The 72,089-nt window shown below is 43.3% G+C and overlaps 1 protein-coding gene across 4 annotated transcripts; it reads right to left on the bottom strand.

The window, feature by feature from the left end:
* Positions 1-25,831: 25,831 nt before the first annotated feature.
* LOC126531121 (cytochrome P450 3A2-like) lies at positions 25,832-67,377 on the bottom strand. 4 transcript variants are annotated; one of them, XM_055070976.2, is made up of 15 exons: positions 67,159-67,375; positions 63,000-63,144; positions 61,781-61,877; positions 59,629-59,681; positions 58,591-58,687; positions 56,596-56,712; positions 42,043-42,131; positions 39,432-39,577; positions 39,166-39,281; positions 38,961-39,099; positions 31,810-31,970; positions 30,257-30,348; positions 29,557-29,700; positions 27,767-27,929; positions 25,832-26,241 (listed from the first exon to the last, which is right to left on the bottom strand). In XM_055070976.2, the coding sequence occupies exons 2-15, from the start codon at positions 63,077-63,079 to the stop codon at positions 26,158-26,160; spliced, it is 1,578 nt and encodes a 525-aa protein (XP_054926951.1). In that variant the 5' UTR covers positions 63,080-63,144; positions 67,159-67,375; the 3' UTR covers positions 25,832-26,157. The 4 variants fall into 4 exon arrangements, with proteins under 4 accessions (XP_054926951.1, XP_054926952.1, XP_050034487.1 ...); XM_055070977.2 differs by lacking the exon at positions 29,557-29,700 and having other exon boundaries at positions 67,159-67,377; XM_050178530.3 differs by lacking the exon at positions 63,000-63,144.
* Positions 67,378-72,089: the final 4,712 nt, after the last annotated feature.

The following is a 72,089-nucleotide window of genomic DNA, read 5'->3' as shown; positions in this document are numbered from 1 at the left end:
CAGGATATTCATGGGCTATAGGCTTACGGTTTTTTCATTTTTCTGAGAAAATTATTTTGAGCTTAATCGCTTATTTATCGCGTAAATACGGGTGAGAACATGCGTGCGGAGTGGCGTACGCGAAGCACTAGCCCTTTAGAGACGACTTATTCGACATCGCTGAAACAACATATTCATGGGCTATATAGGCTTACCGTTTTTTCATTTTTCCGAGTAAATTATTCTGAGTTAATCGCTTATTTATCGCGTAAACACGGGTGAGAACATGCGTGCGGAGTGACGTACGCGAAGAACTAGCGCTTTACAGACGACTTATTCGACATCGCTGAAACAATATATTCATGGGCTTACCATTTTTTCATTTTTCCGAGAAAATTATTCTGAGCTTAATAGCTTATTTATCGCGTAAATACGGGTGAGAACGTGCGTGCGGAGTGACGTACGCGAAGAACTAGCGCTTTAGAGACGACTTATACGACATCGCTGAAACAACATATTCATGGGCTATAGGCTTACCGTTTTTTCATTTTCCCGAGAAAATTATTTTGAGCTTAATCGCTTATTTATCGCGTAAATACGGGTGAGAACATGCGTGCGGAGTGACGTACGCGAAGCACTAGCCCTTTAGAGACGACTTATTCGACATCGCTGAAACAACATATTCATGGGCTATAGGCTTATCATTTTTTCATTTTTCCGAGAAAATTATTCTGAGCTTAATCGCTTATTTATCGCGTATACACGGGTGAGAACATGCGTGCGGAGTGACATACGCGAAGAACTAGCCCTTTAGAGACGACTTATTCGACATCGCTGAAACAACATATTCATGGGCTATAGGCTTACCGTTTTTTCATTTTTCCGAGAAAATTATTCTGAGCCTAATCGCTTATTTATCGCGTAAATACTGGTGAGAACGTGCGTGCGGAGTGACGTACGCGAAGAACTAGCGCTTTAGAGACGACTTATTCGACATCGCTGAAACAATGTATTCATGGGCTATAGGCTTACCGTTTTTTCATTTTTCCGAGAAAATTATTTTGAGCTTAATCGCTTATTTATCGCGTAAATACGGGTGAGAACATGCGTGCGGAGTGACGTACGCGAAGAACAAGCGCTTTAGAGACGACTTGTTCGACATCGCTGAAACAACATATTCATGGGCTATAGGCTTACCGCTTTTTGATTTTTCCGAGAAAATTATTCTGAGCTTAATCGCTTATTTATCGCGTAAATACGGGTGAGAACGTGCGTGCGGAGTTACGTACGCGAAGAACTAGCGCTTTAAAGACGACTTATTCGACATCGCTGAAACAACATATTCATGGGCTATAGGCTTACCGTGTTTTCATTTTTCCGAGAAAATTATTCTGAGCTTAATCGCTCATTTATCGCGTAAATACTGGTGAGAACGTGCGTGCGGAGTGACGTACGCGAAGAACAAGCGCTTTAGAGACGACTTATTCGACATCGCTGAAACAACATATTCATGGGCTATAGGCTTATCATTTTTTCATTTTTCCGAGAAAATTATGCTGAGCTTAATCGCTTATTTATCGCGTAAATACGGGTGAGAACATGCGTGCGGAGTGACGTACGCGAAGCACTAGCCCTTTAGAGACGACTTATTCGACATCGCTGAAACAATATATTCATGGGCTATAGGCTTACCGTTTTTTCATTTTTTAGAGAAAATTATTCTGAGCTTAATCGCTCATTTATCGCGTAAATACGGGTGAGAACGTGCGTGCGGAGTGACGTACGCGAAGAACTAGCCCTTTAGAGACGACTTATTCGACATCGCTGAAACAATATATTCATGGGCTATAGGCTTACCGTTTTTTCATTTTTCCGAGAAAATTATTTTGAGATTAATCGCTTATTTATCGCGTAAATACGGGTGAGAACATGCGTGCGGAGTGAAGTACGCGAAGCACTAGCCCTTTAGAGACGACTTATTCGACATCGCTGAAACAATATATTCATGGGTTATAGGCTTACCGTTTTTTCATTTTTCCGAGAAAATTATTTTGAGCTTAATCGCTTATTTATCGCGTAAATACGGGTGAGAACTGCGTGCGTAGTGACGTACGCGAAGAACTAGCGCTTTAGAGACGACTTATACGACATCGCTGAAACAACATATTCATGGGCTATAGGCTTACCGTTTTTTCATTTTTCCAAGAAAATTATTTTGAGCTTAATCGCTTATTTATCGCGTAAATAGGGGTGAGAACATGCGTGCGAAGTGACGTACGCGAAGAACTAGTGCTTTACAGACGACTTACTCGACATCGCTGAAACAATATATTCATGGGCTATAAGGCTTACCGTTTTTTCATTTTCGCGAGAAAATTATTCTGAGCTTAATCGCTTATTTATCGCGTAAATACCGGTGGGAACGTGCGTGCGGAGTGACGTAAGCGAAGAACTAACGCTTTAGAGACGACTTATTCGACATCGCTGAAACAACATATTCATGGGCTATAGGCTTACCGTTTTTTCATTTTTCCGAGAAAATTATTCTGAGCTTAATCGCTCATTTATCGCGTAAATACTGGTGAGAACGTGCGTGCGGAGTGACATACGCGAAGAACTAGCCCTTTAGAGACGACTTATTCGACATCGCTGAAACAATATATTCATGGGCTATAGGCTTACCGTTTTTTCATTTTTCCGAGAAAATTATTTTGAGCTTAATCGCTTATTTATCGCGTAAATACGGGTGAGAACTTGCGTGCGGAGTGACGTACGCGAAGAACAAGCGCTTTAGAGACGACTTATTCGACATCGCTGAAACAACATATTCATGGGCTATATAGGCTTATCATTTTTTCATTTTTCCGAGAAAATTATATTGAGCTTAATCGCTTATTTATCGCGTAAATACGGGTGAGAACATGCGTGCGGAGTGACGTAGGCGAAGAACAAGCGCTTTAGAGACGACTTGTTCGACATCGCAGAAACAACATATTCATGGGCTATAGGCTTACCGCTTTTTCATTTTTCCGAGAAAATTATGCTGAGCTTAATCGCTTATTTATCGCGTAAATACGGGTGAGAACATACGTGCGGAGGGACGTACGCGAAGCACTAGCCCTTTAGAGACGACTTATTCGACATCGCTGAAACAACATATTCATGGGCTATAGGCTTACCGTTTTTTCATTTTTCCGAGAAAATTATTTTGAGATTAATCGCTTATTTATCGCGTAAATACGGGTGAGAACATGCGTGCGGAGTGACATACGCGAAGAACTAGCCCTTTAGAGACGACTTATTCGACATCGCTGAAACAATATATTCATGGGCTATAGGCTTACCGTTTTTTCATTTTTCCGAGAAAATTATTTTGAGATTAATCGCTTATTTATCGCGTAAATACGGGTGAGAACATGCGTGCGGAGTGACATACGCGAAGAACTAGCCCTTTAGAGACGACTTATTCGACATCGCTGAAACAACATATTCATGGGCTATAGGCTTACCGTTTTTTCATTTTACCGAGAAAATTATTCTGAGCTTAATCGCTTATTTATCGCGTAAATACTGGTGAGAACGTGCGTGCGGAGTGACGTACGCGAAGAACTAGCGCTTTAGAGACGACTTATTCGACATCGCTGAAACAATATATTCATGGGCTATAGGCTTACCGTTTTTTCATTTTTCCGAGAAAATTATTCTGAGCTTAATCGCCTATTTATCGCGTAAATAGGGGTGAGAACGTACGTGCGAAGTGACGTACGCGAAGAACTACCGCTTTAGAGACGACTTATTCGACATCGCTGAAACAATATATTCATGGGCTATAGGCTTACCGTTTTTTCATTTTTCCGAGAAAATTATTTTGAGCTTAATCGCTTATTTATCGCGTAAATACGGGTGAGAACATGCGTGCGGAGTGACGTACGCGAAGAACAAGCGCTTTAGAGACGACTTGTTCGACATCGCTAAAACAATATATTCATGGGCTATAGGCTTACCGTTTTTTCATTTTTCCGAGAAAATTATTCTGAGCTTAATCGCCTATTTATCGCGTAAATACTGGTGAGAACGTGCGTGCGGAGTGACGTACGCGAAGAACTAGCGCTTTAGAGACGACTTATTCGACATCGCTGAAACAATATATTCATGGGCTATAGGCTTACCGTTTTTTCATTTTTCCGAGAAAATTATTCTGAGCTTAATCGCTTATTTATCGCGTAAATACTGGTGAGAACGTGCGTGCGGAGTGACGTACGCGAAGAACTAGCGCTTTAGAGACGACTTATTCGACATCGCTGAAACAATATATTCATGGGCTATAGGCTTACCGTTTTTTCATTTTTCCGAGAAAATTATTCTGAGCTTAATCGCCTATTTATCGCGTAAATAGGGGTGAGAACGTACGTGCGAAGTGACGTACGCGAAGAACTACCGCTTTAGAGACGACTTATTCGACATCGCTGAAACAATATATTCATGGGCTATAGGCTTACCGTTTTTTCATTTTTCCGAGAAAATTATTTTGAGCTTAATCGCTTATTTATCGCGTAAATACGGGTGAGAACATGCGTGCGGAGTGACGTACGCGAAGAACAAGCGCTTTAGAGACGACTTGTTCGACATCGCTGAAACAACATATTCATGGGCTATAGGCTTACCGCTTTTTTATTTTTCCGAGAAAATTATTCTGAGCTTAATCGCTTATTTATCGCGTAAATACGGGTGAGAACGTGCGTGCGGAGTTACGTACGCGAAGAACTAGCGCTTTAAAGACGACTTATTCGACATCGCTGAAACAACATATTCATGGGCTATAGGCTTATCATTTTTTCATTTTTCCGAGAAAATTATTCTGAGCTTAATCGCTTATTTATCGCGTAAATACGGGTGAGAACGTGCGTGCGGAGTTACGTACGCGAAGAACTAGCGCTTTAAAGACGACTTATTCGACATCGCTGAAACAACATATTCATGGGCTATAGGCTTATCATTTTTTCATTTTTCCAAGAAAATTATTCTGAGTTTAATCGCTTATTTATCGCGTAAATACGGGTGAGAACGTGCGTGCGGAGTTACGTACGCGAAGAGCTAGCGCTTTAAAGACGACTTATTCGACATCGCTGAAACAACATATTCATGGGCTATAGGCTTATCATTTTTTCATTTTTCCAAGAAAATTATTCTGAGCTTAATCGCTTATTTATCGCGTAAATACTGGTGAGAACGTGCGTGCGGAGTGACGTACGCGAAGAACTAGCGCTTTAAAGACGACTTATTCGACGTCGCTGAAACAACATATTCATGGGCTATAGGCTTACCGTGTTTTCATTTTTCCGAGAAAATTATTCTGAGCTTAATCGCTCATTTATCGCGTAAATACTGGTGAGAACGTGCGTGCGGAGTGACGTACGCGAAGAACAAGCGCTTTAGAGACGACTTGTTCGACATCGCTGAAACAACATATTCATGGGCTATAGGCTTACCGCTTTTTTATTTTTCCGAGAAAATTATTCTGAGCTTAATCGCTTATTTATCGCGTAAATACGGGTGAGAACGTGCGTGCGGAGTTACGTACGCGAAGAACAAGCGCTTTAGAGACGACTTGTTCGACATCGCTGAAACAACATATTCATGGGATATAGGCTTACCGCTTTTTGATTTTTCCGAGAAAATTATTCTGAGCTTAATCGCTTATTTATCGCGTAAATACGGGTGAGAACGTGCGTGCGGAGTTACGTACGCGAAGAACTAGCGCTTTAAAGACGACTTATTCAACATCGCTGAAACAACATATTCATGGGCTATAGGCTTATCATTTTTTCATTTTTCCGAGAAAATTATTCTGAGCTTAATCGCTTATTTATCGCGTATACACGGGTGAGAACATGCGTGCGGAGTGACATACGCGAAGAACTAGCCCTTTAGAGACGACTTATTCGACATCGCTGAAACAACATATTCATGGGCTATAGGCTTACCGTTTTTTCATTTTTCCGAGAAAATTATTCTGAGCTTAATCGCTTATTTATCGCGTAAATACTGGTGAGAACGTGCGTGCGGAGTGACGTACGCGAAGAACTAGCGCTTTAGAGACGACTTATTCGACATCGCTGAAACAATATATTCATGGGCTATAGGCTTACCGTTTTTTCATTTTTCCGAGAAAATTATTCTGAGCTTAATCGCCTATTTATCGCGTAAATAGGGGTGAGAACGTACGTGCGATGTGACGTACGCGAAGAACTAGCGCTTTAGAGACGACTTATTCGACATCGCTGAAACAATATATTCATGGGCTATAGGCTTACCGTTTTTTCATTTTTCCGAGAAAATTATTTTGAGCTTAATCGCTTATTTATCGCGTAAATACGGGTGAGAACATGCGTGCGGAGTGACGTACGCGAAGAACAAGCGCTTTAGAGACGACTTGTTCGACATCGCTGAAACAACATATTCATGGGCTATAGGCTTACCGCTTTTTGATTTTTCCGAGAAAATTATTCTGAGCTTAATCGCTTATTTATCGCGTAAATACGGGTGAGAACGTGCGTGCGGAGTTACGTACGCGAAGAACTAGCGCTCTAAAGACGACTTATTCGACATCGCTGAAACAACATATTCATGGGCTATAGGCTTATCATTTTTTCATTTTTCCAAGAAAATTATTCTGAGCTTAATCGCTTATTTATCGCGTAAATACTGGTGAGAACGTGCGTGCGGAGTGACGTACGCGAAGAACTAGCGCTTTAAAGACGACTTATTCGACGTCGCTGAAACAACATATTCATGGGCTGTAGGCTTACCGTGTTTTCATTTTTCCGAGAAAATTATTCTGAGCTTAATCGCTTATTTGTCGCGTAAATACGGGTGAGAACGTGCGTGCGGAGTTACGTACGCGAAGAACAAGCGCTTTAGAGACGACTTGTTCGACATCGCTGAAACAACATATTCATGGGCTATAGGCTTACCGCTTTTTGATTTTTCCGAGAAAATTATTCTGAGCTTAATCGCTTATTTATCGCGTAAATACGGGTGAGAACGTGCGTGCGGAGTTACGTACGCGAAGAACTAGCGCTTTAAAGACGACTTATTCAACATCGCTGAAACAACATATTCATGGGCTATAGGCTTATCATTTTTTCATTTTTCCGAGAAAATTATTCTGAGCTTAATCGCTTATTTATCGCGTATACACGGGTGAGAACATGCGTGCGGAGTGACATACGCGAAGAACTAGCCCTTTAGAGACGACTTATTCGACATCGCTGAAACAACATATTCATGGGCTATAGGCTTACCGTTTTTTCATTTTTCCGAGAAAATTATTCTGAGCTTAATCGCTTATTTATCGCGTAAATACTGGTGAGAACGTGCGTGCGGAGTGACGTACGCGAAGAACTAGCGCTTTAAAGACGACTTATTCGACGTCGCTGAAACAACATATTCATGGGCTATAGGCTTACCGTGTTTTCATTTTTCCGAGAAAATTATTCTGAGCTTAATCGTTCATTTATCGCGTAAATACTGGTGAGAACGTGCGTGCGGAGTGACGTACGCGAAGAACAAGCGCTTTAGAGACGACTTATTCGACATCGCTGAAACAACATATTCATGGGCTATAGGCTTATCATTTTTTCATTTTTCCGAGAAAATTATGCTGAGCTTAATCGCTTATTTATCGCGTAAATACGGGTGAGAACATGCGTGCGGAGTGACGTACGCGAAGCACTAGCCCTTTAGAGACGACTTATTCGATATCGCTGAAACAATATATTCATGGGCTATAGGCTTACCGTTTTTTCATTTTTTATAGAAAATTATTCTGAGCTTAATCGCTCATTTATCGCGTAAATACGGGTGAGAACGTGCGTGCGGAGTGACGTACGCGAAGAACTAGCCCTTTAGAGACGACTTATTCGACATCGCTGAAACAATATATTCATGGGCTATATAGGCTTACCGTTTTTTCATTTTTCCGAGAAAATTATTTTGAGATTAATCGCTTCTTTATCGCGTAAATACGGGTGAGAACATGCGTGCGGAGTGAAGTACGCGAAGCACTAGCCCTTTAGAGACGACTTATTCGACATCGCTGAAACAATATATTCATGGGTTATAGGCTTACCGTTTTTTCATTTTTCCGAGAAAATTATTTTGAGCTTAATCGCTTATTTATCGCGTAAATACGGGTGAGAACTGCGTGCGTAGTGACGTACGCCAAGAACTAGCGCTTTAGAGACGACTTACTCGACATCGCTGAAACAATATATTCATGGGCTATAAGGCTTACCGTTTTTTCATTTTCGCGAGAAAATTATTCTGAGCTTAATCGCTTATTTATCGCGTAAATACGGGTGAGAACGTGCGTGCGGAGTGACGTAAGCGAAGAACTAACGCTTTAAAGACGACTTATTCGACATCGCTGAAACAATATATTCATGGGCTATAGGCTTACCGTTTTTTCATTTTTCCGAGAAAATTATTTTGAGCTTAATCGCTTATTTATCGCGTAAATACGGGTGAGAACTTGCGTGCGGAGTGACGTACGCGAAGAACAAGCGCTTTAGAGACGACTTATTCGACATCGCTGAAACAACATATTCATGGGCTATAGGCTTATCATTTTTTCATTTTTCCGAGAAAATTATATTGAGCTTAATCGCTTATTTATCGCGTAAATACGGGTGAGAACATGCGTGCGGAGTGACGTAGGCGAAGAACAAGCGCTTTAGAGACGACTTGTTCGACATCGCTGAAACAACATATTCATGGGCTATAGGCTTACCGCTTTTTCATTTTTCCGAGAAAATTATGCTGAGCTTAATCGCTTATTTATCGCGTAAATACGGGTGAGAACATACGTGCGGAGGGACGTACGCGAAGCACTAGCCCTTTAGAGACGACTTATTCGACATCGCTGAAACAATATATTCATGGGCTATAGGCTTACCGTTTTTTCATTTTTTATAGAAAATTATTCTGAGCTTAATCGCTTATTTATCGCGTAAATACGGGTGAGAACGTGCGTGCGGAGTGACGTACGCGAAGAACTAGCCCTTTAGAGACGACTTATTCGACATCGCTGAAACAATATATTCATGGGCTATAGGCTTACCGTTTTTTATTTTTCCGAGAAAATTATTTTGAGATTAATCGCTTATTTATCGCGTAAATACGGGTGAGAACATGCGTGCGGAGTGACATACGCGAAGAACTAGCCCTTTAGAGACGACTTATTCGACATCGCTGAAACAACATATTCATGGGCTATAGGCTCACCGTTTTTTCATTTTTCCGAGAAAATTATTCTGAGCTTAATCGCTTATTTATCGCGTAAATACTGGTGAGAACGTGCGTGCGGAGTGACGTACGCGAAGAACTAGCGCTTTAGAGACGACTTATTCGACATCGCTGAAACAATATATTCATGGGCTATAGGCTTATCGTTTTTTCATTTTTCCGAGAAAATTATTCTGAGCTTAATCGCCTATTTATCGCGTAAATAGGGGTGAGAACGTACGTGCGAAGTGACGTACGCGAAGAACTAGCGCTTTAGAGACGACTTATTCGACATCGCTGAAACAATATATTCATGGGCTATAGGCTTACCGTTTTTTCATTTTTCCGAGAAAATTATTTTGAGCTTAATCGCTTATTTATCGCGTAAATACGGGTGAGAACATGCGTGCGGATTGACGTACGCGAAGAACAAGCGCTTTAGAGACGACTTGTTCGACATCGCTGAAACAACATATTCATGGGCTTACCACTTTTTGATTTTTCCGAGAAAATTATTCTGAGCTTAATCGCTTATTTATCGCGTAAATACGGGTGAGAACGTGCGTGCGGAGTTACGTACGCGAAGAACTAGCGCTTTAAAGACGACTTATTCGACATCGCTGAAACAACATATTCATGGGCTATAGGCTTATCATTTTTTTATTTTTCCAAGAAAATTATTCTGAGCCTAATCGCTTATTTATCGCGTAAATGCGGGTGAGAACGTGCGTGCGGAGTGACGTACTCGAAGAACTAGCGCTTTAGAGACGACTTATTCGACGTCGCTGAAACAACATATTCATGGGCTATAGGCTTACCGTGTTTTCATTTTTCCGAGAAAATTATTCTGAGCTTAATCGCTCATTTATCGCGTAAATACTGGTGAGAACGTGCGTGCGGAGTGACGTACGCGAAGAACTAGCGCTTTAGAGACGACTTATACGACATCGCTGAAACAACATATTCATGGGCTATAGGCTTACCGTTTTTTCATTTTTCCGAGAAAATTATTCTGAGCTTAATCGCTTATTTATCGCGTAAATACTGGTGAGAACGTGCGTGCGGAGTGACGTACGCGAAGAACTAGCGCTTTAGAGACGACTTATTCGACATCGCTGAAACAATATATTCATGGGCTATAGGCTTACCGTTTTTTCATTTTTCCGAGAAAATTATTTTGAGCTTAATCGCTTATTTATCGCGTAAATACGGGTGAGAACATGCGTGCGGAGTGACGTACGCGAAGAACAAGCGCTTTAGAGACGACTTGTTCGACATCGCTGAAACAACATATTCATGGGCTATAGGCTTACCGCTTTTTGATTTTTCCGAGAAAATTATTCTGAGCTTAATCGCTTATTTATCGCGTAAATACGGGTGAGAACGTGCGTGCGGAGTTACGTACGCGAAGAACTAGCCCTTTAGAGACGACCTATTCGACATCGCTGAAACAATATATTCATGGGCTTTAGGCTTACCGTTTTTTCATTTTTCCAAGAAAATTATTCTGAGCTTAATCGCTTATTTATCGCGTAAATACGGGTGAGAACGTGCGTGCGGAGTGACGTACGCGAAGCACTAGCCCTTTAGAGACGACTTATTCGACATCGCTGAAACAACATATTCATGGGCTATAGGCTTACCGTTTTTTCATTTTTTCGAGAAAATTATTTTGAGCTTAATCGCTTATTTATCGCGTAAATACGGGTGAGAACTTGCGTGCGGAGTGACGTACGCGAAGAACAAGCGCTTTAGAGACGACTTATTCGACATCGCTGAAACAACATATTCATGGGCTATAGGCTTATCATTTTTTCATTTTTCCGAGAAAATTATGCTGAGCTTAATCTCTTATTTATCGCGTAAATACGGGTGAGAACATGCGTGCGGAGTGACGTACGCGAAGCACTAGCCCTTTAGAGACGACTTATTCGACATCGCTGAAACAATATATTCATGGGCTATAGGCTTACCGTTTTTTCATTTTTTATAGAAAATTATTCTGAGCTTAATCGCTCATTTATCGCGTAAATACGGGTGAGAACGTGCGTGCGGAGTGACGTACGCGAAGAACTAGCCCTTTAGAGACGACTTATTCAACATCGCTGAAACAATATATTCATGGGCTATAGGCTTACCGTTTTTTCATTTTTCCGAGAAAATTATTTTGAGATTAATCGCTTATTTATCGCGTAAATACGGGTGAGAACATGCGTGCGGAGTGAAGTACGCGAAGCACTAGCCCTTTAGAGACGACTTATTCGACATCGCTGAAACAATATATTCATGGGTTATAGGCTTACCGTTTTTTCATTTTTCCGAGAAAATTATTTTGAGCTTAATCGCTTATTTATCGCGTAAATACGGGTGAGAACTGCGTGCGTAGTGACGTACGCGAAGAACTAGCGCTTTAGAGACGACTTATACGACATCGCTGAAACAACATATTCATGGGCTATAGGCTTACCGTTTTTTCATTTTTCCAAGAAAATTATTTTGTGCTTAATCGCTTATTTATCGCGTAAATAGGGGTGAGAACATGCGTGCGAAGTGACGTACGCGAAGAACTAGTGCTTTACAGACGACTTACTCGACATCGCTGAAACAATATATTCATGGGCTATAAGGCTTACCGTTTTTTCATTTTCGCGAGAAAATTATTCTGAGCTTAATCGCTTATTTATCGCGTAAATACGGGTGAGAACGTGCGTGCGGAGTGACGTAAGCGAAGAACTAACGCTTTAGAGACGATTTATTCGACATCGCTGAAACAACATATTCATGGGCTATAGGCTTACCGTTTTTTCATTTTTCCGAGAAAATTATTCTGAGCTTAATCGCTCATTTATCGCGTAAATACTGGTGAGAACGTGCGTGCGGAGTGACATACGCGAAGAACTAGCCCTTTAGAGACGACTTATTCGACATCGCTGAAACAATATATTCATGGGCTATAGGCTTACTTTTTTTTCATTTTTCGAAGAAAATTATTCTGAGCTTAATCGCTTATTTATCGCGTAAATACGGGTGAGAACTTGCGTGCGGAGTGACGTACGCGAAGAACAAGCGCTTTAGAGACGACTTATTCGACATCGCTGAAACAACATATTCATGGGCTATGGGCTTATCATTTTTTCATTTTTCCGAGAAAATTATATTGAGCTTAATCGCTTATTTATCGCGTAAATACGGGTGAGAACATGCGTGCGGAGTGACGTAGGCGAAGAACAAGCGCTTTAGAGACGACTTATTCGACATCGCTGAAACAATATATTCATGGGCTATAGGCTTACCGTTTTTTCATTTTTCCGAGAAAATTATTTTGAGCTTAATCGCTTATTTATCGCGTAAATACGGGTGAGAACTTGCGTGCGGAGTGACGTACGCGAAGAACAAGCGCTTTAGAGACGACTTATTCGACATCGCTGAAACAACATATTCATGGGCTATGGGCTTATCATTTTTTCATTTTTCCGAGAAAATTATATTGAGCTTAATCGCTTATTTATCGCGTAAATACGGGTGAGAACATGCGTGCGGAGTGACGTAGGCGAAGAACAAGCGCTTTAGAGACGACTTGTTCGACATCGCTGAAACAACATATTCATGGGCTATAGGCTTACCGCTTTTTCATTTTTCCGAGAAAATTATGCTGAGCTTAATCGCTTATTTATCGCGTAAATACGGGTGAGAACATACGTGCGGAGTGACGTACGCGAAGCACTAGCCCTTTAGAGACGACTTATTCGACATCGCTGAAACAATATATTCATGGGCTATAGGCTTACCGTTTTTTCATTTTTCCGAGAAAATTATTTTGAGCTTAATCGCTTATTTATCGCGTAAATACGGGTGAGAACTGCGTGCGGAGTGACGTACGCGAAGAACTAGCGCTTTAGAGACGAATTATTCGACATCACTGAAACAACATATTCATGGGCTATAGGCTTACCGTTTTTTCGTTTTCCCAAGAAAATTATTTTGAGCTTAATCGCTTATTTATCGCGTAAATAGGGGTGAGAAGATGCGTGCGAAGTGACGTACGCGAAGAACTAGCGCTTTAGAGACGACTTATTCGACATCGCTGAAACAATATATTCATGGGCTATAGGCTTACCGTTTTTTCATTTTTCCGAGAAAATTATTCTGAGCCTAATCGCTTATTTATCGCGTAAATACGGGTGAGAACGTGCGTGCGCAGTGACGTAAGCGAAGAACTAACGCTTTAGAGACGACTTATTCGACATCGCTGAAACAACATATTCATGGGCTATAGACCAGAACACGCTAGCCTCGCACCCAGGCTTATCGAACGCATACTCTCGCACCCGGATTGCCCTGTCGACCAGCGCCATTTTGTTCTGGGCTGCCAAAGCGTGTTCGCCGGCGACCAGCAGACATGGCTAGCGCTAGCTCTAGGACTCCAAAGTGCGGAAATGTGCCCGTTCACGCGAATCCAAAGTACAAGAAGTCATCTGGGCATCGTTGCGTCGTGTTTGGATGCCAAAATAACCAGCGGAAAAGGAGCAGGTTGCTTAGCGCTGTTTGCGAAGAGCACAATACACGTAGGGAATCGTGCCGGTGCGGTGTTTTCAGCCTGCACCGATTTCCATCCGCAACGAAGAATGGCAAGCTGCGCCACCGGTGGATAGCTGCAGTGAATAGGAAGAACTACCAACCCAGTGAAAATGCACGAGTGAGTATTCGATCTGTGTATATTTTGGTGCCACGTTCAACTTTGCGCCCTACGAACGTAATATGTGTAACACGCAGGTTTGCTCCGAGCACTTTCTGGACAAGCCCACAGGGCAGAATCCCGCGCCGGTGCTTCGCCTTGGCTATAACAAGAAGGCAAGCCTTTTCGTGTTTTCACTCAGGCAGAGCTCCTGACGGTTAAGCGGAACAGTTGAGTTGGCGGTTAGCGATACTTGCAGCTGCTGCACGGCATGACCATTAAGCGTGAACGACAAGTTGTAAACGATAGTATGTTGCCCTGCTGGTGAGCGTTATTGCTAATGAAAGTAAAACGAAGTCTGCTCGTCACGTAGCATGCGTCGACAAAAACGTAAACAACGACTGCTCGTCGCCGAAGGCGTTCTTGCAGCGCGCCTGTCTTTACGAGCTGGTGTTGCAGGTGTCATTCGTAACAAATTCATTTGAACATCCTGAGCTCTAAACTGCGTGCGGGCTGTTATGCAGGGCAAAGCGCAAAATTTTTCCGTTCATAAGGCGAGAAAAATAAGGTGCTTAATTATTGTTGTATTTTGTAACAAAATTTTGCTCGTTCTCACCAGTTTCTTTTACTGTTTTCTAAGGGAGCGCTAACAATCCGATATGGCCTCGCACAAGCGAAACAGGTCTGATACCAGGTAGCTGCATTTGGTGGGGCTAATTTTTTGGAATGCAGGTGCGGTTGTTGTCTTGTACCAAAGGCTTCCCTGATGATGCAGCTTTAAGTAGGGATGGTAATTTTATGTGCCCTGTCATGGTTTGTGCAACTGTACAATACCTGCATCCGTCATGCTCGCCCTGTTATATGGGCTTTGACTGCACATGTAGTTGAACATTATAACTACTGTAGTTCCTCATTTTCCAATGAGTGCAGGTTTAGCATCACATGCTGCTTGTTCGAGTACTGTAGGCTTGTGTTCTTAATGTTGTACTCTTAAGGGGTTGCACGATACAATTGGCCTGGTGCATTTTCTATTTCATTTTGAGAGGACTTTATGTCTTCGCAACAGTGATGGCATGAGAAAGAACTACAGCCCTTCTTACTATAACATATATATTGTTTTCAATGTGCAGGTGGTGAAGGGCAGGCGTCTGCTAATCAGACAGTCAAACGACCTCGCCAGTTGGTTGCCAAACGCGGCCAACCCAGTAGTGACCATGACAAACAAGACCAAACTGAAAGTGCAGAGGACAATGTTCTGCGTGTTTTAATAAAATGTGGCACCAACACAGTGCTGTACAATCCTTCACAGGTTACGTGCTTACATGGTTACCCGATGTATTCGCTTCTGCAGTCTGCACATCACTCAGTATGGCCGTTGCGGACTTGCATGAGGTCTTGAAGTTTGATTGAATCGAGACAGCGAAAATGTCAGGCTAGAAAAAACGCGAAACACGCCTTCCGCCCAGCTAAAAAGCCCAAGTTTCGCTTTCGCGCCTGGTCGCATCTCCCGGCGTGGCAGCCCAGGCCTGCTACTTCGCGGCGCTTGGGATAGATGGCGCGACCGGCGCTCATCAATATGGCGGCGCGCTTTGAATTCACGGTGTTCTGGTGTATAGGCTTACCGTTTTTTCATTTTTCCGAGAAAATTATTCTGAGCTTAATCGCTTATATATCGCGTAAATAGGGGTGAGAACGTGCGTGCGGAGTGACGGTTGCGAAGAACTAGCGCTTTAGAGACGACTTATTCGACATCGCTGAAACAATATATTCATGGGCTATAGGCTTACCGTTTTTTCATTTTTCCGAGAAAATTATTCTGAGCTTAATCGCTTATTTATCGCGTAAATAGGGGTGAGAACATGCGTGCAAAGTGACGTACGCGAAGAACTAGCGCTTTAGAGACGACTTATTCGACATCGCTAAAACAATATATTCATGGACTATAGGCTTACCGTTTTTTCATTTTTCCTAGAAAATTATTCTGAGCTTAATCGCTTATTTATCGCGTAAATACGGGTGAGAACGTGCGTGCGGAGTGACGTAGGCGAAGAACTAGCGCTTTAGAGACGACTTATTCGACATCGCTGAAACAACATATTCATGGGCTATAGGCTTACCGTTTTTTCATTTTTCCGAGAAAATTATTTGAGCTTAATCGCTTATTTATCGCGTAAATACGGGTGAGAACATGCGTGCGGAGTGACGTACGCGAAGCACTAGCCCTTTAGAGACGACTTATTCGACATCGCTGAAACAACATATTCATGGGCTATATATAGGCTTACGGTTTGTTCATTTTTCCTAGAAAATTATTCTGAGCTTAATCGCTTATTTATCGCGTAAATACGGGTGAGAACGTGCGTGCGGAGTGACGTAGGCGAAGAACTAGCGCTTTAGAGACGACTTATTCGACATCGCTGAAACAACATATTCATGGGCTATAGGCTTATCATTTTTTCATTTTTCCGAGAAAATTATTCTGAGCTTAATCGCTTATTTATCGCGTATACACGGGTGAGAACATGCGTGCGGAGTGACATACGCGAAGAACTAGCCCTTTAGAGACGACTTATTCGACATCGCTGAAACAACATATTCATGGGCTATAGGCTTACCGTTTTTTCATTTTTCCGAGAAAATTATTCTGAGCTTAATCGCTTATTTATCGCGTAAATACTGGTGAGAACGTGCGTGCGGAGTGACGTACGCGAAGAACTAGCGCTTTAGAGACGACTTATTCGACATCGCTGAAACAATATATTCATGGGCTATAGGCTTACCGTTTTTTCATTTTTCCGAGAAAATTATTCTGAGCTTAATCGCCTATTTATCGCGTAAATAGGGGTGAGAACGTGCGTGCGGAGTGACGTACGCGAAGCACTAGCCCTTTAGAGACGACTTATTCGACATCGCTGAAACAACATATTCATGGGCTATAGGCTTACCGCTTTTTGATTTTTCCAAGAAAATTATTCTGAGCTTAATCGCTTATTTATCGCGTAAATACGGGTGAGAACGTGCGTGCGGAGTGACGTACGCGAAGCACTAGCCCTTTAGAGACGACTTATTCGACATCGCTGAAACAACATATTCATGGGCTATAGGCTTACCGTTTTTTCATTTTTCCGAGAAAATTATTTTGAGCTTAATCGCTTATTTATCGCGTAAATACGGGTGAGAACATGCGTGCGGAGTGACGTACGCGAAGCACTAGCCCTTTAGAGACGACTTATTCGACATCGCTGAAACAATATATTCATGGGCTATAGGCTTACCGTTTTTCATTTTTTATAGAAAATTATTCTGAGCTTAATCGCTCATTTATCGCGTAAATACGGGTGAGAACGTGCGTGCGGAGTGACGTACGCGAAGAACTAGCCCTTTAGAGACGACTTATTCGACATCGCTGAAACAATATATTCATGGGCTATAGGCTTACCGTTTTTTCATTTTTCCGAGAAAATTATTTTGAGATTAATCGCTTATTTATCGCGTAAATACGGGTGAGAACATGCGTGCGGAGTGAAGTACGCGAAGCACTAGCCCTTTAGAGACGACTTATTCGACATCGCTGAAACAATATATTCATGGGTTATAGGCTTACCGTTTTTTCATTTTTCCGAGAAAATTATTTTGAGCTTAATCGCTTATTTATCGCGTAAATACGGGTGAGAACTGCGTGCGTAGTGACGTACGCGAAGAACTAGCGCTTTAGAGACGACTTATACGACATCGCTGAAACAACATATTCATGGGCTATAGGCTTACCGTTTTTTCATTTTTCCGAGAAAATTATTCTGAGCTTAATCGCTCATTTATCGCGTAAATACTGGTGAGAACGTGCGTGCGGAGTGACATACGCGAAGAACTAGCCCTTTAGAGACGACTTATTCGACATCGCTGAAACAATATATTCATGGGCTATAGGCTTACCGTTTTTTCATTTTTCCAAGAAAATTATTCTGAGCTTAATCGCTTATTTATCGCGTAAATACGGGTGAGAACATGCGTGCGGAATGACGTACGCGAAGCACTAGCCCTTTAGAGACGACTTATTCGACATCGCTGAAACAATATATTCATGGGCTATAGGCTTACCGTTTTTTCATTTTTCCGAGAAAATTATTTTGAGCTTAATCGCTTATTTATCGCGTAAATACGGGTGAGAACTTGCGTGCGGAGTGACGTACGCGAAGAACAAGCGCTTTAGAGACGACTTATTCGACATCGCTGAAACAACATATTCATGGGCTATAGGCTTATGATTTTTTCATTTTTCCGAGAAAATTATATTGAGCTTAATCGCTTATTTATCGCGTAAATACGGGTGAGAACATGCGTGCGGAGTGACGTAGGCGAAGAACAAGCGCTTTAGAGACGACTTGTTCGACATCGCTGAAACAACATATTCATGGGCTATAGGCTTACCGCTTTTTCATTTTTCCGAGAAAATTATGCTGAGCTTAATCGCTTATTTATCGCGTAAATACGGGTGAGAACATACGTGCGGAGTGACGTACGCGAAGCACTAGCCCTTTAGAGACGACTTATTCGACATCGCTGAAACAATATATTCATGGGCTATAGGCTTACCGTTTTTTCATTTTTTATAGAAAATTATTCTGAGCTTAATCGCTTATTTATCGCGTAAATACGGGTGAGAACGTGCGTGCGGAGTGACGGTTGCGAAGAACTAGCGCTTTAGAGACGACTTATTCGACATCCCTGAAACAATATATTCATGGGCTATAGGCTTACCGTTTTTTCATTTTTCCGAGAAAATTATTCTGAGCTTAATCGCTTATTTATCGCGTAAATAGGGGTGAGAACATGCGTGCGAAGTGACGTACGCGAAGAACTAGCGCTTTAGAGACGACTTATTCGACATCGCTGAAACAATATATTCATGGACTATAGGCTTACCGTTTTTTCATTTTTCCGAGAAAATTATTCTGAGCTTAATCGCTTATTTATCGCGTAAATACGGGTGAGAACGTGCGTGCGGAGTGACGTACGCGAAGAACTAGCGCTTTAGAGACGACTTATTCGACATCGCTGAAACAACATATTCATGGGCTATAGGCTTACCGTTTTTTCATTTTTCCGAGAAAGTTATTTTAAGCTTAATCGCTTATTTATCGCGTAAATACGGGTGAGAACATGCGTGCGGAATGACGTACGCGAAGCACTAGCCCTTTAGAGACGACTTATTCGACATCGCTGAAACAATATATTCATGGGCTATAGGCTTACCGTTTTTTCATTTTTCCGAGAAAATTATTTTGAGCTTAATCGCTTATTTATCGCGTAAATACGGGTGAGAACGTGCGTGCGGAGTGACGTACGCGAAGAACTAACGCCTTAGAGACGACTTATTCGACATCGCTGAAACAACATATTCATGGGCTATAGGCTTACCGCTTTTTCATTTTTCCGAGAAAATTATTTTGAGCTTAATCGCTTATTTATCGCGTAAATACGGGTGAGAACATGCGTGCGGAGTGACGTACGCGAAGAACTAACGCTTTAGAGACGACTTATTGGACATCGCTGAAACAATATATTCATGGGCGACAGGTTTACCCTTTTCTCTTTACTCCGAGAAAATAATCAGTGCTTAATCGTTTAATTATCACGTGAATTAGCACGTGCGCACGGAGTGTTTTCTGCAAAGAAACAGCGTTTTCGAGACTACCTATTGGATCTCGCAGAAACAATATATTGGTGGGCTAGAGGCTTACTGCTTTTTTTTTCATTTTCCCGAGAAAATTAAATCCGAGTTTAATCGTTCATTTATCGCGCAAATAGCCGTCAGCACGTGCGTGCGGACTGATGTGTGCAGAGAACCAGCGATTTAGAGGCAAGTTATTGCACCTCGCTGAAACAATATATTTGATATATTGCCGTCTTCATTTTTCCGAGAAAATTAATCTGAGCTTGATCGTTTATTCATCGTGTAAATAAGCTTCAGCACATGCGTGTGGAGTGATGTCTGTAAAGAAACAGCGCTTTAGAGAGGATGCATGGAACCTGGCTGAGGCAGGATTTTCGTGGGCTATGGGCTTAGCATGTTTTTTTTTTTGCGTTTTCCCGAAAAAGTTTATCTGAGCGTATTATTTGATTTATCTAGTTATTCAACTTTGACTTGCATGGGGAGAGATCTATGCGAAAAACCAGCGCCTCAGCGAGAGCTCATAGGGCCTGGCTGAAACAATATTGTCATAGGCTAGAGGCTTAACGTTTTTTTCAGATTTGCGAGAAAACTTATCTAAGGTTATTCGTTGATTTATTGCCAAAATCGGGGTCAGCATGTGCGCGGAGAGTGATGTATGCGGAAAGGTAGCGCTTTAGAGAAAAGTGCTGGGCCAACATATTTATGAGCTTACCTTTTCTTTTTTTCGGGCAGGCCAATCTGCGCGTATTCGTTTATTAATCGCACAAATCGGCGTGTGCACGTGCATAAAGTGTGAGTTATGCGGCAAATCAGCGCTTTCGAGAAAAGTGATTGGACGGGGCTGGGCCAACATTTTCATTGGCTAGAGGCTTACCTTTTCTTTCTTTCGGCCAAGCCTATCTTCACGTGTCCGTTTATTAATCGCATAAATCAGCGTCTGCACGTGCTTAGGGAGTAATTTATGCGGCAAATCAGCGCTTTTGAGAAGTGATTGAACGGGGCTGGGCCAACATTTTCGTGGACTATAGGCTTACCTTTTCTTTTTTTTTTTTTTCGGCCAAGCCAATCGTCGCGTGTCCGTTTATTAATCGCATAAATCAGTGCCTGCACGTCCTTGAGGAGTGATTTATGCGGCAAATCAGCGCTTTCGAGAAAAGCGATTGGACGGTGCTGGGCCAAAATTATCGTGGGCTATAGGCTTACCTTTTCTTTTTTTTCGGCCAAGCCAATCGTCGCGTGTCCGTTTATTAATCGCATAAATCAGTACCTGTACGTCCTTGAGGAGTAATTTATGCGACAAATCAGCGCTTTCGAGAAAAGCGATTGGACGGTGCTGGGCCAACATTTTCGTGGACTATAGGCTTACATTTTCTTTTTTTTTTTTCGGCCAAGCCAATCTTCGCGTGTCCGTTTATTAGTATAAATCAGCACCTGCACGTGCTTGAGGAATGATTTTTGCGGAAAATGAGCGCTTTCGAGAAAACTCCGTTTGCGTCAACGAGATGTCCAAGGACGGTAATCTGGCGACGGCCGAATGGGCTCTTGGATGCGTTCAGTTGCAGACCGGCTCGACGAAAAACGTCCAGGACTGCCGAGAGGCGCTCGAGGTGCGTAGCGAACATTGGGAAGAATACTATAACGTCGTCCAAGTAGCACAGGCACGTGGACCATTTGAAACCGTGAAGAAAGGAGTCCATCATGCGTTCAAAAGTGGCAGGAGCGTTACGTAGACCGCACGGCATCAGTTTGAATTGATAAAGACCGTCGGGTGTTACCAAAGCAGTCTTCTTGCGGTTCAGATCATCCACAGCAATCTGCCAGTAGCCGGAGCGAAGGTCAATAGAGGAGAAATAGCGAACACCGTGGAGGCAGTCAAGGGCGTCATCAATCCGAGGTAGGGGATACATATCCTTTTTGGTAACCCTGTAAAGGTGCCGATAATTCCCGCAAGAGTGCCATGAGCCATCCTTCTTTTTTACAAGTACAACAGGTGACGCCCATTGACTAAATGACGGTTCAATAATGTTCTTGGCAAGCATTTTGCGACCTTTGGCGTGCATAACCTGACGCTCAGCCGGCGACACTCGATACGTGCAGCGATGAATAGGAGGGGCATCGCCGGTGTTAATGCGATGTTTAACAGCTGTAGTTTGGCCCGAAGGAGGATCGTTAAAGTAAAGAATATCGTAGTAGGAAAACAGAACGTGGTAGAGCTCACGAGCGTGCTCAGACGGCATGTCGGGCGCAATCATTTTCTGTAAGTCGGCAATGGTACAAGTTGCCGACTGCGATGGTAGAGGAGGATCGGCTGAACTGTTGTCTACTGCAATAGATGCTACTGAGTGATCCTGGAATGAGCAAAGCTGGGTCAGAGACATCCCTCGTGGCAGCACTTCTGTCGTCAAGCCAAAATTGACCACTGGCAGGCAGATGCAATTCGCCGTAGTAGATAAAACTGTATGAGGTACTGTGATCCCGTGAGTAAGGACGTATTGCATAGGAGCTGCGATGTAGTGACCGTCGGGGACTCGTAGGGATGACATTAAGTCAACGTAAGTCAGTGCCGACGGTGGAAAGCGAACGAAGTCGAAGGAACTGAGGCGACTGGGGTGTGGTTCAGTGGTATCCAGAACAGACAGGTCAAGGCGGAGAGCACTGGCGGAACAATCGATGAGAGCAGAATGTGCGGCGAGGAAGTATAAGCCGAGGATGATGTCGTGGGGACAGTGGGCGATGACTGTGAATAGCACGATAGTGGAGCGATCGGCGAAGGAGACGTGGGCGGCACACATACCAATTACGGGGGCTGTTCCGCCATCGGCGACATCGACAACAGGCGTGGTGGCGGGCGTGATTATTTTCTTCGGCCGGTTACAAAGGTCAGCGCTCATTACTGTGACAAATGCGCCCCAGTGTCTATAACAGCATACACAGGAACACCGTCGACTTGCACGGCAAGAAGGTTCAGATGAGTGGGCAACGTTAGTAGAGGATTTGGCGGCGTAGGGAGCAATGCAGCGTCACCCCGAGGCACTGCATCGTCTAGTTTTCCGGCTGGGAGCGGCGTCCGAAGGGAGTCGGCGAATAGGAGCGACGGGGCTGGGGAGAGCGATTGTCGTCGTTGGGGCGAAGGTGAACGAGAATAGGGGCAGTTCGGCGCAGGAGAATCAGTGGCGGCACTATCGGAGCGTGCGACATAGGGACGACAAGGGCCACCTGGGGGGTGAGAGTAGGCAGTATATGTAGACCGGGTCGAGGAACTCCAGCGACTGCGACGGTGCCGAGAAATGCGCCTGATTCAATAGCAGTGAAAACAAACGGGCTTGTTGTCAGCAGTGTGCCATTCAGATGGGTTGCGGAAACGTGGTGGGTAAGAAGATGCCGAAACGTGGTGGGTAAGAAGATGCCGGATGGGGCGGAATCGAAGAAGCCGGGTGGGTATCAGGGCGATGGGCCGAGCAGATGGTGTGAAGACCCATGTTTGCGAACTCCTGGCGGACAACTGCCTGGATCAGGGAAACCGTGACTGCAGGTGCGTTGGAGGGGCTGGAGTCGAAGGCAGCCGGATAGGCGGCCTTGATCTCACGCCGGATGATCCTCACTCCGGAACATCACCAGTGTTGTTGGGACAAGGAACATCGGCACAGGAAGATGTCGCTGGGGTGTTGGACAGACGGGCAAACTGCTGGTCGATACGTCGGCTTTTAGTGAGTTCCAGGCGGCGGCACTCTTTTATAACTGCATCCACCATCGCCACGTTGTTGAAAACGAGCAAGTTGAAGGCGTCATTAGCAATGCCTTTGAGGATATGGGAAACCTTGTCTCACTCAGTTATGTGTGCGTCAACTTTGCGGCACAGAGCCAAGACGTCCTGAAGTATGTGACGTAGGGCTCTGTTGATGTCTGCACACGGCTGGAAAGCGCCTTCTGCACGGCAATTTGGTGACTGTAGGGGTTGCCGAACAAGTCTCGGAGCTTTTGCTTAAGCGAATCCCAACTGGTGAGCTCATCTTCGTGCGTCCAAAACCAAACTCGAGGTGTGCCACCAAGGTAAAGTCTACGTTGGCGAGCATGACAGTAGGGTCCCACCGGTTATTGCGGCTGACGTGTTCGTACAGGCTGATCCAGTCCTCAACGTCTTCCCCATCTTTGCCAGAGAATACGCCAGTACCATGGGGAGCGGAAAGAGTGATATAGGTTGTCGAAGTGGCAGCAGGTGTTGGAGCAGGCAGAGTCGAGTTGTCGTCGCCGGGAGCCATGAAGGAAGGCTCGACATACCGTCCACTGCAAAGCTCTGTGACGAGGTACAGGGAACGTCCACCTCCACCAGATATGTTACGTAGGAAGACACAGACGAAAAGCTATATACAAGTATATTTACAATGAAATACGCCGCACTTGGTCAAGAGGCAATCGCCCGCGCTAGCCTCTAATCGTCTTCGTCGTCTTCACACTGTTCGCCTCTTCGTCATCGCAAATACTGTTCCGTAGCAATATCTCCTGCCTCCCCCAAATTCAAATCTTCCGCTGCAGCTGCTGTGTGCGGTCAAGTGGCATAGATCGTTCAGGCATTCCACGACATAACGTCGAAGTTGAATTCTCTGCTACTTGCAGTTTATGCAAGTTTCGCAAGCCAGCAAAACCAGCGCAGCATTCAAAACAAAACCTTTCGACCGCCCGCGTCGTTGTCAAGGCTAATTTCAACGAGTTCTTTTTTTCTAAGAGTAGATAACTAGCATTTTATTTTGTCTTATAATACATACAGTGATGTTTTTTGCAACGAGTGGTTGAGTACTAGTGACAGAATTTAACTGAGGAGTGCTTTCGTCCTCAGGCAAGTGCTTGAATGTCCTGGGGGAGTCTGTAATCATGTCTTGCATTTACCTCAGTTTCTCAATTATTAAGGCCCTGTTCGCGATAATATTGATGCCTTAGAGATTCTCAAGCACTAACCTAACATTTTATCTTGACTTATTATTTGCCTTTAGTGTCCCTTTCAAGAATTGAAAAATTATAGGCCCATTAGCTTACCAAAGCGAAGGGACTATATCACATTTATGCCACGAGCCCCGCCTCCATTTTTGGCACATTCCTTTTTGCTGCACGTGACAGGTTTGTGTTTCTTGTGTGGCAGTTTTGCGAGTTTTGAATCAGATTACTTACCAAAGTCATGTGCCATAATTGGTGACATTAGAGGGAGTGCATCTAATGTAATGGTGTTTATGGGTACGGCCTTGATTCTAGTGCTGGAAGCAGGGCTCCCTCGAGAGGGAGTGCACATTGTTTTGTTTGAAATTTTGGCAGTTTTCACACTGAGCAGCAGTTTGATACATTAAGGATCCAATCATCAGCAAATGATCTACACACCGCACTTGTCTGTTTGCAATGCCCAAACCTGATGAGTGGTCCTTTAAAGAACCACTATGATAATACTGGCTACAGACATCATGAAATAAAAAAAGGCACTCTTAACAGATATCGATATGGAAAACAAAGCATCTGAATTTGCTTAGCAGTGGGGCATGAATATCACCGACTTGAAGGCACGCACATTTTGTCAGCCTTGTTATGAATTAAAAGATCCTGACCCTCTTTTAGCAAAATAACCTACTAACAAGAAAATTCAAGTTACTGAGTCTTCTATCCTTGAACCAGTTGCACACAGAGTAGGTGACCCATGCTATCTAGCGGGCTATCACTACATTCACGCAATGTTGCAATCTGCTTAACGACACCATGCTAGCAGAAAGTTCTAGTTTTGCAACTTCAGTGTTGCTAGATGTGAAATTATTCCGAGAACTTAAGGGATGACTGCGATTCCTTTAAACTATAATGGCATTTCGGACAATGCACAATATGTAAGGAACGTCGTATTTTGAGAGTATAAGGACAATGTTTTTGCCTACAGGCAATACAAATGTGGCTGCCGACCCTAATTGCCCAAGCAGGCAGAGTACAAATGGTGGTCTGAATGGACTGGCCATGTTTGCAGGCTAGTTAGTTAGACACTGCTTAAGGCAACAATGTCCACTGCCTAGCACAGACCATGCATAGCTGTTAAGAAGGAGCGATTTCTATACCCTCAGGATAGCTGTGGCTCGCAGAGTGCTTATAATCAGTCACTTTGTGGACCTTCTATGCAGCAGAAAAGATCTTTCTCTACACTGCCCCCAATCTGAGAAAACAGCTTCAACAACAACAAAAGACTGCACCAGAAATGTGCTTGTGAACTCATTTAATAGTAGTTCTTTAATAGTGGAGGCCTGGGCTCTGTTCTGTATGTGCACGAAAGAAAAGTTGTGGAAATGGCACTGCAAATTCCTTGAGTAATGGAAGGAGTCGAAATGAAAACATGTAACTTGAAATTCGAACCAATCTTGCCTTACGTCACTGTACAGCTTTCTGTGGGATATCTTCTTTGCATTCTTCGCCAGAGCTATAACAAACTCGAATGGCATACAAGCCACAATCCCAGGGTTTTACCGCCATCAGTTGCAAAGCTGTCTTTCTAGCACTAGGTGGCTTTGCAAAAGCTTGTACGTAATCATGAGCTGGGCCTTCTTTGTAAACCAACAACAGTTCCCTCAACTTTCAGTGTGCCACGTCCTTCTTTGATCAGCAAAGGAACCTGTAAAAGATGAATGCATTGGCTCCATGTGTAACCGCAACATGACGTATTTCTTCAGCAAACATATAGTACCATATCTGCTGGTGTACAGGTTGCACCTTTGTATAAGGCTCATCCCCTATTTTTCACAACCTTTGAATAAAAAATTGGTATATAAGACTGACCTGTGTATAAGGGGCACTTATTTTTAGCTCTGTAAGCATTACCAAACATGATTTTACATGCTTGTACACTCACTGCAAAGTGTTGTAGTTGCCCATTTCAGGGCACTAAGTTTCCATAATAAACATTTTTACAAGCTCCTAATTCTAGCAGGATAAAACTTGAACCAACTTTTCTCTTAGGCGCAGGAAAATGAGAATTATTGCACCTCACCCGAACTCATCAAAGGTTTCATATTCCAACACACTGTAAGAAGTTCAGCCACTTTGTCTGGCAGCATCGCTGGGATACCGTTGTGGCCTCTGAATAACTTGTACGCAATGTTGTAAGCATCTTGAAGCGCAGCATGCTTGGGCCGAACAGATAAACAATGATTGCATCACGCGTCAAAGCGAAATGGGGACTAGAAGCCGGAAGCACCGTGACTACTGCTGAACTGCCGAGACTTCTTGCATGGCCAAAATTTTTTCGCGGGCTGATGTCGGGCGCTACAATTTAACAACAAAAATTGTGCCGCCTTTTTCTTGTTTACTGCATTAGTCCAGTGGCTTTAACGTCTTCTCTAAAAGAAAAAACAACCTATTACAGCAAACCATGACCTCCAATTACAGAGGCACCTTTACCACGGAGGCCACGATGGCTGCGGCTATACTAGCTGTGCTGCCTACACGGTGAGCCCTTGGAGCTGCAATCTGTTGCCACTGTCGCTCCGCTGTTAAAACAAGTCATTCCACTGTTAAAACAAGATTCGATTTCTTTTAGAATGATGCCATGCCTGATTATTTGCACTTGTGAAAAAACATGCATACATTGATCAAACCAGCACGCTTAGTTTTATGCATATACAAGATGCCGCACCAGTCGTACAAGAAACACTGACGAAATTTTGAGGGAAAGCTGCATCTTATACACTGGGAAATATGGTATATACACTAGGTTTGCTTGGCTGTTTATTAAGACACAACCAGTGACATTTCACACGTTAAAATATTGCACACAGCCTTTTTTACAGCTGCACTATAAATACAAATATTTTCTGCACAACACACTTTACTGCAGTTAGCCACTAAAATGTGGCACACTTAAGCTCTGTCTATGTGCTCCATGGAACTCGGATTGTAGTCAATGATGTCTTTGCTTGATCTCAACACTACGGTTTGTTAAGAATAATTCAATGAAATTGCACTCAGGTTTCTCTGTGCCGAATTCCCACAAAACTTAAGTGCCGCAATGAGAGGAAGAAAGAAACCCTTAGTCGAGATACACAAGCAATAGTAAATGCTCATTTTCTGGCAATTCTAATTTTTCAGTGTGCTGAGTTATCTGCACTTCTTTTTTTTTTCATAGACTAGAGAGTTTGTACCTTCGTGTCTTCTGTGCGCACGAACTGGACTCTGTACACCGAGCGAAGGAGGCACAACTTGATTGAGAGCAATGCAAGGCGCATCCCAATGCAGTTTCTTGGTCCAGCACCGAAAGGAAGGTAGGTGTATGGCTGGATTGATCCTACATTTTCTTCACTGAACCTGTAAGCAAAAGCAGGTCAATGACACCATCAAAAATTCACTGTGCAGTTTTCTTTCACTCATAGTTTTTCTTCAGTAAACATAAGCTTCTCCAACATTTTTCTAAGCTTCTTTCAAGTCATTGTCCCGTAAACATTTTTGTATACCTCACTGTTGCACCAAGAGCATGAGAATGCCATTTAGACATCTATAAATGGTAACGGGGCTTTGTAAGAAAGGTAGGCCAAACTAAGTCATACTATAAAATTAACTTTGAGTGCTACATGTACTAAAGCTGTGAAATTGTAGTGTAGGCTGAATTCTCTGATAAGCTCCACCTTTTAAAATTTTTCATTATAAAATTTTTCATTATTAAAGGATGTGAAATACTTTCAGCTATAGGAACTAAGCCGAAAAACTGAAGTCTAAGCTGCAATTACTAAAGTTCAAATGTCTGATCGGTGCATAACATTTTTCACAATAGTATCAAGAAGTGCATTCTCCAAATACTGCACTAATTCACGTTACAGCTAGTGGCAGGAAAAGCAAATTACAGTAGTGCCGACTAATAAAAGTATTAGTTAGATTTGTGTATATGATATAACAATGGATGCCTGCAACATTGTAAGCTTGGTGATGTGTACTAAAGCAAAATAAGCTGCCTGTTGCATAGCTCTCATTCCACACTGTCACAACTATTGAATGTGACAATTGTAAGCCAGCAACAGAAAGAAAAACACAATATCCAGAGTCACACATAAGAGATGCCATACCACATCTGCAACACACTATAGCTCTAACAGACCTCTTAATTGGAAACAGTGACTTACTGCTGTGCATTATATTGTCACGTGGTGGCAACGTTGAAGAACACAGTAGCAATACTGTGAAAGACAAAACTAACTTTTATTGGGCAAACCTGTGCCCCAAAACAGGCTACACGTATAGCACAACGATAACGGCAAACACGGTCAGCGATCGGCGAAAATCTGATCAGCAGGTCAAGCGCATCCGCTTTTATACATCAGTCGTCGAATGTTCCAGAGTAATCGCTGGGACCCGCGTGCCTTCTACAACGTTCTACATTATTCGCGTCGCGCACACATGCGATCAGATTACACAAGGTTCGGTCACAGACAGCGGAAGGAAGCATCGATAACATTCCAGAAACTTCCGATACATGCAGGCGCGTCCTGCGCTGTACGATAACATTTGTTAGGCAGTGAAACGTGTCGCCCGATAAAGACAAACAAGTACACTTGTCAGTATGTAGTAAGCGAAGGCAGCAAATATTCTTCACTGTAAAGCAGTGAATCACAAAACTTGCCTTGCATACTGCATTAGATATAGCAAAGTTTCCATGCTATTACCTTTTAAATGTCACTGCTATAATGTGGGCATTCCCTCATTGCATCGCTATTCGTTCAAGTACATAAATTTATAGGTAATGAGTTTCTCAAATGCACGATATTTTTAAAACTAATTTGCTTCGCATTGCTCTTTTAAGCACACTTCATTAGGTCGAAATAAGCTGTGAATGATTGCATGCTGTTTCCTACAATTATGTGTGTTTGAACACATAAAACATAACTTTTTTTCTTAAATGTGTCCTCAATTCACATATGGTCACGTCCTCACTGTGAATCACCTGTCTGGATTGAAGAGTTCAGGTTCAGGGAAGTATTCTGGGTCATGGTGCATGGCATAGATGGGAATGACGGCAGCAGAACCTTTGGGAAGCTTGATCCCAGTGCCAGCTAAGACATAGTCATCAAAGGCACATCGCTGAGTCCTGCAGCCAAAGAAGAAAAAAAAATTCTTTTGTTTAGCTTAATCAACTTCCCAGCATTCTGTGCTCTGGAGTACACATGCTTTACCATTCCCAGCAAGCATGTGTGTCACTGCTAATTGATTGATTTATATTGTTGCGAGGCGGAGACAAGCTTGAATGTTCTTTATGCAAGGCGAATGCTGAAGGCACCAGCTGACAATAGAACATGGCAGCTGAAGCGGCCCAGCAACAATAACCCTTCCTCTTTATCATCTCTTGTCTGCATGCACATCCTGTTCTGCATTGTGACAATATCAAAGAATGATAAAAATGCATTTTCCTAAAACTATGTACACTTTCTTTTTGATGTTTTTCGTGATGGCTGCAATAAATGTGCTCATGTGTAATGTGCACGAATGTAAAGATTGTATGAATGTAAAATTGTATAAAGGGCAGGGTCTTTTGTCAGGCTACATGCCTTTAGTCCCTGACCTCTCTTGATCATATGAGAAATCAAGAAATCAACTCAGAATTGCAAGAAAAATTTTCTCACACAGTGATTTGCTGTAAGAATTACCTTGGCACAGGTGGGAGCATCCGCAACGTCTCTGACACAACACAGTGCAAGTAGTTCAGCTTAGAAATGGTGTCGAGGCTTGGTTCTGGGCCCTGCATAATAAGATTGTGTCACTAGACCCAGAAAGCGATATTGTAAGCCAAATTCAAGACTGGTTTCATTCTGCTCATAAAGCAGTGTTGTTTATTTTGGTTCATACAGGACTCCGAGAGAGAGCTCAGCTACATTTAGTGGTAAAAGTACTCTAACGACATCCAAATAATAAGTGTAATCTTTTAAAAGGCAAAAGGAGAGACTCGGTAGGGAACTAGCAATGAGCTTTATGTATTATCCATGTTGCTCCAAATAAACTGAAAACAAGAAACCACAATGTTGATGTCAGAACAGACTATCCGTTCTAACTGCCTTCCACTGAACTTGACATAAGAATCCTTGTTTCCAATATGGAACACAAAATTTATTATAAAGATTGAGTGGCATGCAAAGAACCCAAAATGCTATCCTGGTAGCTGCTAATATCAAATGTTCCCTATCTTGACATCTGCTGCTTTGTGCACTTAAACCTAAAGCATTACCTTTTGCATTTAAAGAAGAAAAAGAAACCACATTTGAGGAGGCCTCCAGCAAGACCATTAAGCTTACAAAGAACTGCCAGCAATTATCAAATTATTTATCAGCACTTATGAGTAGTGCTGATAATGCTTTTCACTTACCATTATGATATTTTATGCATTGGAATTATGAAAGCATTAAATCACTCCTGCAGTGACTCCTCTGCTAAACAAATTACTAGCGACTTACACCAGAATGAACATTGCTTGGCTTTCAGCAACAAATAGAGCCCCCTCTGTACCCCAAAACAGGTCAGGATGCTACCAAATGATGCTGTGTGTCCCAGCAGTGCGCCCTACTCCCCCCCCCCCCCTCCCCCCTTTCTGTCTAGCATAGCCAATCCACAGCAATGAGCAAGAAGAGTAAGAGGATCCAAGGGGCTTGAATTTTTGTTAATCACAACCATGCAAAGAAACAGATAATGAAGCCAGAGAACGGATAGGAAAGTTAATTGCTATGCTTAATTGAAATGTAGAAACAATAAGGCAAAGGAGAATGCAAGTGGATGAAACAATAATTTGCTACACTCAGGAGCTGAACCCACATTATCTACATTGCACATGGGGTGCTTTACGAATTGAGCTCCCAAGGGGCACCGTCCTCCCGTCCACTTTCTTGAGTATTTGTGTGTGTCTACAAGATTAGCCCTAGCAGTGTTAGCTAGAGCCCCTCATGGCTAAGGCGGTAGATGACGGACATTCCTTTAATTACAGGTGCGACACAGTGCATAAGCTTAGTAGCAGGCAACTAACCAATAGACCCTCTTATGCTACCTCATTCCAGAGAAGTTGTACCATAAAACTGGTAGAAAATGCTTTATAAAAATGGGATAGATGGATGATGCAATGTCATGTGGTTTTTGCATGGCCAGATTGTAATAAACCACTGTTGTGGTGATGCCTTATATGCAGCATGCTTTGATCATGGGGGGGCAAACTCACATGTGTTGCAAAGCACTCGTCTGCTTCTGTTCTGAGCTTCTCTTGCACATCAGGGTTCAGTGCGAGATAGTAAGCGGCTGCAGCCAGTGTTGAAGAAGTTGTGTCTTGCCCAGCAAGGAAAAAAACCACACACTGTGCCAGTGCCTCGTCTTCTGTGAGTGCTAAGAAAGCATAGAGATATGCAAGTGTACTATAATGTTACAAGTAGAATATTATGTAGTATATCCCATTTAACAGCCATTTGGTAATTAATCACCACAACTAAGCAACACAAGGACAGGATACACACAACAATTACTGTTTGTGAATTAGCCAGCTGTTTGCAGGTGCACAGAGCCCGTGAACTTTTTATGAAGATTCTGCAAAACACGGAACATGTACGTGTAGAGATGGTTACAAGCAAAGCATTTCAGAAAAGCTTCTACCACGAGAGTGTACTGAGCCTCCCTATATGCTCCACATGACAGTTCATTAATGACACAAGCGCATGGAGAAATCAGTACAGTGGTAACATGCATTGTGCATTCATGACTGCAACACAAGCAAGCCCCTTCGCACACAGATTTAGGAGAGTGATTTTAATACAGATTATCCCAGCACCACGAAAGTACTGTCTGACAAAAGGTGAAGGCGAAAGTGGATCACAAAATGGAGAGGGGATAGATGTTATGTGGAATCCCTCAAGTGGGCCTCTCAACAGATTTGAATCATTGTAAGCATTATGGAAGGCATCACGCTCACAACAGCATCCAAGGGTAGCATGCTAGAAACTAAGCGCAGTCACTAGCAGGAATTATCTCTCTGACAGTACTACCAACATCCACAATTATATTGCACTTATAAATGCAACATATTAACCAACTATAACACTGATGATTGCTAATACCAAGGTTAATGCACGACATCACATTTTAACTACTGTATGATAACTTTGTTGGCATGATTAAAAGCTGCATAATAACTCAAAACTGTTCTTGTTATTGTACTTAGCATTTGCATATATGTCCCTTCTTTTCTTGTTGTTTGCTAGCTTTTCATAAGCAGTAATAGGTTGTTTGCTTGCTTTTTATATGCAGAACAAGCAGGCACACAGAAACAATGTAATCAGCTCGTGCGACCGTGCCTTAATTTCTGTATGTAGCATGATACCCAACATTTCAATCAGGTCAAAGAAGCTGTGACAATCTCACTTGCTCAATATTACATAAGGTTTCTTAATCTACCACTGAGGTGCATTTTCCACTGCCTTATTAGCTTGTAAATTACTAGTTATATTCAAAATGCACAAGATATCTGATAAACACATTAGAGTAAAAAACTGGCCATGTGTTCACCTAATTTCTGCGCTGAGAATATGCCGACAGAAATGCCAACACTACAGTAAAGATTCACTTACAGCTGCTATCGTCACCTTTACCACTTAAAGATAAACCAAACTAAATCACTGATGCCTTGATTGTTTCCTTAACTTTTATAAAGCACGAGTTAAAATACACTCATTTATTTACAGGTATCCATCTTGATCACTTCCTTCTCTTCTTCCTCTCCTCCTGTTCTTGTCTCTTCTGTCTTCTTCTTCTTCGCCGAAACATCACATCCTCCCGGACTTCGGTTTTCATCCCTCCTGGGATGATAGGGTATGACATTTCCAACTGTTGCTATTTCAGTTTTTCCTTCCGGTCCCAAATAGTGTAGCGATTTCAAAATTCCTTGTTGCTTGATGGTCTTTATCACTGTGTCCCAGGAAATCTGGACTTCGGTCCATCTAAACTCCTCCGGACTAAAACTGTATCTCCAGGCTCTATTACAGGCATCTTCGAGCTATGTCGCAGATCGAAGTGTCTCTTCAAGGTTGATCTGTAGCATGCAAGCTCCTCTTCTGTCTTGCGCCTTTCCTGCAGATCTACTTTCCCAACGATTCCAAGGTCATAGTCTGCCGGTAGCCAAGTTGCTTCGCCTGATGCAGCAAAGTTAGGCGTGCATCCTAATCCCATGGTATGAGAATGATTGCGGTGCCTGACTGCTGCTTCCAAGGCACACTTCCATCCTCCACGGAAGTCATGGTAAATTGCAATGAATGTTTTCAAATCCCGAATGAGCCTCTCAGCTAGGCCGTTTCCTTCTGGATGGTAGGGTGTGGCAAATCTCAGAGCAATTCCTCTATCACGGGCCCATTCTTGAAGCTTCTTACTGCGGAAAGCTGGCCCGTTGTCGGAGACCACTACCTTGGTGTTCTTGAACATATTCCACTCCAGTAACGTCAAAACAGAATTGGCGTCTTCCTTTTCTGGCTTTGCAGCTGCCATGCGTGTGCATTCATCTATTGCGACAAGAAATGCTTGGGTCTTACTGACTCCCTCTCCTCGCTTTTTTATTTCGGCAAAATCTAGATGAATTACTTCAAATGGTACTTGGGAATGATTAGCGATGACCATTTGATTCCCTCTTGGGCGATACTTGGCCTTGTTAATTTGGCACTGGTGACAGGTTTGCACGTAGTTCTTGATATCTTCCTTCATATTTTTCCAGGTGAATCGACTTTTTATCTTCCAATAAGTTTTGCAGAATCCATCATGCCTTCCTGACTCTGGGCTGTCATGGTACAGCTTCAAAACCTTTTTCACCAAAGTTCCTGGCACGCAAAATTTGCCATTATTGCAAGTCAGGTCTTCGGTGCCTTTCCACAAGCTGTAAGCGTGTTCGTGATCAGATGTTCTCACTTCTGTGATGTGAAGCCTGGAAAGAGCATCTGCGTCAGGAAGCTTATCACCAGGTCGATGGCTTACATCGAGAGTGAACTGTTGTATTTCACTGATCCAACGCGCCACCCTGCCCTTAGGCTGGGTTAATCCCAAGAGGTAGGTTAACGCTCGGTTGTCAGTGAAAAGCCGGAAATGACGACCCTCTATGTGGCTTCTGAAATACCGGAGTGCCATCACAACAGCCAGAGCCTCTTTTTCTGTGGTCGTATAATGTTCTTGAGCTTTTGAGAACATAGAAGAATAATAGCCAATCACCTTGAGTTGGCGTCCTTGCTGTTCCTTTGTGTCTCGTTGATATAGAACGGCCCCTGTACCATATCGTGAAGTGTCCGTGCACAGCTCGAAAGGCTTGTTGAAGTCAGGTAGCACAAGCACAGGATCCGACGATATAGCTTCAACAAGGTACTCGTACGCTTTCTCGCACTCTTCACTCCAGATAAATGGCACATCCTTTTGCGTCAGCTTGGTGAGGCATCGTGTCTTTGCAGCGTAATCCTTAATGAACGCACGAAAATGACCTGCGAGTCCGAGGAAAACACGGAGTGAGTGTAGGTCATATGGCTTGACGAGCTTCTTCATCCTTTGTATAGACTCCTCTTTTGTTGTTTTAGTTTTGCCGTCAAAAACACTTCCTAGAAAGACAACATTCGTCTGAAAAAATTCACTCTTGTTCTTGTTAATCTTTAACTTTGACTTGCTGAGGGCTTCTAACACGCACGAAAGGTGTTTTTCATGTTCTTCTCTTGTACGTGAGTATATGATGATGTCGTCAATGTATACGTTACAAAACTTTCCCAGGAACTCATCAAGAATGCCATTCATCATTTTCTGAAACAAAGCTCCAGAATTCTTCCAACCGAATGGTAAGCGGTTGTGCTCGTACACATCGAAAGGTGTTACAAAAGCAGTGTACTGCTTGTAATCTTCTTGTAGTGGCACCTGCCAGTATCCTTTACAGAGGTCGATCCGAGAGAAAAAATTTGATCCACCAGTTTCATTGATGATCTCGTCTATTCGGGGCATGGGAAAAGGAAACAAATCAGTCTGGCCGTTTATCTGCCGGTAATCTGTGCAAAGGCGAAATGAGCCATCGTCTTTCGGTACTATGGTGATTGGCGACGCGAAAGTGGATGTTGATGGCCTTATAATACCGGCATTTAGCATTTGCTGCAGTTCGGCCTTTAGCCAGGTCTTTTTCTCGTGGAAGAGACCGTCGGCTTTTTACGCACTACTGTGACGTCACGAAGCTTAAACGGTACCTCGAAGACATCTGCTGCTGGCGGGTACGTCTCAACACAAGGAAGTTCGGGAATATTTGTCAGTATCTCATCAGCATTTCTAACTCTCCGATGTAAATTTTCAATCCCACACAAATTAGGCTTAAATGATCCGTCAATAGTCACTTCGTCTCTCCAAGAAATATTCATCTTCAATCACTTCATATCAGGTCTAGATAAAATAGACAGGAAGTCAACACCCGGCATGACAAGGGCATAAACTTACACGTGATGTCCACCAAATTCAACTTCTACTTCTGCCCAGTGTTGCAACCTTCTAGTTTTTCTATCATAGCTTTGAACACTAACTATTCTTCCTTCATACACCTTGCTCGGTTGAACAATTTCCTGATTTACCAGGCTTACGGATGCTCCAGTATCAACCAGGGAGTCCCGACTTTTTCCATTTTCCATCATTCTAACAAATAAGAGATTTGACTTCAGAAGGTATACACTTTCCATCGTTTCACATTGGTCGGACTCGGTATCAAAATACCCTACCGTTTCGCCATGTGCGTCAATGCTCAGTGGTGGAGTACTATGCCTTTTGATGGGACCGTCAATCAGAAAATCACTGGACACATACTTAAGGCAAGTAAGTAAATCATCCGTGGAGGTTGAACGGTTTACACAAACCTCTCTTTGCGATTCGTTAGTCATGCCTTGAATTATCAGGGGAAGGATTACAGTCCGGTAGATTAGGGTCGGCAATGTAGAGTAAACGCCTCTTCTCGAAAAATTAATCCATGGCTGTCCCTTCTCTGTGTCTGAAAGCTATTGCGTCGTCCCATCTGTCAACCGGATTTCGCTCAAAAGCAGAAAGAAAACTATCTTTCCACTTGTGCCATGAATCATGGCATTGACTTGCGATTCGCATGTCCCACCATTTTCTGGCATTGCCAGATAAAAAACGGCGCTTGTTACACACTTTGTCGTCCAATGACGTCCAGTGGTTTTGCGCACATGCGTATTCATAAAATCTGAGCCACAAGTTGGCGGCATTGGACACCCCATCGAAACTATCGGGCTTGAACTCTTCTTGATGAGGTTTCTGTGCTCTTAGCGAGTCGCTAACTGCTTTGAAAATCAGTCGCTGTTGCTCAAACTGCGTGGTCTGCTGCTGAAACAGCGCTTGCAACAAGGCATTATTCGTGTGCTCAGTCTCGTTTTTGGAATCTATCCTTGAATGTCCCGGAAACATAACCTCAAATTCAGACATAGAAGCATCGATTCTTACCACACCTTTCTCAAAGAGGGCCGCTTCGTTCAGTTGACTCTTTTCAGTGATAATACGAAGCAGTTCCGATGAAGTCGCTGATTCCTGAAGAAGCACTGGATCTTCGCCATCAAGTTGGTAGGTCTTCACGGTCGTCTGCCCATCTGTTCTTCTTGCCAACGTCACTTCAAGCCACATGGTCGGTTGTGCCAAATATAAAGTATGAGTTAAAATACACTCATTTATTTACAGGTATCCATCTTGATCACTTCCTTCTCTTCTTCCTCTCTTCCTGTTCTTGTCTCTTCTGTCTTCTTCTTCTTCGCCGGAACATCACAACTTTATCTAATGAATTTACTGCCTGGAAACTCTGTAGCTCAATTGCATGGCGCCAAGAAATCCAAAATTTTGTAGCAGACATGTACAGCCAGAGAAAGAAAATATGATTTCAGTTCCTGCATGACACTGTTCCTCCATATATGCATCATCAAGGTATAAAGCACATGATAATCATAATAAAATCCCAAGAAGACTGCCTGACAAAAGCTGCGTAACACTAGGTTGGTTATAAATGACACTACCGTATTTATTCAAATCTAGGCCGATAGTTTTTTTAAAATAATCATATTCTAAACTCTAGGGTCGGCTTAAATTCGAGGATTTTAAAATATGCGCCAGTTTTTCATTGAAACTGCTAAATATGGTGCATAGCTAGCGACCATCTAGAAAAGTCAGTATTGCAGCCGCTACTAGCCGTGCCAGTAGCCAACCATTCAAAAACAAGGTCGCCATTTTGACCTGTGTCATGTCGGCCGTATCGGAGTGCAGCGTGGTGTTATCGCGATGGCACCAAGCAGGAGATGCCACTACAATGCCAGGTACTTTGATCGTGCACACCTTTAAAAAGTGCAGCATATCTAATGCACTTGACGGTACTGAAGATAGTGCACTGTTTGAAAGTTACAGTGACAAGGAACACAGCGATGAGTCTAGCAGCGACGACGACGTTGAATGAGCTCTGCACGTTCAGATTCAATAAATGCTGTTTGTATTTTGTGAATGCTGTCCTCGCTTTTTTTGTTTGGCCTACATTCGAGGTAATATATATTTTTTATTTGTTGGCTTCGGACTTTAGGGGGTCGGCTTAGAATCAGGGTCCGCCTAGATTTGAGTAAATACGGTATGTTAAAATATGTGCGGCAGGAATAATTAGGATGTTTCCGCACTGTAGCAAGCATGTGACGCCCCCCAGGCATAATGTTCGTTCGCCGCCAGGCTCGGAGGCCTGCTAAAGCTCGGCAGGCAACATTGGTCACCGCACCGCAATAAACACCGATGAGCACGGCTGCTCGCCGGTCAGTCATCGTTCAGCACCACCACACAGCGGAGCGTCCGTCTATTGGAGGGTGCCTCGAGCCCTCCCTTGTTCACGAACCCGGGCGGATCGTGACACGCGCTACAACTGGTGCATTACAATATCAATAAGATAAATTTACTAAGAGCAGCTCAGAGGCAGCTGCTCAAGAGCTTCGAGGGTGCACAGTGCAATCTCATTATATGTCTCTTCCACTACAGAACTGGTGAACATGTTAAAAAAATTGAAGACATGGCAAGCACATGTTGCGCCAAACACTAAAAGATTAGAGATAATTCTGTGAAAAGTGCTCAAAGACAAAAGGTAAAACAACAAACACGCAGAAATGCCCATAAGATCAGATTGGACAAATTTGTATCTCCTTGTCATTATCACTGATGCTTAAGAGTTGCTCTGCTTTGTGGACACAAGTTTACCCAATAAAAGTTCAATATTTTTATTAATTCCTCTTGGAAGTGCTTTTGCTTCACCATCACTGCACTGTTACAATATCTATTTCCCCTAAAATCATCTGTACACACCATTTAGTTTCTTTACTTCTCCATGTACTTCTGATCCCACGTTGAACAGCTGGCTTTCAACATCAGTTGAATTTTCATTTGTTGCAGTGAAGCGGCCTTCCTTAGCTTCTATCATGAGCTGCAGAAAGTCTTCAGCACGCTAGAATGTAGAAACAGTCATCAATAACATGCACATCAGCACTGAACTGCACCAGAAGAAACAGACCTTGTTCTTCTGTTTCCTTTCATCCATGATTTGCAGAAACAGTCTCTTGAAATACATGAACGGTGCAGCAGTCTTTTCCTTAATTCTGAGGGATTTCAGAAGACCAGGGAACAACACTGAAAGGAAGTTTGTATTGCTAAAATATTACAGTAAATTTTATTAAACATGTGGCAAGGTGTATGTCTAAGCTGTTATTCCCACAGCACTACTACTAACACTACGACTACTAGTACTACTAGTAAGTGGTGTCCATGAAGAAGCCTCACTTGACAATATCTGCAGGGGCGAAAAACCCATCCCCAAAGCCTTCTGGGATGCGATGACAAACTGGCTGGCCGTGTCAGTGTGAGAATCCACTATAGTGCCAAATGCACAACGAGCTATAACGTCCAAGGCATAGTGGCCATAGACTCTGTTGCAGAAAGAAAAACAGAACAAGAAAGCGACTTAAAAACATTATTGCAGCTTGTGTACACTTGGGAAGGAGCACACCACCCTCTGCCAGTTGAACATATGCTGGCATGGTGTTCTGGATCTTGCGACCCTAGACTGCAATATGAAGATTACAGCATATATATTAAAAATGCCTATTAAAAGCTAGCAGTACAAGTGATTGGTAGATGTGCTTTGTTGTTCAAATCGCTTGCATTGGAAGTGCTAGACCCAAAGTTTGTCTTAGTATAAGCCAGAAGCAGAGCATTCGTGCCAAATGCTTATTCACTTTTCAATGCAGTCACAGTGCCGGGAATGGACTTTTACAAACAGCTTCCACGGTAACTTGGTCGCAAGGCCACCACAATAAGTGCCCACAAATGGAGGAAGTGTTCCACGTAACGTGACCGAAACCCTACAATATCTCCAAACTGCTCCAACTAAAAAAAAAAAAAAAAATCGTGAGTATCACAAAGCACAGTCTTGGAGCTAATTGTGGCAATGAGGAAAGTCACATGCATGTTGATTGCTCAATTTCAACGAGCTAAATATGAACAATTAAAGAACACTCAAAAGGGATCAGCAAAAGTGACATACCAGCCTACTTGTGAATGTTAAAATTTGTAAAGATCCTGTGTTTGCGAGAAAGCAGGGAGGGGGAAGGGGGGTAGTACACATTTGTTCTTTAATTGTTTGCCGAGAGCCCACACATTTTGTGAAACATATTCAAACTTTATTTATGATTATTTACTTTTATACACTGCACGCAAAGCAGCAGCAAGCTTGAAAAGCAGAGACTGGAGAGCAACACAGTGTTCTTTATCAGAGCAACACAGTGTTCTTTATCACAATTACTTTTCCAGCAACCTTGTTGCTAAAGATTTCACCTGCTTCAGAGACTTCTCTGAATAAACTTTGTCGAAGCAAGTATCCTTCGTGTATACATGGCGTTTGTGTTGCCACAACAGGTCGGCACAAGTACTATCACGATTTCTTTCTTGTGTTCAGTTTTTTTACAAGACTGCGCTGCCCCACCCTTAGACTGAAAGTTAGTCACTCATGCTGACTAGTTGGCAAAAAATGAAAACGAGCAACATCACGAGAATTGGATGCATACAACATATCATTTTGGCCCCTTAACTGATTTATGCATTTACTGAGGATAGATCAGAGCTGGTGCATTGCCGCAAACACAATCTATTTTCGTAAAACTTGATGCAACATTTGTAATATTTTAGAAAGAGCCCAGCATCGTAAAGATTATGAAAAACTTGCGAGAGTTGGCAGGTATGCAAGTGACCACACTGTGCTGGCAATCATGGAAGCCATGCTCTGCCGGGTACCACACAACTCTCAACAAACCAGGACCAGTATAATGTAGCAATTCCTTTTGCTCGATTACATTACTTCTCATCCATTGCTCACGACCAGCCAAACCCAGTGATAATGTAGATGCAGTACCACACAGATCACTGACGAAACACGAGAAGTGAAAAGAATTGCAATAGAATCTGTAGATTACCTCAGCCCGGAGCACTACACCAAGAGACTACCACATTCTCATAAATAACACCAACAGCGCAGCACGAGATGGTAGCATTAGTGGGTTCAGGTGCAAGAAAAGCAAAAATATTTAACAAACTGCACTTTCTTTTGTGTCCTACTGCAGTCAAACTCTTTTCATTGTCATTAGTTGGCTATACTGTATATATCAAGGAGTGACTTCTAAGCTTGTTGGCACGGCATCTTTGATATAGTATTTTAGTGCAGAAACTTTTTCACAGGAACACAGGACACACAAGCGCTACTTTCAACAGAATGTTTATTGGAAGCGGGGTCACTATTTATATATGCCATCTTAGACATGCACAAACAGAGATGCATCGAGATACGACAATCCTCTCCCAGTTAAACATGGCGAAGGCATGCTAACACAATCTTGGCCTAGCTTCTGAATAGTTACAGTTTCAATTATCAGTCTCGTTATTTCTTCTTTGTGTTTGCACACAACAAAACATTGAAAAACGTTGGAAAAGAGGTGAGCAACCATATGTGCTGCAGTGGGCTGCTAACCAGCCATCACCACATTTTCTTACATTGTTGCAGTGCTCTCTGAGCCTATCGTTTAGTTGTGTGCATCCCTTCCTGCGTCCATGTGAAAATGTTTCCAAGCTAACACACTATATCAAACCGTATACATAATTTATAAATGGGGCTTGATATATGTATCATTAGTAGCTGGCATGTCTTTTTTACAGTGAGTGACCCTGTTTACATAATCTTACTTATAAAAGCTAAGCGACCCTCTAGATCGTTTGGAGCACATTTTATGGCTTTAGCTTGACTTATCGCTAGACTTTCGTGTCTCATTAAATGCTGATGCCAGCCTCAAGGTTTTGGTGTACAAAGAGCTAATGCAATTGATTCAAGGAATCGTGTGCTCACTGCTTCATGTCAGCATCGTTGCTATTTTCCGCAGCAGCTTCCAGGTGGTTGCAGGTAACCGTTACGCACCCCGCGATTAAATGATGCATCTGCACAAAATAAGTGGTTACTCCCTTTGAGAGCACATATTCCTTTAAAACCAAAAAATATTGAAATGATAATGAGCTTTGTTAACACCTCTAAATCAGTGTTAGTGTGAGCAAAAAGTAATGCAGCAGGTGCACATTTTGGTCTGAAACAGAGAACAGCAACGCTAGAAGTACTATTCACATTCATCCTGCAGAATGTTTTTCTTTTTCCATTTTTAAAGGGTCCCTGAAATGGTTTTCGTTGTATGCTTAGACGTAGAGGGTATCTCTCACAGAATGCTTTCTCACAAGAGTTTTGTGTCAGCATGCTATAATAAAACAGGCACAACTGGGTAAACATTACTCTCCTCTTAAGCCATGGCATTCCCCCTCTCCTTTTACACTTTACATCGCTATGTCCTGCCTTCTACACGCGGTGATGCAAGTGTCGTCAACTTTCGGTCGATTTGAACCGAGTGTGTTCCCGCATCTCTTTCTTAGCCAGTTTTTCTCGTTAAAGGGGCCTCGAAACACTTCTTGGACATAATTTAAAAAACTTGCCGATCTTTTAGCGAGACGCCCGTGAACATGCGAGACAAATATTATTGTACTGCATGCAGCGGGGAATTTACAATCTCTTGTCAAAAGCAGCAAACAATCGCTTGCTGTCGCATCGGCAACCATTGAAAGCAGTTGGTCCACCAACACCATCGGTTGATCTTGTGATCGCGAGAACTTTCTCAGCAATACGTACTTGCTCATGCTGAGTTAAATAAGCGAAAAATACATATGTCTGTGATCTAAAAAAGACAGAAATATCAATTCCTCTTTGCACTGTGCGCAGCTGCGTCTGCTGCGTTTGGCCTCTGAAATGACAGCGGCGTGCTGCGTAGCATAGTCTACCACGTCCGCCATGGGGTGCCGTGATGACCCCTTTTGCAGCTGTGACCTTCAACTTCTGGTCAGGGCGTTACGCTCATGGCTTTTTCACTGTGTAGCTTCCAGCATGCTAGCAGAGACAAAAATAGAGAAAAAGCCAGGTATCTGTGCAATAGCTCCACTTGTAGTTGAACAATTGAAAAAATTTTTGCACCATGAGATTCGTGAGACTACATCCTTTGATTAATTATAAAAGTGTTTCATGGCCCCTTTAAGACTAAGCTACAAGGAGAAAACTTTTATGACAAACTTCGCACAGCAGATGGAGATGTGGTGACCTGATGTGCAATGTTCACTGGCTTGCAAAAAAGAGGAAGACCACGCGAAGTGTTCGCTGCATTGCTGCGAGCATATCAGGTGTTTCTGTTAAACCTCTAACCAATTTTTAAAAATCGCCTGTGGCAGATAGCACATTTCAAAACTAGAGCTGGATTTATCAAACATGCGGACATTACTAGCACGAGAAATCTAAATGCATATTCAACTAACTTTTAAAACATAATAAAGCTCTTAATCAATTACCTTATGCCACATATTGAAATCACGAATTGTAGCTGCTGATTTCACAAGATGTATGCACATAGAACAAATTTTGAGGAAGACACCAGCTTTGAGATATACGGTAAATTCCCGAAGTTGCCGACGAAATACATGGGCATTTCAGTTACTTTTGTGCTTCAACGCATGAAATGTTTTTTTCAAAATAGTAAGTGACACAACTGTGCATTTTTACCTCAAGTTCGACTATGCATATCTTGAAACCAGTTCCATCGTTAGTATTCACTCTAAGTGGGTATGCCTTGCAAGCTTACTGGCTACAATTTGCAAATTGCAACATATACTATAAATTAATTTAATAGATAATCAGAGATTTTTGCTAATTAGTCGATCATGCATTTTGATTTTTCGGGTGAATAATATCCACCTCTTCAAGTAGACCAACTCAAGGACTAGAATTGTGCTATCTGCCACATGCAATCTTTGAATATTTCTTAATGTTTTCACAGAAACACCTGGTATATCTAATGTACGAACTAAAAAGTAGCTTGGTAAAGGATTTTGAATAGCGCAAGTATGTGTGAGAAATACAAGGAAAGACAGGGCGCTAACTTCCAGCAAACTTCATTTGTGAAAATGGCGGCTAATATACATTTTAACAACAGCACGTGACAGCAACTATTCAGCTTTTTAGGAAGTCAATCTCTTTATCAGCCTCTTTATCAGCCAAAAGCACTGACGGAGAACTCACACAATCTGGACCGAGTCCTAAAATCAGATTGTCTTCCATAATTTCACGAGTCAGCCGGTCACAATCCTGACAGACAACAGTATCAAAAGAAGGCTTGCATCCGCAGCTTGCATCCACAGACTGGGAGTCAGGTTTCGGAACCGAGCTACCAGGACTTCACCCAACTGGGGCCTCCTGCCAGCCTGTTCCCGGCCCGGATGTCACAACTCCACCTGATGATGGATTGCTGCTCGAGGCCTGCAAACATCTGTGCCCATAGGCAGAGCATGAGCAGTGGAGCTATGGGCCCAAATTTGTCCCCAGCTGCCTCGACAGAATGCCACTTCCATCTGCATGCACTGCCAAGCTGCCTGCGTGCCCTCTGCAAGCCAAAGCTGCTACGCTCTGGTCGCCCATTCGTTGGTAAACCCCATCAACATTTTCGTTTTGGTGAGACGAATGCCACTTTTTTAGTTGCTTTGCCACTGCCCATCCATATAGAACTGTTGCGCGCGCTTACACTTATGACCTGCCCTAACTCGCTCGCATGGTGCTGTTACTATTTTAGCTCTAAGTGCATTTTGTTTCTTGCTGTGAATTTTTCATTGAGTGTTCACTTTATATGTTTCTTCTCCTGCTAGTTATATTAAAAGCTCTGTGTGCATCTTGGAACAAATAGTTTTGTCTCTGATTGGGTTCTCTGAGGTTCTGCCTTTGGGGCCTGTTTGAAATATTAGAAAAAAGGACCTGCCTCACAACCATGGTATATGGTATACCAACAGGCCCATATTGCTGTGACTATATACAAAGTAGGTGTCTATAGTGCTATTTCGACTTGATAATAGCCTGATAACATGTAAATACACACATACACTTATGGTTGTCTCTACATCATGGTTGTAAGGCTTGTTTCTGGCTATCAGTGGTAAAAACAAGTGCTGCCACAGTTAGGCTAGAGCAGCCGCTAAGTTGTGAATATGTGAAATAGGCTATTAATACCATTTCCCTCTAGTGTAAAATATAAAATAAAAATTAGTCAGAAAGAAAATTACAGTTTTGCCCAAAAGGCAAACCATTGATTGCGATAACAAATTAGTAGACAGCTAAACATTTGCTTACTAACTAAATTAACAAGCATGGTGCCATGCGCGCACAGGCAAACATGAACACATCTTATTCAATGAACGCAGAAACTCATAGTCAAAATGCTGGAGTGAGGAAGCATGGCAGCAGCAGCAAACGAATTGACCTTCATGCTGCCTCTCGCTTCAACACAAACTAAGCAGCGAAAACACAGCGCACACAAAGTTACGAGCCATTGGCACACCTAGACTCAGTATTCATGACAGGTTGCTTTCAAGATAGGACCCGAGTGGCTGCGCGAGGCCGCACCATATGCAGCAGCAGCTGGAGTAGAAAGCTCTCCCTTCCCCCGCTGACTTGCGGAGGGGAAGGTGAGCCACTATCGTTGGCTCACCTTCACATGCTTTCACTAGCACATACAGCATACGGTGCGTAGCAACGATGTCATTGCCCTTGCACTTTATAAGGAACATCACGGCGACAATGACGCCAATGGCAGAAATGCACTTAGGGTATCCATATAATCGCTATTGCAATAAAGAAGTAACAAACATCGAATCGACACTTCTTCAGTGGAATGCAGAGAAGGTACAACTGCGACATAGTCTAACTCAAGATGGCGGCTTTCTGGCAGACGTTTTTACACATTGTAAGGCATGTTCAATTCCCTTCACAACTTTTTTTTTCCAGATTTCAGCTTGTTAGGATATTTTTCTGCTACCATTCTAGGCAAATTACACACAAAGGTTGGTTCTCTGATAAATGTGAAACCTGTGGTTGCCACAAAAGTGCCTTTATTTTCAAAACTGCAGGTGATGGTTGTGTTGACCATGGAGGTTGATGTTGACACTGGCATGCAGTGCTCGAATACTCTATTGCATGCAGTAGCTGTAGTTTACTCCCTACACACACCTGCAGTGCAAGACAAGCATAATACAACGCTGGTATTATTCATGTTCCTGCCACTGAAGAAGACATCACTGCTCCAATTTTCACTGAGAACTCCTCTGCATTCTATCAGTTGCCACTGCCATACCTGTAGCAGACGTACCGCATTCTCAAGCGGAAGTCGACCACTAATTTGAAAAAAATGTGTACATTTATTGCATTTGTGAATTTACATTTTAGGGCACCCAAATTTCTATGCATACATATTGACATGTATTATTGTTTATCTTTTTCAGGTAACCACTTTTAACCGTCTAACAAATGCTCAGCGTGGGATGCGCCCGCATGTATTGAAAGTTTCTCGAATGCTATCGATGTTTCTACCATTGTCTGTTGTCATCCAAGCTTGTGTAATCCGATTGCATGAGCAATGCGAATTGTGTAGAATTTTCTGGAAGACACGTGGGCACCAGAGATTACTCTGGAGCCTTCTATGATCCACACATAAAAGCCAATGCGCTTCACCATCAGATCAGATTTTCGACAATCGCCGACTGTGTTCGCCGCTACCGTTGTCGTTTGAGTGTAGCCTGCTTTTGAGGGCACAGGTTCGCCCAATAATATGCTAGTTTCGTCAATCACAGTTTTGCTACTTTCTTCACCGTCACTACTATATGTGACATCTGGTGTAGGTCCTAGTGCGCTCATGTACTGAACGCCCCTGCAAAACCACGAACAAAGCCCGAACCCCAAAGAAAACATCAACGTTGCCTAAGACCAGCGAGCTTGCCGCAGACTGCAAGGACTGCCCCCGGAGCACAAACTTCTGCCTGATACAACCAGGAAGGTTGTGGCCAGCTCAACAACCACAGTGGCAGCCCCAGCATCTCCCATCGTGCTTCAACAACCCAGGGAGTCCCCTACCTTACGTGGAGCTTTGCCAAAGGGTCTGGAAATCTGGATCGAAACCTTCAAAAGGATCTCAACCTTCAATAACTGAACCTCTGAGGATAAGCTATGCCATGTGTGCTTCTCCTTGGAAAGTGCCGCGAGGACCTGGTTCGAAAACTAGAAGTCCACCCTTACAACATGGTACCTGTTCCGCAGTAACTTGCCGAGGACCTTCAAGAGTGTTGTCCGAAAAGAAAGGGCCGAAGTTCTGCTGGAAACCCAAGCGCAACTACCCAATGAGACCATCACCACCTTCACAGAAGAGATGACTTGTCTTTTTTGGCACACCAACCCAGAAATGTCAGAGGAGAAAAAAGTCCTCATCTTGATGCGAGGCGTAAAGCAAGAACTCTTCACCGGACTGATCCACAACCCACCGAAGACCATAGCTGAGTTCTTGACAGAGGCAACGACTATTGAGAAAACTCTGGTAATGCGCACTAGGCAATGTAACTGCCAAGTGCCCATGCTGCAGTGCAAGATCCAGGAACTGGGCTCTGGTGACCTCCAAGAGACCATCAGGGCCATTGTGCAGGAAGAACTGTGCAAGATGTTATGTTCATCGCAATTTCAGGTGTTCTTGGTCACTGACATGGTCAAGGACGAACTTCAATGGTTACTGGGCATTCCCGAAGTGCAGCCCGAATCACTGCCTCCCATGCCGGAAGCAATAACTTACACCGTCATAGCCCGCTGTCAAAGATCCCCCTCCGAGCGCACGCCAGGGCACTGTAATGCCGCAATTCCATCGTCCGCCGCCACCATCACCAGCTCGCTCGTCTGCCACCATGCGCCACTACCCAAGGAAGACTGATCTATGGCATGCCCCTGACCACCGCCAACTGTGCCCACTATCACTGCGGAGAAACAGGTCACGTCTACCGCCAATACCGATACCGCGACTTGGGACTGCGAGGATTCACCGTCAATGCGCCATGGCCGCAGCAAGGTGAACGTCCTCGCAATATCGCTGACTACCTAGCCGCAATTAAAACTTCTTTCTGGGCGAGTTGGTGCATACTTGATTACATACTTATATACTTGATGATTATATACTTATACTTATATACTTGAAGGTTATATACTTATATACTTGAAAACGGATACCCTTATATAAAGTATCCGTCTTCCGTTAATAAAATTCAGTTGACAGTAACAGCGCCTGTGTCTCGTCCTTGTTACTTTGTGGATGCATGTGTTAGCGCTGTAACAATTTTCAAACCTAGCTGCCACTCAGTGGAACCCATGACGACCATCCCGTTTGCCATCACCTGGCCGCTACCTGTCCATGCACAACGCTGACAATATACTGGCCCAGCTTGGGGCCAGTCTGAAAGCCCATATCCGGAAAACTAAAAGCAGCAACCAATGGAGGTACGGTTGCTGTTTGTCGAACTGACGAAGATCCTCCGCCGCCGCCGAAGATGCCAAAAAGCCTGTTTCGACGACATACCAAGGAGACGCTGCCATCCCGACAAAGTCTGGAAACAAAGTATATACCGATGAAAGACGACCTGATGACGTGACATTCCAGCTTCAGATCAACACGACGCAGCCTTGATCCAACACCAAGACATAGCTGCAAAAAACCACCCACCTTCACATGCTTCTCGACGGCCACGCAGTCACCGCCTTAGTGGACACAAGAGCTTACTACTCCGTCATGAGTGGACAAATCGCCGCCCAGTTGAAGAAAGTTAAAACTGCATGGGAAGGCCCTCAAATTCGGACAGCTGGAGGGCACCTAATAATGCCAATTTGAATGTGTATGGCAAGTATTACCGTTCATGAACGGACTTACCCTACCACCTTCATTATCCTCCAGCAGTGTTCACGAGACGTCATACTCGGCATGGGCTTCCTGAACCAACACGGCGCAATCAGAGACCTGAAGTCGAAGTCGATAATGCTGTTGGAAGATCAATCGATACTGCTGGACAGCTCTCGTAGTCACCACACCACTCTAAGATGAAGTGAACATCCAGCCTCACTCTAGCACTGTAATTTCCGTCGGCACTGGAACATCCACAGACGTAGAAGGCGCCATCAAGGGTGATCAACGTCTACTGCTCGATCGTGAAATTTGTGTGGCAAGAGGGATCGTTCAAATGCCTGGAGGAAAAGTGAAAGTGACGCTGACCAACTCAGCCAGGAGTTCAAGCACATCAACAAGGGTACGATGATCACATACATCGATGAAATTGTGGATACCAGCAATGCGTTTGTCCTCTCGGATTCTACCGCATCTACTTCGACGACCATAGTTTTCGAACCAGGCTTCAACATAAATCTAAGCCTCCCCGCGAGTAAGCAGCAGCAGCAGCTCATAAGTATTCTCCAATGATACAAAGATTGCTTTTCGACGTCATCGAGGATTTGACAAACACCAATTGCAAAGCATCGCATAATAACCAAAGAGTGCACTAGACCACTTCACCGGAGCCCTTACCAAGTTTCGATGCAAGAATGTGAAGCTATAAGACAACAAGTCGAAAAAATGCTGCGCAAATTAATCATCCAGCCGTGAAAAAGCCCGTGGGCATCTCCTGTTGTCTTGGTCAACAAAAACGACAGAACGCTATGTTTCTGCATCGATTATCGTCGACTGAAAAAGATCATTATGAAGAACATATACCCCCTCCCACGGAAAGACGACGCATTGGATCGGCTCTGCAACGCTAAATACCTCTCGTCGATGGATCTCAAGTTTGACTACTGGCAAATAGAAGTCAACGAGAGAGACTGCGAAAAGACCACCTTCATCATGCCAGACGAACTCTGCGAGTTCAAGGTCATGTCATTCGGACTGTGCTAAATGCCTGCAACGTTCCAGCACATGATGGACATGGTGTTAGCACGATTGAAGTGGCACACCTGTCTTGTTTACGTAGATGACGTTGTCGTCCTCACGGGAAACTTAGACAATCACCTTAGGCCACTTGCGACAGTACTAGGGGCCATCAAGTCATCAGGGCTCACTCTGAAGCCGGAAAAGTGCCGCTTCGCTTATGATGAGTTTCTGTTCCTGTGCTACGTCATCAGCAAATCTGGAGTCTGCCCCGACCCACAGAAGACAGCTGCCATCACAAAGTTCCAGCAGCCAATCAACAAGAAGGCAGTGCGCAAGTTCCTTGGCATGCGCGCCTATTGCAGACACTTTGTCAAGGACTTTTCCCGTATCTCTGAGCCGCTGACACATCTAACTATATGTGATGTCGAATGCAAATTAGAAACGTTGCAGGCCAACGTATTTCAAGAACTCAAAGGACGCCTACAGTCACCACCGGTACTTGCACACTTCGACGAGGACGCCAATACAGAAATCCACACTGACCCCAGTAGCCTAGGCCTCGGTGCTGTCCTAGTCCAGAGAAAAGACGGGCTTGAACGGTGATTGCTTATGCTAGCCGGTTGCTGTCAAAAGCAGAAGACAATTATTCTACAACCGAAAAGGAATGCCTCGCCATCATTTGGGCTACAGCAAGAGAAGAGAGAGAAAATAATGCAGAGAAAAGCAGGAAGGTTAACCAGAAGTAGTTGGGGTTGGCTACCCTGCGCAGGGGGAAGGGTTAAGGGGTATAAAAAGAGAAACAGAGTGGAAGGGGGAGATAGAAAGAAAGGGAGACAAACACGAACAAAGCGCGTACACTACAAAGCGGTAGGGGGCGGCATTCTTAGAGTCTGTCGTGAAGCCCCGTAGACCGCAAGAACCTTAATAGCGCGAGTAAGGCCTTCAACGCGGATGTTCTTTCGGAGCAAAATTCCGCCCTTACCTATATGGCAGGCCATTCAAAGTTGTCAGCGACCATAATGCCGTTGTGTTGGCTGGTGAATTTAGAGGACCCTTCAGAACGCCTGGCCCGATGGAGCCTCAGACTACAAGAACATGACATCACTGCTATCTACAGGTCCGGACGAAAACGCTCTGATGCCGACTGTCTATCACGCGCCCCCATTGACTCTCTGCCGCAAGACAACAAGGATGATGACGCCTTCCTTGCAATAATATGCGTGGAAGACTTCGCTGAATACCAACGAACAGACCCAGAGCTAAAAACCCTCGTCGAGTATTTGGAAGGGAATACCGATGTCGTCCCTAGGCCATTCAGGCGAGGATTGTCTTCATCTTCACTTCAAAATAATCTACTCATAAAGAACTTCTCACCAGTCCACGCCAACTACTTTCTTGTTCCCTCAGCACTGCATTCAGAAGTTCTGCACACCTTACATGACGATCCAACCACAGGGCACCTCTGATTCTGCCAGACACTATCGAGGATACAGGAAAGATATTACTGGCCGCACCTGACTGCCGATGTCACCCGTTATGTCAAGACATGTCGAGACTGCCAGTGATGCAAGACACCACCAACAAGGCCGGCGGGATTACTGCAGCCAATCGAGCCTCCTTGCAAACCATTTCAGCAGGTTGGGATGGATTTGGTGGGGCCCTTTCCGACGTCGACATCTGAAAACAAGTGGATCGTCGTGGTCACAGACTACCTTACCCACTACGCCAAAACGAAAGCTCTGCATAAAGGTAGTGTGGCCGAAGTAGCCAAATTTTTAGTTGAGAGCATCCTGCTGTGGCATGATGCGCCAGAAGTCCTCCTTGCTAACAGAGGAACAGCTTTTACTGCTGAGCTTACTCAAGCCATCCTGCAGTACAGCCAGACAAATCACCAGTGGACCACTGCCTATCACCCACAGACAAACGGCCTAACGGAATGACTGAACAAGACACTCCCCGACATGTTAGCAATGTATGTCGATGTCAAACACAAGACGTGGGATGTGATGCTTCCATATGTCACCTTTGCTTACAACACGGCAGTGCAAGAAACAACACAGATCGTGGCGTTCACGCTGGTTTACGGAAGGACCCCAACGATGAATCTCGACGCCATGCTGCCGCACGTCACCGACAAAGAAAATGTTGATGTCACCGCCTACCTCCAGCACACCGAAGAAGCCCAACAGCTCGCCCACTTGTGCATCAAGAACCAGCAGAGGACCGACAGTCGACACTACAATCTTCGACGACACAACGTTGAGTACCAGCCCAGCGACTGTGTTTGGGTTTGGATCCTGATACGCCGACGAGGACTCAGTGAGAAACTATTGCGACATTATTTCGGACCCTACAAGACGATTCAACACAGTGGCACACTTGACTATGAGGTCGTGCCAGACAGCATTTCTCTATCACAGCGGTGCCGCTCATGACCTGACATAGTCCATGTTGTGCCACTTAAGCTTTTCTACCAGTGCTAATGAACTTTGGGACTTTGCATAGCTGAATTCAGGACTTTCCTTTTTTGGACTGTGTTACTTTAAACTTTGTTTCTTTGTTGTTTTATTACTTTCTTTCAATAAGTGTCCTTTTTCATTCTCCTGTTGTTTGTAGCATCGGGACGATGCTTATTGAGAGGGGGGACAGACACGTATGCTTGTCTTTTTCGGGTGACTCCTTTTAACCATCTAACAAATGTTATTGCTCAGCACGGGACGCACCTGCATTTATTGGAAGTTTCTCGAATGTTATCGATGCTTCTATCTGCTGTCTGTTGTCACTCAAGCTTGTGTAATCTGATTGCATGTGCAACGTGAATTGTGTCAAATTTTCTGGCAGCCACGCAGGCATCAACAATTACTCTGGAACCTTCGATGACCCATGTATAAAAGCCAATGCGCTTAACCAGCAGATCAGATTTTCGATGACTGCCGACTGTGTTCGTCTATATCGTTGTCCTTTGAGTGTAGCCTGCTTTTTAGGGCACAGGTTTATCCAATAAAATGCTAGTTTCGTCGATCACAGTTTTTCTACATTCTTCACAGTCACAACTACGTGACAATATGCTAATAAAAATAAGCTTCATGAAGCAACATGTTTATAGCATTTATGATGACGCTGTGTGGATAGCTGATTGGATTGCTCGCCCGAATGAGATCACGCAATTTAGTATGGGAAGGAGCGGCTGAAAACTCAAGGAAGCGGCACCACTGCTATTGGTAGCTATACCACATTTTTAAAACTTTACATTACGCGCTTTACATGGAGTGCTTAAATCTCTCTCCTAATGATCAGAAGTGTTGTAGAGTGATGTCAGCCGTAATCAGACTGCTGCCTTGCAAGCCCTGGCGGCGCGTGCATTTTTCATTTGATATTTTTTTCCTTGTCCTTCCTTCCCCCTCTCCATTTCGTATACATACGCTTCGAGACAGAAGCACTCAACATTCACTTTCCAACCTTCGAACCGCGTGCTGTCGTATTCAGTAGATATGCCACATGTATCGTAACGATTTAACAAGGAGGAACCACCCTACCGACCTAGTACTCTTGTACACAATCATCAAAATCGTTCCAGGATCCCTTTAAGTGTCTATCTTTATTAATATCAATGGTTTCTGCATTACCATGCCATACATATAAACAACCCAAAATCCTCTGGCCACGTGCACAGTGAACTCTCAAAAAGGGTGGAAACTTAGCTAATCTTAATTAAATGATCCCAATGATCTTACGACTTAGTAATTGCACAAGTCGGTTCCTAAATTTTTACTCACAACCCAAAGATAGTACACCAGGTTTGCTAAACTGCAGTTTGTGCATTAATATCTCATTGTCTTTTGGTGCCACAGCAGCACTAAACACTTCTCCTTACTGAAGGCAATGAATGCTCAACAATAAACTGGGAGTATAATGTCATAAAGGTCAAACCAAAAGTGGCTTTAATAATTAATTAAAGCACATGCATCACACAACTTTGGGAATGTGTTACGCAAGCTATCTGACCTAGCTGACCTAGCCAAAGGCATTGTTTTCTAGTAAAAGTTTCATGTCATACTTTGGTTACTGATCTTTCAACGTGTGTTGATCCCTTCATTTGACAGAATGTGCGCTCTTGACTAAGGTTTTGTAGCAACCAAATGGGGCTATAAGGTTCAAATGACTGAACAAATATTTTTTTTTTTTTTTTTTTTTTTCAGCATGGCCAGAAACGTGGCCTAAGAATTATACCTTTTCCCTTCTGTACTAACGCCGTTGAATATTGATATATGTTTTTCCAAATCATAAAATGTTGCTATAATCTTTGTAGCAACAATGGCTTGAAATGTATTATATTTGCCCCTCATCTCATCCACCTAGTACTGTACAACCTAATGGACTGTTACAATTTGTTTCGGGCAGCAGGCTTAATCATAAGAGTTGGAAATGCCTCCGAGGGAAGCAAGACAGGAATGCCAACAAGCACAGCACACAAACATATATTCCAACAAGAAAAACATAAATACAAGGACAAAGGGCATTGGGGGCAAGCAAAAAATATATCCAAGTGTGACTACAAAGCATTCTGATCAAGTAACACTCCCCAGTTTGGCTGGCGTCCCACAAAGCTGGCGTGGTGTGTCGCCCGACAATTTTCATGAGAAGAGACGGCAGGCGACCTCTCCTGGACTCTCGTTCGTCGGGTGGGTGATAAGTGCGAAAGACTTGTCCTTTAGAGGTCAACTTATCCGTCAGTGCTTCACCAGGTCCCTCTGGCAGTGGTTGGCCTCCCGAACGCTGACATCTGACCTAAGCAGCAACGCATCTTTCTTGCTCCGTATTTCAGCTCCGTCTCGCTCTACCAATGTGGTCCCTTTTTCTTCGGTAGGCTGCTTGAGCCATGCATAATTTGCAGATTTGTTGAGTACTCTTCTAGAGTGCTCCTTGATCAATTGTTTTCTCCTTGATGTTTATTTTTCCACACCACGATCTCACATGCAAGGAAATGTCATCCTGTTGTGGACGGTGCAGGCGCCTTGGTGCACGTGCTTGCATGGTTCTGCCACCACTTCGTCATCCCCTTTGAAGCGTCTTTCACCACTTCACCACACAGAGCTGTATTTGGTTGTTATAATGGATTTGTATGCTCCTTGTGTAGCAAATGCTGGTTTTAGTACATGAATAATTCCTAAGCTTTTATTGGTGCATCTTGTAACATATACCTTTGTAAAGGTATATAGCAATAGCAAGGCTTGGCGTTGCACTCGTGCTGCAACAAAACGCAGAGGCGACATGGTATGACGCAGCAAGTAAGGCAACTGCTGCTTCCCAGCAAGAACAGCACCCTGGCAGATACCAGGCACATTACAACACAGGCGCAACAAATAACACTGGCAGCAGTGTTACAAGTGTCACACCTCAATAGTGCATGAGATAACACAGACAGAAAATTGTTGATGTTTGTCTGCGCCAAATCAAAGGATTAGATAGATGTAGCTTGACATTTACCCTCCACTCAAACCAGTGTATAAACTACAGTGTCATGTGCACAGAACTGTTCAGCAAGAAAGCTAAGCTCACACCAACAGTGGAAGCCGGAATGTGGCCCTGGCTCCAGCAGAGATGAGTGAGCATCATGGTGCATCCACTTGGCTTCATTGCTTTTGCTGCCAAATGCACTGTATGCCTCTGCAGGAATTCTAACCCTCCATGCATGGGCTGTGCATGTGCCATCAATACCATAACAGCATGGTGCGTGATGAAATGAACACACCTTGAGTGTCCGTATAATTGCCATCACATGAATAAAAGTAAATTATGATAGACTGTAAAACAATTACACAAGCTAAATCAGAAGACATAAATGCATGAGATTCCCATGAACAAGAAAACTACTTGATCTCTGTCTTGCTTCCTGTAAAGCATGCAGAGCATTTAGCTCACCAAAAACTAATACCTCTAATGGCAACGCCAACCTTATCTCTTCTTTTCTTTTCAGTTTTAGTAAGTCACTAACACACAACAATAACAAACCACAATTTACACAGAATTTCAGAATCAAAATGAAAATTTATCATTAAATGCTTGGTCATATTACAGTTATTCAGTATGCAGAAGGAGGTCCCATAGTCAGACTGTATCGGGACCTCCTGCGAAAAAACAATTACGATAGTTACCTCAAACCAACAGTAGCACATCAATAAGGTAATACACAAGGAAAAGAAAAAGAGCATAACGGAACAAAATGAAGAATTAATTACAAAGAACAAGGTTTTAGCATATCTCATGGTAGCAAAGCAAATCACAGCATAAGAGAAAATTGTATGGATGAGCAAAAACTACAAGTGTTAATTCCTTAGAGTATAAGCATACTCTAACCTTTTTATGGTAATTTGCAAATGCCAAGTGCTTACCGTTTTTTTTCTTATTTTTCATGGCATGTTATATCAAAACAGCCATGGCTTTTTCAATCCTGAGTTATAATTTCATAGCAAACATTCACATAAACCCTTCTGACTACTTCACACTGAGTGGCCTGCAGCCCCTTTTTGTTGCCTTCATGTATAGTAACTTCTCCTCTCACGACTATAATTGTTCAATGGGAAACAATGGCAATAATGACACACCTTTCGAAGCTTACCGGTCGTGAATGCTGGGGTACATGCCGGCCTTATCTTTCTCCAGCGTTCCACATGTGCCATGACCATCATGTTGTTGACTACAGAATCCCCAAAGTCAATTTCCTGTGAAAATAAGCAAATAAGAACTAGCACAAAGACTTAATTTATCCAACTCTCTGAAGGCCTTGGCTATCAATGCATAGTTAAAATTTTTTAGTTACTGAGACTATTGATACCTAAATTGTAGGAGCATTAAAAAAGTGAAATTTTCTAAGTGAAAGTAATACTAACACTTGATTGAATATTGAAAATTGATTCAAGTATCAAATAAAGTACCAAATATTTTATTTTTAAGCTTTATTTCTATTAATTATCAAGAAAAGGGTAAAATCAAAGCTACAAGGCCTATTTGTGGCCTAAAATGCATCTACTGCTATCCAAACAAAGGTACAACTGAACAGTTTGTAAACAAGGAATGATGATGTTTGGTGTTTAATGGCGCAAGGGCCAGGTGTGGCCAAAGAGCGCCATTGTAAACAAGGAACTAAAAAAGGGTGATAATTTTTGGATGATGATTTAAAAAGATACAGACGTAAACATATGTGGCATCCTTAAGTCATTTACTGTACAAACCATCATGATAAACGCAACGGCATGACAGAAAACATTTACATAATGATGATAGTGACAAAAGCAATACACCAACAATGGCTGCTGTATGACTATGACAATGGCAATGACAATATGATAAGAATGCAATAAAACGCAATATGAGTGACGCAATAAAATGATGTCAGTTGAGAGTAGCGCCTTGTCCTGTCGTCTTTCTTGTGTGTGTCGTTTTTGCGCTAAACAAAGTATTCATGGATTTGCACCAACTAGCCCGCCAACGCATTGTGCTGATAAGAACGGCCTCATGATGACATGACGACAATGATGGCATGTTGACAACACTTCGGTGGCTGAAATTGAAGACATCAAATTGCTGTCTTTGTGAAAAGGTTACTGAGAATGACTGCTGATTAAGAACCAAACTGAAAATAACTGCATCACTTACCATTGAATTAGATCATTTGAGCAATCAATTGACTACGCTTTAACCTGCCAACCTTGAAATTTTGTATATCTGATCTTAAAGTTTTTTAACTCTCTTCCACATCTTATTATCATATCCCTTTTAACCCCTTCCATGTCATGAACAAGCTGGGCTTGTCCACGCGTTTCTTGTAAAAATGGCCAAGGATGAGCTCAGCTCATCAACGATACTTTTCATTTTCTAGCAATGCCACGGACTAGCTGGTTTCATCTCAGTACTTTGTCGTGCTTCTGGTAGATGGCAGCCCACAGTCCATGGGGCAGCATGAGCAGAAGTGACTTTATTCTGGCAGAGGAAAACATGTCGGCAACTGGGGTCCTTAAAACTAATTTGGCCATTTGGTCAGGACTGGGGATAATAGTGTGGCACGGAACAGGTTAACCTGCCCATGACAATGCCTTAAAGAGTGTGTACTTTGAGTGTTATAGTACAATGTCACATTACATTAGATTCTCAAATTTAGCACTTAGTTATGGCTATGCTAATTATCTTAGTTTGCCAATCTGTTCTTCAGTTTGTTTAATCTATCTACATGCCAAATATCTCCACATCTCTCTTATCCACCCCACGAGAAAGATTTACACATGTACTTATGGCATTCCGCTACATCATGATGCTATAGAAGCTCAAACACAACCTTTTAGGTTATTGCTGCTTCAGCACAGTAAAATGTTTTTAATTGTGCCTTGTGTGAGCAGACTTATCGACAATCAACTTTTACTCCCGCTAAGCTCCTACCAGGCAGTCTTTGAGAAATAATGCATGTATTCTGCAGCACATATACAAATATTGAGTATAGGCATTCATGAGAGTGTTACTTAGTGACCAGGCAGGTTTATTGAGCATATTCAATATGTGCTCTAGTTAACCTTAACAGTTACTCAAAAAAGCAGCACATATCTCACCATTCTGTTTGGCAACAAGTTAAAGTCCTTCACGAGCACCTGCTTCACCAGTTCTGGCTCTGCAACTATCAAGCTTGGCTTTGCAGCTTCAAAGAACCTAAGCAAAAAACACAGAAATCCATCCACTGACATTTTCATTAGATGAAGCTTCCCATTTTCTTTTAATAAAAACAGAGGTACACTGTAAAAGCCCCCGAGTACCTCATGTTTCACAAAATGCAAAAAGAGAACTTCCACACATAATAGATTAAATTATTACACAAAGTTTGCTGTAAAGCTGTCCAAACGAAAAGAGCAGGTACAATACTGTCAAGGGTACGCCTAATTTCTTTTACTGTCAATGTGAGCGAAAAAGAAACACTTTAATGAAAGCTTGAGAGCCTCACCTGGCAGCTCACCTAGCATGTTACTACAGATAAAAGTGGTGACACATAAAACGACACACATAAAGTACATCGTACTTGCACAGTACATATAAAGATGCACTTTTTACACTGGTCACAGTATCTGGCTTAGGTCAGTGTCCTGTAAGTATTTTCATGGCCCCTTCATAGGACGGGATGCAATGTTGGAACCGCTCCCGGGTTTAAGTACATATTCTAGCTGAAAGCAGGATCCACAGCATGCGTTCAATGAAAGCATGAGCGTGACACTACTCACAGCTGGTTAGGCCTAGTGTCAAGTCAGCTAAAGCTTTTAGCCTGTTTCAGTTATTTTTTTCCTTAACTAATCTCAACCATTATGTTGAAATGGACTTGTAGATTTAGGGATACAAGTGTCACAACAGGCTATACAGGCCAGTTGCCTGTTCTCAACATTTATTATGTTTAGTGTGGCACCTATCACCAGTAGCATGCTTCCTCTGCAATATGCTACAGTGCTTGTCGCTCCAGTTCATTCAAGTGTTTCCAGGCAGAATCACTACTAGTATCAACAAATGCTTACACACAATACACAAGCTGCACCAATGTTGCCTTCAAGAACTTCATTTGTTTCTTTTCTGCTAACACAAAGAAATGAGATGTCAAGACTGCTCACCCAGACAGTCGCCCATACTTTTGGTACCTCTCTTGATCGGGTAAGTATACAGGCTATAAATAAAACCAAAGCTATGTTAGCATAACTAAGTGCCTAGGTATATCACATTAGCATGCTGTGATGCAATGAAAGATGATCAGAAAGAAACTTCCTCCTATAGTCTACCTCAGTAGTCACTTGCAGCACTGTGGAAGCAACACAAATTCTTGGCCAATAGAAAGGTCGAATGACCCTTGAAATGTACTCATCTGTGCCGCGCCGTCTGCTCTGCATCTGCTTGACATTCTCCATGACACACTCCATGAGTGGTGGACTGACGCAAGAAATGTTTTGAAGCCGTAACCCTAAGCTGTGTTTGCATGTAGGCGACAGCGGGGTCTCGCATCACGTGCACGCTTTCTCTGCAGTTACCTTGCATCCTCCATAGCAAGTGGTGAGGGCGAATGCCCTTATAAATGTTCGCATGCACCACTCGACCTACGCGGCATTTACTTTGCATTTGCTCACTATACCGGCATTATGTACCATGCTAGAGCGGGGCAGCAAATTAATGATGCAGTGAACAATTAGGCCTTTCCAAAGCAACAGAGTTAAAGTTGCCCTTGGTGACGTGCCTTAGTAGGACGAAATCAAAGCTCTGTATAGTGTTGCCTGATGTCTAGTGGTTTGCTAAGCGACGCTCGAGAGAGGCTCTCAAATTGTTAATATAGGGAATGGACTTGACTTGCCTGTCGTAATTCTCTACTGAGCAAGAAGAATAATTAGCCCGATAATTCTGTGTGCCGACCATGCACCCACAGTGCTTCACAGTTCACTTCAAAGTCGGTCGCTTTGCATGTATCCAAAACTAAGTTCCTCTGCTTGTATAGAGAAGGAAGAGGAACTGCAATACTGATACTAGACGCTCTTGCCTGAAAGGAGCAATGACTTTAGCAATAGTAATGTTGTTTAGTTGCCTGCTTATGACCATTTGTAGAGGATATTGTCGTTTTTTTTTTATTGCATGCAAGTGGGTGCACATCTCTCGAAGGAGAGAAGTTAATGCATCACTACTTGTATTTCTATTCAAAGAGTTGAATTTTGGGATGGGTGGGTAGGGTGGGGAGGGGGGGGGGGGAGAAGGATAGGGGAGTCCCCCTGGGCACCCCTTGAATACGTGCCTGGTTATTGATTTCAGTAGTATTATTGCTCAGTGATTAAAGAAGCACAGTCTGCACCAGACATAAGCTATTGTGAACCATTTGAGGCAGAAAGATGCTATGTGAGCTAAGTGATGGCATTGCAGTGAATAGGAAATAAATTATTTGCATGTTTCTGTAGGATGACATCTACATGGAATTACTTCATATAATCCAAGAAGGAGCAAAATTTCATATAGGTCTCCCATCTTTAGCATCAAATGAACCTATAGTTGTGACAGAAAGCCACACCTAATGTTCGTAGGAGCGAGGATGGACTCGAGACAAGCAATAAATGTGTCTGTCTTAAGACATTAAAGCATGCTTAAATACAAGCTAAATACATTAACACATTCCACTGATGGTAGCTGAAAGGTTTCTCGGCCAGCAATAAAAACGTGCCATTGCAGCATCCTTTGCCCCTCAAAGTTCAGTACTGCCATCTGTCAAAACACATTTCAATCAGTGAAACTATGGAGATAAAAACAAGAGAGCAATAAACTTCTGCTCTGCTTTTCTCCATTGTATTGAACAGCTAGAAATAAAATGCTACTTGGTTGTCCCCTGTGCTGCTACTCATTGCACTGCTCGACATAGCAGCATAGCAAACAACCAAACTAGCCCAGGGGTGAATGCCAAAACATCCCAATGTTCTGCTCTCACGTGACCACCTTCTGCATTGGAGTGTCATGACACATAAAGCCACAGGGAAACAAAACCAAATCTGGTTAGTAAAAAAACTATTACATTAAATTATTTAGGAACCTATGAGGCTTGCCAGCATTTTTTCTACGGTTTCGAGGAACTTCACTTAATACAAGAAATGGAAAGTTAGAAAATGTCATATCAGTGTTAATGCTATGTTTACATTTCAGATAAACTATTTTTTTCTTCAGCCCTTACGACGTGAACTTTCTTTCAATATTTGTATCTCCTTTGTGATGCATAGTTGTTGGTATCAGAGTATGCCGTACCTTTATGAGAGTGCGGTACAAGGGACGAAGGATAAGTGACAGTGTTTCATATGGCACATTTTGTTTTTTCCAGTGGTTGCTGTGCCTTGCGAGGTAGCTGCAACAAATGATGAAGGGAGACAGTCAAGCATGCACACGTTGTCAGAACATCAATCCAACTAAAATACCTTAAAATTGTTATGTTTTGTTCTTCACATGTAGCTGCAAAGCGAGAACATATTTATTGAAGGAGATCCCTATTAGCATATTGTCTCAGTCCATAAGCTCTCGCTAGCATAAGGTATCACCATCATACTGCATTTAACTCATGTACTTACACCACACTACAAAAGAAAGACTATTGGTCTCATCAATGACTTTTTTCTTGTCCTTTTCTATTAATCTAATGGTAGCATGGGTAGCACGTTGACTATGGCAGTTAGCTTCCCTAAACCCATTCATACTTAGAAAGAAGCATGCAACAACATGTTTGAAGCGGCAGTATGCCTGTTGCAGTGACCCAGTGGCTTTGGCATTGCATTGCCGAGTGCAAGGTCGCAAGGTCACAAGGTCAATTCCCCACAATGACGACAGCTTTTTCATGGTGGTGGAATGCAACCACGCTTCTGTACTGTGCTTTGGGTGGACATTTAGGAACCCCAGATGGTGAAAATTAATCCACAGCCCTCCACCACAGCATCTCTCATAACCCAAGGTGCAGATTCAGGATGTTACATCCCATAATCTGAAGCGGCAGTGTTTGACTTCTGACTAAACTGGTTAATATATTTACCATACGAATCAGAGTTGTGGATTGGTGCCCACCATTCTATTCCCCACTCTATATCAGAATGTGGACATCCCCATTAATTCCACTCCTTTTAACTGCTCAGAATGGTGAGAGCCAGACTATTCCCATTCCTGGAGTGCCTGAACTGAACCATTCCATTCATGTAATCCCAGTATATGAAACACTTTTTCTATAATTGTTTACTACTTGCACCTTGCATGCCTCTTCACCAAAAGCATATTTTTGATGTCTTAACTACATTACAAATATTGTTATGTAGAATTTTATCGCACAAAGAACATGCTCATGGCCTCTTTATCTCTGCAGCGCATTGTTACCTGTAATATTTCAAATATGTATTGCTTTAAAGTGAAACTTTCTTTGCAAATCCTCCCGGAGATTCCTGACAGGGGTTGGGTGTTGTTACCTTGTTGAAAAGCTCATACTTACAAAAAAGAAAATTGAATTAGGTGCACGATGATGGGATCACGATTGAGGTTTGATCCACAGCAGAACGATGCTCTAACCATTAGGCCACATCGCAGATACACTTCAATTGTGCCACCACCAACTACCTCTTTGAGAAGATCACCACCTGTCACAATGCATAGAACAAGTGCACAAGAGCACTTACGAGCATGTCAGTTTCCTTTACACCAAAGACGCAGGAACAAAATATGTAAATTTATAGCATTTGATTAACCGCATCATGAAAGCATCGCTTTTCATAGACTTCAATAGGTGCATTGGACTTGCGTAATTTTTTTTAAAGAAGCCTTTTGTGAAATTTGGTTCCTGCAAGAATATCTCTGCCTACGTGCTGTGAAAGGGATCATCAGTCCTCAAATCAAGCATTGCACTTACACTTGGAAGGTAGAGCACATACCTGGTCAATACAGTACCCCCATACATAAAGAACTATTTTGCAAACACATATACAAGGTGCATACTCAAGATAATTGCATGTGCCATAACACTAGACAAAAATATACATAAAACATTATTGCAGAAACTTTAGTGTCTTGCTTATCAAATAGCGTCAACAAACATATGTTAGCTGCACGGGTTACAGGTCATTAATATATGATGTGATTGAAAGATACATTCAGTTCTTGCAATCAAGACAACTCGAAAACATGTCAATTTATGATGACAGCCTGAATTGCGGTCCCTTCTCTGAAACACATCCCTCCTTACAATAATAATAAATAAAAAAAAAAACAGGCAGTGCAATGGCTCACTCTCTAGGCATGTTCAAAAGCATCATTTCAAAAATTGCCATTAATAATCGAGGCCTTCATAAGTGAACTTACGCCTTGTCATGTTTACACAGTTTTTCTTCAATCTAGGATTATGCCAGAACTGACACTAATTTTTGAAATCATAGTACAGCTGCCAGCTTGTGACTGCTGAAGTTAGCTTCACTTTAGCTGCACATATGTTGACTGTTTCACAAACACATTGCACGGGGTGACCCAAGCAAGGTTTGCATTCTAAATGAGATCCACCATTTACAAAAATCCATAACTTATTCGAAACTCAATCACGTAAGGCAAGGTAGAAAATAATTTTACACTGTTATGTATGCCAGATAAGCATCAGGACGACATGTGCAAATTGTGTAAGGCAGGCCCAGCAACACTCAAACACATGTTGTGGGAGTGCAGCGCAATTATAGGAAGGATGGCAGTTACTCCGGAGACCCTTTCATCGAGGTGGGCCATTGCCTCTGCGCAGCTCAGACCTCGGCATCCAGACGTGGGCAGTCCAGCAAGCCCGTCAAACGGCACTGAGGCAGGACGTTGCCATTCCCCCATGGGAGACCTAAGCCCGGGTAGTGTTAAACCTTGCCGGAAGTTCATTAAAGTTGTATCCATCCATTCACTGTACATGTCATGCATTCAGCTAAATTATTTTGTGAGCTTCAGGACTAGAATAAGCGAAAGATATTGATGTGTTTGGCAAGGTCATCTTTTTTTATTTCATATCTACTGGCATACTAACAAGCACCATATTTTCAAGGACATGTCTCTAACTTCTTGTTATCACTCCTTCTGGATACTTGATAGTGTGCAAAAAGACATTGAACACATTCTAAATCGCTGTGGACTTTTGCAGCATACGACTTTCAGTGACATCATTTTTGGCCTCCGTCCTTTTGTCATGGGTGAAGTGTGCTCTTGCTAAAGTGAATCATATGTCTTCACAACTAAAAGTTGTGATCTTTAAAGGCACTTCATTCTTGTAACACGGAAAGGTTAATGCCTTCAGACATGTAGAATGTGCAGAATATAGTGTTGTTTACAATTACTGGGGCACAGGTAGTCATTGATAAGTAGATACTGAAAGAACCGGTAGAAGAAATACAATACATTGGCCAAGTCTAGTTTAGTTTAAATGGCAAGTTTGCCAATTTGGTTGCCTCGCTCAAAACCAACATTTAGCACTAGCGCTCCAGGACTATGCGCCCTTTCCATTCCAACTCCACTTCAGAATCTCAGGCCCCCATTCCATTTCCATTCCATCTGTCCAACTGATGCCATCATTCCATTCCTATTCCATCCCGGTTGTTTAAAAATGTTGTATTATCCCGGAATCAATTCAACTCCACAGTTGCCACACTGCAATTCTGATATAAATAACTTTAAGTGAATGCAGTACAATAGCAAGACATCAAGCAGCGAATTGGAATTGGTTGTTGAGCCAACCAATTCACAGTGGCAAAGTGGATAAATTCTCATACATATGTGAACATTAGCAGTGCTCAAAATGAGCCCCCCCCCCTATTTCTCCTTCCATTCTTTAAGGAGGGGCTCGGCCTCCCCTTGATAGGTCAATTGTAGCACTGCTGCCCCCTTTCGACAAGCACTGGACCTGATTTTATTACCAGTGGTGCCTTGTGTGGGGCAATCCTAACTCTCAAATTTTTCGATTAATGATTTAATTGCAATTAATCGTTTGACGTGGAAAACAGGAAAGCAGGCATTGTCGTACTACTGCATGCATTTCCCCGAGGCAGTGCACATGAAAATCACCGCCCTTGTTTGACCAAGATTCTTGGCATAGCATACTTTTTCATGAGCTACCCAAGCGTGAAGTTACCTGCTCGTGAATTAGTGAAGGTTCACCTTTGTTTAATTTGGTTACCAGTTTAGTTTCAGTCATTTAGTTGTGCATTATGAGTGCCGGGCTATACCAAACGTCTGAAACCATAACTAGTATTGTTGTAGTGCCTGAGGTTGTCAATGAAGCAAAACAACTAATGTTCTGTTTTGCAACTAGACGTATTTACTTTATGTTCACATATCTTAAACCCTTTACCTCCAGAGTAATTTTTGAAAGAATGTTTCCAATATATATATATATTAGAAGGCAAACACGTGAAAGGTAACTTTACAAACATTTCAGTAGGTGGCCCTGCCTTCATCAGAGTAATCACTCTGATGAAGGCAGGACCACCATATATACATATATATATATATATATACACATCAGTGAAGCCTTGAATTGCAAGATCTGGCAGTGAAACAGGTCAAACAATAGCAGCACGTTGGAAAAATACTAAAATTTTACTGATGTTTCGGCTGGGGACCGGCCTTCACTCTAACCTAGGCCAGTCTCCGGCCGAAACCCCAGTAACGTCCTGGTATTTTTCATACGTGCTTCTATTATTCTTATATATATATGAGCGTGTGCACATGTTATACTGGTTGCCGCCCTATGAAGTCTCCCTTCACTGAAGGGAGACATTCAGCCCTGCACATTTGCAAGAGCCAAGCTGCAACGGATGAGGTTTGACTGCATCACAGTCTAGATTGCTCTGTAGAGTGCAGCAGAGTGTTCTGTGGCATGAGCTTGTGGTTTCAATATGTTTACCCAAACAGATCAAAAATCTTATTTGCATCTTTACTTTTCTATCCTACCTTTCTTACTGCGGTGCTTTAATAGAGCACCACAGCAAAAAAAAAAAAGAAAAGAAATATTACGAAATAGGCACTTTCATCCCGCTGGTGCGCACTATATTTGAATGAGAAATAATGAGTAGAACAGCCAAATTTAACAAAGCACAAAAGGCTATAGGCAAACTGTATGAAATAGAAACATTGCATCAAAAACAAAAAACAATTATTGAGAAGTTGTCATACTGGCTGTAATTGCAGTATAGGCCATTAACCCCTAGGAGTACCTATGGGTTTTATTCTTTAAACAACATTTAACTGGAGGTTTGCGGAAAGGGCTGTTTTGACAGGCATGTGTGCATAAGTTGTGCGCCGTGACGTACCCAGCACACACACATAATCAACAGATGCACGCTGGTCAGCGCTGCTGCTGCAGCTAGAGGTGGTTGCGTCGGTGCTTGTGCCGCTGCTGTTACTTTTCTCCGACACTACAGATACGCTCTTTTTGGTTCGCCCTGGCAATAAATAAAATTCTGCCACAGAGCTCATACGATCCTCCATTCTAGTTGTCAATCGTCCAGCGGTGCTGCCGGTATAGTGCGTATACGTCTCATAGCGCGACTTCCCTTCTACTTATATATATATATTTTTTCGGCTCCCCACAAGGCACACACGGATGTGCAATGCAAGAACAGCAAGTCTGCACTCACAAATAGACAGTTGCGCAGATCGTCGCAGCAAGGACAATCCAATCAGCTACGCTGAAGAAGAGCACCATCGTTACAACACTTGATGGTTTAAAATGCTGTCAGGTGGAGGTCCAAAAATGTTAACAGAACCTACGACCGCTGTCAGACTTCCAAACGAAAGCTTATTGGGGACCGCTTATGGACCGCATGATTACCGCTCCGAATAAATGTTATCTACTGGACGTACTCGGATATGTAAACAAAGTGGCAGCTGCGATGTGGACGAGCAGCTAGCGCCAAACCACAGGCCAAACTCTGCAGCGTTATTTGTTATAAGATATTGCATGGCCTCCAAGATTAAAACGCGACTATATTTTGTTACGAAGTTACGGCACAGAAGAACGTACAGGACATTTATGCAATCACAGTGATACAAAAGTGGGCATATTCTACAAAATCTTAGTCTATTATCCAATTGCGCATGTTAATTCATATCGAAAGTTGACGCTGATATTCACTACGCCGCCACACAAAGTACCAGCATTATTTTAATACTTAGTCTTTTCTTTTTTCCATGCTTATAGCATAGCCTCCTTTATTAGAGGAGGCTATGCTTATAGAAATTCTGACACCATAATTTGACGTACATAAGATCGAGGATAGAGGGCGCCTGCGATAGAATGGATTGAAACACGGATTGAAATCACGGAGGACATGATTGAAATAAAGCTAGGCACTAGAGTGGAATATGACACGAGACGTTCATTTGAGAGATCGCCAGCCGTTTGTGCGCAGGCGCGAGTAAGAGCGGGCGTGAAAGAGAAAATCTGGGGGCTTTTGCAAGGTAAATATACCCGGTAGCCTGGGGCGTAGACAGGAGGGGGGGAAGGGGGGGTCTACGAGGCTTTAGCGCCCCCCCCCCCCCCCCTAAATTTTTTCGTGCTGTCCATGCACCGCCGACCAAAGCAACCCCGGGCGCCGGAAATCATTCTGGATTTTGTCTAAAATGTCTTTTTCCCGCTCGAAAAAGCATTTCACCGCGAACATTGCGAACTCGGGCTGTATTTCGCGGCAACGCCCATGCACCGGGAGTCACCTAACGCAAGCAGCCCCATCCGAGCACAGTTTAAAGAGCGTTTTGGCGAACTAAAACCCCTCAATCTCCCAAAGTAGCGCCATTCGCTTCCCTCCTCCTCCGCTCGGCGCGGCCTCGACGGTGGCGCCGCCGGTGGTGGGCCTGCCGTAGCAGACGACGGCTAACACGCTACGGGAGGAAATCCGCAGAAAAGTTCGTTCGAGCCCTGCGGAGCAGTTTTTTCAGTCGAGATCTTTCGTCGTCAGTTGGTAACTGGCCTCTAGAATTTCGTGTTAGAATTGCGGAGGAAATAAAGAAAATGCCCATTATTCAAGGTGTATTTAAGGCGTAAAGCGCGCGACATTGAGAGTTCGTGTTGCTGAAACACGACGCAAGCACGCGGTGTACTCAAACACGCGCGTAATTACCAAAGTTTCAGGTGTTGACAGCGTGAAAGTATGTGTACGTGGTTTCGTAGGTTCATTCACGTACCTGCAGGACACTTTTGTTCGGTCGGCGCGTGAGAGATTCCGGCTGTGTGCGGTCAGCAATGCCTGCCAACAGGGCCGTTTTTTCATTGCGGGGTGCTTTGGTAATCGTGACGATATATATATATATATTTTTTACAAGTACTGCTCCAGGAGGGCACATGTAATTGCTAACGGAGGCCTCTGAAGAGCACGTAACATTACACTAATGCCGGCGTCGCAGGGAGTGTTCGCATACAAAATTGGCTGTCCGCGATCTTATACCCCCTAGGCATGCACAGGCTTCGGCGAGCCCCATCCAGCGCTGGTTCTAGCTTTGGTGTTCCCGTTGCCGCTTTGGTGCCCTGGAGGCGCCGTCAATAATACGAAATAATGACAAGTTGTTACACTAGTAAATAAAATTTATTGAAGAAATACAATCGCGCCGAGGCGCCAACTTCTAAAGCAGCGCTAGCGCTCGAGTATTATGAAACGCCAACGAGGAATTTACCGGCCCACGTACGACTCTACGATCAAAGTGCACGTTAAACATCTCCAGGCGAGCTAGATAAAGTTATCCGGAGCCATCCACTACGACCTCCATCCTAGCTTTAGTCTCTTCGGAACGTTAAAAACATTAATCACCACAAACCAAATCAATACATGCGGACGTACATTCGAAGCTAAAAGACTGCATCGTAAGTCATAGTGAGTCTTGCAATAGCGTCGAGAATGTGCTAACTTCTGATGGAGCTCAAAACACACCCTGAATAAAGTCGCTTTTATGTCACAGGCCAGCTGCAGATGCGTGCATTTCACCGCAAGACGATACTACATGAAATAAAGAGAGCACATTCGAAAAAAGAAAGTCAAACAACGCGCTAAAAACCACGCAGAGCATGAACACCCACTTTTTCGAAGCGGAAGGCGTGAACTAGGCTCAAAATAAGAGGTTGTGAGTAGCCGTGGCCCTTACTTCACTAAGCCGTGCGTTCTTTGCCACTTCTCGAAGTCAGCCCGCCCGATCCTGCGAATCCACACTTCTTTTTGGTTGCACCCGCTGGACGGCAAAGCAAAAAGCTTTTTGCCCTCGCTGTGTCTGTTGCGGCAATCGAAGGCGCAGCAGCATGGCATCGCAATTAAGTTCTCGGCCCTGCACATTCTATTACGCTAACGCACTCCGTCAGTCCGCCTGCCGTACTTTCGTCGAGCAGGCCCAACAATGGAGGTCGGCGCGCGCTGGAAAGAAAAAATATACAAAAGCGCGGCGCCCGCTTCCACGTGACACAGATTGGCCAATGGGGGAGCGGAGGAGGCTGGGGCGACAGGAGATGTGGAGGAGGATGCGCCAGGGTGAGCGGGGTGGCGGAAAGATCTAAGAATGGCGCTACTTTTGAAAAATTGAGGGGCTTTATGGCGAACGGGGTCGCCGCGGCATCTCGCGGAGTCCGCGGAACTTACTCAGCGCATGGATGTCAATTCCGAAACTTTATGGGTATAAAGTTGTCAAACTTTTGATGTGAAAGGTACATTGGCATTTCCAAAGTTGTGCTTTAGATTTTCAGTTGCGGAACTTTGGAGGTTTAATGTTGTTTAAACATTTGACGCCAAAGGTGCATTGACCTTTCTAAAGTTGTACATCGGAACATACAACGAGACAAGCCAAATCAACACACTATCAGACAAGTTTCCAAAGCACGCAGCGAAGTCCGATGAGAATGAGACGAAGCGTTGCGGTGGTTCATTTATGCCGTCATGTCACACAAAAAAATATCATTTTTTTTTACCTATGCCAAAGCATCCATGTCAAGACACTAAAGCCAGTTAAGGTAACTATGTTCTTATTTATTTTTTCTGCTTTGACTTTTATTCGCGAGGGAACATTGAGCCTCTTCAATTTTTTTTTTTTTTTTTTTTTTGTTCTCGCTACCCTACCCGCGGGCTGCCAGAGCCAACTAGAGCGCATGCGTTTTTCTCGTGTTGCCCCGACCACCTCGCGGCGCACTTTGGTGCGCGTTCGGTTTTCTCTGGCCGAGTGGATTTTCGTCTGGCAAAGTTTTGGACGCTTTCTGACTAGCAGACGAGAAAAAGAAACAATGGTCGCTCGCCGCCGTCACGGTGTGGACTTAACGGATTGCGTCGCGTTCGCTGGAGTGCAACTTCTCCGGAAAGTCTTGTATCGCTGGTGCAGGATACCGAGCAGTATGCGTAAGGTTTCCGGTGGACCAAGCGTCTCATGTTTTCTTTGATAGGTCCATGGAATTATCATGCACCGGATGCACCCCACCAAATTCTCATACCTATGCAGATATTGTGATGTACCAGACACCCTCCAACACATGGTACTGGTGTTGGAAGGTGTCACCGCGAGAAAACCAGTCAAGATGATGCCTCAGAACCGCTACAAGCGATCGAAGAAACATGGGAGGCAATGTTAAAGACACAGAGCCTGGAAGATCAGCGAGGTCTGGTGGACCGGGCCCGGGCTGCGGCATTAGCCAACGGCTTTCTGGACTAAGAGAGCCGCCCACCTAGGACGAAGAAAGAACACTTTCTGGCTGTTTCTGGCCGTGACACGTCAGGGCCCGCGTCACGGCGCCATTTAGTCATGGTGTCGTTCTGCAGGCGACTACATGAAGTTGTCTCTCTCTCTCTCTCACAATAAACTTTATCCCTCCTCATTCCTCCTTCGGTAGCCACATTAGGTGCCCAAAGTAGGCATTCAATTGTGGCCAAGATACTTTCCTTCGCGTTTTTTTTATTTCGATGCCCCCGCCCCTCAAAATGAAAAAGAAGACATTGTTGCGGCGCAGATAAATGTCGCATGGTAAAAGTTCGATTTTGTTACTTCTTTTGCAGAAAGTAATGGGCCACGGGACGCTTCAGTTGGCAGATACTCTTATTATATTATTCCGATAGCAATTATATGGACTCTCCAAGCACATTCCTGGCGTCGCCTTAATGTTCTGTATAAAGTCCCAGGGCGATAACATCGTGACCGCGCGCCGCATGCTGTATGTGCGAGTAAAAGCGGGGGGCGGGGGTGCTTGGTTGAGTCGACGATGGTGGCTCAGTCTTGTGTGCGCAAAGGAGAAAAGCGGGGAGGAAGCGCGCCGCCTTCCGTCGCACGCGATACATTGGGGGGAGTGGATGGAATGGGGGCGGGATCTAGGATTCTGTGAATCTGTGATTGCGCAACATGTTTATTTGCCTTGCTAGACGCATTATATACAGTGACTTTTTCTTAGATACGTAGATTTATTGTAGACTTATACGTATATTTAAATATCTTGTTGCGAGATTTTGTGTATATGTGCGGTGAACTTTGTTTCCAGTGACACATTTTGCCCTTTATCAAGCTGTATCTTCGCATTTGTATATTCCATTGTATCTTCGCATTTCTGATGTAC

Source organism: Dermacentor andersoni, chromosome 5 (assembly GCF_023375885.2).
Source record: "Dermacentor andersoni chromosome 5, qqDerAnde1_hic_scaffold, whole genome shotgun sequence".
In the NCBI taxonomy this organism is placed as follows: domain Eukaryota; kingdom Metazoa; phylum Arthropoda; class Arachnida; order Ixodida; family Ixodidae; genus Dermacentor; species Dermacentor andersoni.
Note: the sequence above shows the minus strand (reverse complement) of the source record. Positions and strands in the feature narration are given on the sequence as shown.

Bases quoted from the DNA above. Each gene is read 5' to 3' on its own strand.
- LOC126531121 (XM_055070976.2), bottom strand. From the start codon at position 63,079: ATGGTTAGAGCATCGTTCTGCTGTGGATCAAACCTCAATCGTGATCCC. The intron at 61,878-62,999 runs GTAAGTATGAGC...CATTTGTTGCAG, and splicing joins CTAATTCAATTTTCTTTTTT to CTACCTCGCAAGGCACAGCA. The intron at 56,713-58,590 runs GTGAGATATGTG...TTATTTTCACAG, and splicing joins ACTTGTTGCCAAACAGAATG to GAAATTGACTTTGGGGATTC.